Source organism: Ziziphus jujuba, chromosome 8 (genome assembly GCF_031755915.1).
Source record: "Ziziphus jujuba cultivar Dongzao chromosome 8, ASM3175591v1".
In the NCBI taxonomy this organism is placed as follows: Eukaryota; Viridiplantae; Streptophyta; class Magnoliopsida; order Rosales; family Rhamnaceae; genus Ziziphus; species Ziziphus jujuba.
The window spans coordinates 20,342,988-20,409,294 of NC_083386.1; the positions used below are offsets into that span (position 1 = coordinate 20,342,988).

Sequence of the window (66,307 nt, forward strand, 5' to 3'; positions counted from 1 at the left end):
CATCGGTTACATCGCAGTGAACGAAGGTGCACCTGTGGACGCCGATGGACTCGGCTACTTTGTTGCCTAAATCGTCTTGAATGTCGACGATGACGACCATCCGAGCTCCATGATCGGCGAAGAGACGAGCGACGGACTCGCCGATTCCACTGGCGCCGCCGGTGACTATGGCGACCTTGCCTTGTAGTCTCTGGTTGCTGCCGCGGCCTGATTCCGATGACATTGTGTTCTGTAGAATTTGGAAATATTGATGAGTTTGGGTGTTTGACTCAGACTCCATATATATACATATATATATATATATATTATATGTATAACAAAGTGTGGGGTCCACGTTGCGTGAAGGAGGGCTCCACCTTTTCATTGATAATTTTGTTTGTATCGGGTGGGAGAAAAAGACGACAAAATTCTTTGGCAAGTGACATGCATGAATACATTACCCAAAAAAACTAAAAAACCAGACTAAAGTGACATGCATGGAATCCTTACGTATAAACCAGAAAAATACATTATAAAAAAAAAAAAAAAAAAAAGACAGATATGATATAAAAATACAGTAATTTTATATTTACCTAATTTGTTTATTAAAATATTGGTAAAATAATTATAATTGATTTTTCCTTCCATAATTGTAGAATACGAATAATTTATTTACTACTCATATACCGTCACACAATTCTTTATCAAAATTTTAATAAACAAATTTAGTAAGTATAACATTACTCATAAAAATAAATACTATAAAAACTTAGTGCTTTCTCTTTAGGTTAATAAAATCTTTCATTCAGCAAGAAAGAAAATATATAAATAAAAATTTATGCCCAAAATATGAAACAATTATTTGGGTCCATCGTTGTTCATAAAAAGATGTTGGGTTATGGATCCAAAAAAAAAAACGCTCTAGGGGCACCATTATATAATGTTAGAGATAAAAAAAATATATATATATAATGCAACATTATAGTTAATTAAAGTAGACATCAAATTGTTCCAAAACAAAAAAAAAAAAAAGTTAGAGTAGTTACAAAACCAAGCAAGTATGGTGAAAATATTTTTTTAATTTTTCTATAAAAATGGAAAAATATGATTTTATATTCACAATACCTTAAAGTACAAATTATTTTTTTAAAAAAAAAAACTCTTTGATGCAAAAGAAAAAAATATATATATATTTTGGTTTATTTAGGAATTAATTAACTTACAATAAATTAAAAATTAGAAAAAAATATTTTCACCATACTTGCTTGCTTTTGTAACTACTCTTAACTTTTTTTTTAAATAGTTTTACATATAAAAATGTGGTTATATGGGTATTATAAATATACCTCCTTATTTGAACATAAAAAAATTACATAAACAATATAATTTTATTTTATTAGCAAACAAATTTGAAATTTTCTTTTTAAAATATAATTGTTAAAAATAGTAAAGTATGATTTATATTCAAAATAATTTTTTTTATTTTATCTACTAAATAAGTCAAATACATTTATTTTTTTATTAATACAGAAAAATTAATTATTTTCAAAAAAAAAAAAGATATTCAGAATAAAAAAATATATTTAAAAAATATTTATAATCTATATGTTAATATTTTTGTTAGTTTGTTATTTTTATTTTATTGTAAAATAAAAAAGATGTCATATACTGTAATTAATAATTAAATTCTATATACTAATACACATACATATATAGATATGTAATAAATTGAAATTCTATATCAAAATATATAGATTTCAATAATAAAATTGATCTCTTTATTTTTTTTTAAATATGTGTAAATATAAATAAATCATCTTATAAAATAAAAAAGTGTTCATTGGTCAAATAATAATAATAATAATAAATATAATTATATTATATTATGAGTATTTAATATAGAAAAATTATATTTTGAGTATTTAATCCTTTTAAAATATATATAACCATAAATAAATTATCTTATAAAGTAAAAAAGTGTTCATTGGTAAAATAATAATAATAATAATAATAATAAATATAATTAAATTATAATTTGAGTACTCAATATAGAAAATTAATTATTACAATGAATCAACAAATACATTTGAACTTGAATTTGAATTTGAATTTGAATTCTATAGATAAAAAATATTATATAAATATATTTGAATTTGAACTCCATAGGTGGAAAGAATTTAGATAGATAAATACTTTTAAATTTAAATTCCATAGTTAAATAGTATTATATATAGAAGTCAAACTTTTCGTTCTTAACAAATTTTTACAATATCGATTGAAAAAAAATTAATATCTAAATATATTTAGTAACAATAAAATTTTTAAATAAGTTTTCAAATATGGCCAAACAGGTTAATTTTATTAAGCAAATCAACATTAAAAAGACACAGTAGATGTTTAAAGTTCAAGGTCTAAGACTTTGAAAAGTTCAAGCTTTGATGATAAATAAAAAATTAGTGGTGTTAAAATAGTTTTAATAGATGAACATTTAATTTTTTTAAAAAAATTACTATTATTATTATTATTACTATTTGTTTCAATATATCTAATTTCTATTTATTTTTAATTTATTGTTTCAAATTATTTTAAATTATGTTTTAACAAATAAAACATATAATATAATCTAAAATTTTGTATGTATACATGCATGTGATATATAATAACATCAAAGCTTAAATATTATTATTTAATTATTATTTATGATATTATATATATATATATGTATATCATCTATATTATATATATAAAAATTAGATAGATAGTAAAAAGTTTTTTTCATATGTCATTATTAGATTTAGCTATAATTAATTAATATAGATAATTTTTAAAATTATCTATTATGATTATATATGCAATGCATTGTATGGGAATCAATACTAATTATAACATATATATATATATATACATCGCTTTACTCCTTGAGCTAAGAGAAAAGAAAAAAAAAAAATTCATCAATACCTTCAATGTGTACTACACATTAAATTTTTCATCAAAGAACTAATGAAAATTTTATGGTTTAAATTGTATTTGAGCTTAACCTTTAGCCCCAAAGATAAAAAGATAAATGTAAACAAACTTATTAATTGCTCCATTTGTAATCCATTAACTTTTGAACTTTTGTTTTATATTTTTATTTATTTTTTAGTTATGGGAGGATATGGTATTGGACATAAAATTATTATCTAAAAGAGGGCAAGTTTCATTTTCACCCTGTTATTTTTGTCATAAATATATTTAGATTCATACTTTTAAAAATTCATTATTAACAATTAAAAGTCAAAAAAGATTAAAAATTAATATGTTATAATTGAATAATAATGTAAAAATATAATTATAGCATTTAAATGTTAAAATTACTGCTAAAAACCAACAAATAAGAAATTAATGATAAGTTTTTAAAAATATAAATCAAATTGTCAGGGGACGATATCAGCTAACTATCCCATTGGTTGCAAAATATTATAGAATTTGGGCCGATGCCCACCTATTTTGGTCTGTAATGAAATCTACCCTTCTCTTACATAATTTTTTTTTTTATCTACCCTCCCATTCCTAGTTTACCCTTAATGAAAATAAAAAATTACTCACATGTTCTTTCAGAATCTAGGTTCCTCCTCCCCCCTCCCCCTCCTTCTCTTCCCCTCCTTTTTTCCAAATTAAGCTCTTCTAGAAAGTCCTGTTGAGAATCTAATAGCTGACGGTCCGGAGTTCTAGCTACATTTCTATGTCTTTTGATGACGAAATTGTCTCTAGAGATATCAATGTCAATGCTTTTTTTGGTGGTTAAATCAATTAATTAATTTCTCTTTTAATTAATTCTCATGTTTTTTCTAATATATCTTTTTAATTTACATTATATTAAATAGATAATTTAATTTAATTTTTATTTTTCTCTTCTTCTTTTTTCGGTTGGATAATATGTATTCAAGAATAAGTATTGAGAGGAATTTGAGTGGAGGTAGCTTAGTTGAAGCCACATCAACAGCTGAAAAATCGGATTTGAGTTTGAGTGAGCACAATAAGGCAAGGAAGCTTGTACACAATCATGCATTGTCCATACCAGCCACAAAGTGAATATAAGGAAGAAAAAAACAAAAACATAGTCCAATGATCTTTAACACATTAACACATTAAGATGTTATTATAAGGAAGAAAAAACAAATTAACACATTAACAAAAAAAAAAATAATCCAATGATCTTTAATTTTTACCCAAAAAAAAGAAGGAAAAAGGCGACAGCTTTTAAAAAACCATCGCATTTTCCCTCTATACAATAACCGATGTTTTTTTAGAAAAACATTGGTTTTTCTCTTTTTTGGTAACAGTTTTAAGAAAACGGTCGCCTTTTCCTTCTATACAATAACCGATGTTTTTTTGAAAAGCGCAATTTTTCTCTCTTTTACTGTCCAATTCCCCCCCTTCCTTTTTTTTTTTGGGTCCAATTTTAAACAAAAACACCCCCCCCCTTCTCCTTTTTTCTTTTTTTGGTTTCTTTTTTTGGTTCATTATCATATTTCCTCCCAAATGCCATTTTTCCCTTTCCTTACTTTCCTACGGGAGCCACCATTCTTCCCTTCCCTTCCTTTTCTACCATTAAATATATAGTAGAAAAAGAACAACCTTAGCTTTTCCCATACTTTCTCATCATCCAAACAAAAAATTGAACAATAAATAAATAATAAAAATCCAAAATGGAAATGTCAAAATGTCAAAATGGCACCTGCTTTAAATTGCAAAAACCTTCATAGAGAGCACAGAGCACAGATATGAATGTCTTTACAAGAGAGAGCAAGGAAGACGTAATCTTTGACCCCCAAAAAAAAAAAAAAACAAACAAACAAACAAACAAAATATCCAAAACCAATCCCATAAATAAATAGGAAACTCAATTACAATAATATACCAGAGAAAAAGAGTGAGAGAAAGCTAAAGTGTCAAGTACATGGAGGGCAATGACTTGGTCCCAAGCACATCACCTTCTGCTAGAACTCTAGCAATTTCACATGATCTAGTTGAGCATTGACATGCGTTCTCCTCAAAGTTTGCTCAAGCTTCATCAGCACTTCTTGCTCATCATCCAAACAGAAGAGGTTATTATGTGGGGAAAAAAAAAAAAAAAAAGGAAAGAAAAGATACAGATATAGTCATAATACTTATGAATGTTAGTAAGTGATTTTAAGCTTGCTGTTTCTTTGTTTTAAACTAGATAACGCTCTAAATAAATATATATAAATATATATATATATATATACTTATCTTATTTAAAAATGTTTTTATTTTTAACTATCGTAATACACGCAAACCATTTCAAAAATAAAATAAAACGAAATAAAAAATTATAATTATAAGTAGGAAGTACAAAATTAGTAGTTTAACAAGTTTGCTCGAAAAATTTCCGACAGCACCCATTGATAATATCAATGGTCCATTGATAATTTTTCATATTAATTTTTTATATATATAAATCATCAAAATTCATTATAACTACTTTCATATTATGTATTGCACCATAGAACATGTTAAGTGCAACCTTCTTTTATGATAAAAAATATATATATAAGAAAGAAAAGAAAACACAATAAAACATTATCAAATAAGAAAAAAAATTCAAATCATCATAATTACCGAAGGACCTATCAATATTATTGATGGAAGCCGTCGGTAATTTCTTATACAAATCATCAAATTTCATTACAACTACTTTTATATTACATATTGCACCATGGAAAATATTGAATGCAACACTCTTTCATGATAAAAAAACTTAAGAAAGAAAAGAAAACACAATAATACTTTAACAAACTACAAAAAAGTTAATAGTATGATAATTACCGAAGGGCCCATCAGTATTATCGATGGGTACCGACGGTAATTTTTCTAATATCATAGAAATTGTTTAGTGCAACTTGGTATGGATAAAAAACATAAGAAAAAAATAAAATTCATTAATCCATTTACAAACGAAAAGTAAAATTTTTAGTTTCTAAGTTGCTGATGGGTCTATCGGTAATACCGATTTTGTCTGTTGGTAATTTTTTTGTTAAATTTTTTTAAAATAAAACACTTCATTTGTTGTTGCAATTATTTTCATATTATCTATTAAACCATAGTATTTATATTAATAAATATCTTGAACCTGAAATCAAAATCCAATTTCAAAAATTAGAAAACCAAATTAGGATTTTTCGTTTTTAATCTATGCTTTACAAATCATAAAGCTTCTAATCTGTTGGGATTACTTGGAGTACATGACTTGGAGCCTCCAGGACACATTGGAGTCTAGAACTCGGTGAATATGCTGCTGAGAAGCTTTTAGAACTGAAAACCCATAAAGCTTCAAATTATGTGCTCTTGTCAAGCATGCATGCTGAGGTAGGCAAGTGGAATGAAGTTGAGAGAGTCAGAGTGTTAATGAACAAGAGAAGAACAGAGAAGCAACCAAGCTACAGTTGGATTGAACTCAAGAATCAGATACATGATTTTGTCTCCGATGACCCAGCACAGCCTAGAATAGCTAAGCTTTACAGTATATTAAAGATCTTGACTGTAGAAATGAGAAACAAAGATTGCATGTCTGATTGCAAATCTTCAATGGACATCTTATGAGTGACAAATTTTGACCATTTACTAATACTTTTAACATAGAAAATGATATTGCTTCCTAATGGAAATACAAAGCTTTTGTGATTTAGTTGCAAGAGTATATACAGTACATAAACTGTTTGTTTAGTTTTCAGCAACTATCAGAGGCAGTTCATGATTTCAAACACTTGCAAGTTTTTCTTGTTAAAACATTCTCAAATACATAAGGAGCATGAAAATTTATTGTCATTTACATTAATTATCATATTTTGTTTTTGGTACTCCATTGGTTGTAAATTTAATTTCCATGTATAGAAGAAAACAACCAAAGATTGTTTTATGCTTTAACTACAATAATAGAGAACTTGTATTTAACTTTAAATTATTGTTCAAGAGACTAAATCCTCTCAAGGCCCTGATATTTTAGGTTTGTTAAGTTTGCATAATATTTGAAGCTGGGCATCTTATCGCATGCTGACATCTAGCAACATATTAGGACCAATTGATGGTAATGTTTTCATACTTTTCTTTGTTGTATGAACTATAGGATGAACATGCCAAACATTTGTGGCAAATAAACAAAACCTCAAGCCCTAGTTTTTATCATGTATAAATTTTAAAAACAAACTAGCAAGCATTTTGTCCAGAAAGCTGCATAAAAACTCAATATAAATCATTATCAACATTGTAACTTTATTTATTATTAATTTAAGGTATATAATCACAATATGATCCATATTAACATTTAGCAGTGTTCCATGATCCAGTCAAGAAACTTTTAGAGCCATAGAAATTATGGGTCAAGGAAAAAGAAATGTCCTTTTAACCTTCCATCTTCCAATTTAGAAACCTTCAGATGGTTGAAGCCGGTCTATTCAAATAATCCATAAGAAATAAATAAAAGATATACTGCTTAGAGATAAATATCCAAACTCTAAGCACTTTAGTTTACAACACAAGAATGACAAATAATTCATTCCATCAGAATTTTCTTTTTAGTATGCCAATAAGAAATCTTAAGGAAAATGTTTTACCTGTATGAAAAACAAACTGAAATGTTTATTACATTATCTCGATGAGGAATCATTTTCCAAAAATTGATTTTGAAAATTCTCTGGTACTTGGCGCATGGAAAACTTGAGAGTTCTTTTTCAAGGACAAGTTTGAATTAACAAAAAAAAATTTTCCAACATGTCCCAAATAGCTTCAGTATAAAAAAAAAAAAAAAAAAAAAAAAAAAAAAAAAAGAGGAAGAAGAAGAAGAAGACGTTACAGTTTACACAGTCATATTTCTTTATAAAGTATTTTCCTTGGAAATTATCAGCCTCCCAAATAAGAAAGTGAACAATACAAGCAAAAACTAGATATTACCATTATCTTTTATCTAATTGTGATAAACTATGAATGAAAGAGTAATTCAGAAGTTCCAAAACGTTGACTCTTTTTGTGAAGTAATTATTTTCAGAAAAATAAAATAAATTTAAAAATACAAGTTGTAGAAACATATTTCACAGCAACTTACCTCTGTCATCTGATGATTTGGTTCTGTTGATCCTTTAGCATCCATGTGATAGATAATCTATAACGATCTAAACATGCTCAACAATTCTATATAACAATTAGACCAACGCGAAATTAAAAATTGGACCAAAAACCTATCTCCCGCCATTGTCATTGTCTTGTATACACTCAAGGATATTGGAAAGGTATTCTAAACCTTATCTCTCTCTAAACTGATGGTGTGTTTTTCTGAATTGAGAAAGGAGGCTTAGGGATCCGAAAACTAGTTTGCACCACCTTTATACATGCTCTACCCATCACAGAGTCGTTCCAACGTGTGCAGTTAATGGGCGAAAACATTCTAAATGTCTTTGAGCGTTATGGATGGAATAAATTTGGACCATTATTTTAATTATTATTATTAGGGAGAAAAACCAACATTCTCCCACTTGGTCTATATATTCCATCATTCACCATAGCAAGAAACACAATACATGAATCATGGCAATAGGTCCTCTAAAAACAAGTATTATCTTTTATGTATCACAATGCATCATGACGCAGAGTGCATAAACGAACAAGGCAGAGGTAAATAGGCTCTAATACCAACTGATAGATAATTTAAAACGATCTAAACATGCTCAACAATTCTATATAGCAATTAGATTAATGCAGAATTAAAAGTTGTACCAAAAACCTGCCTCCCGCCATTGTCGTTGTCTTGTATACACTCAAGGATATTGGAAAGGTTGTTTAAACCTTATCTCTCTCTAAACTAATGGTGTGTTTTTCTGAATTGAAAAAGTAGACTTAGGGACCCGAAAACTAGTTTGCACTGCCTTTATACATGCTCTGCCCATCACAGAGCCGTTCCAACGTGTGCAGTTAATGGACAAAAACATTCTGAACGTCTTTGAACGTTATAGATGGAATAAATGTGGACCATTATTTTAATTATTATTATTATTATTAGGGAGAAAAACCAACACCATGTACTCAGCCTAATATTTTGAAGCAGCCATATTCTACTTGTCCTACAACAAAGCAGACATCATCTGCAAACTTCTAGTTAGGCTTTCAATTCCACGATATAATTCCTATACTTCCACCTCAAATTCAACAAGGAAGAAACCATCTAAACCATGATTATTGATTTCGTCCCTCCTCTTGAAGAACTCTCCGGTCGTCCCAAACCGCTTCACCATTCTTTTCCTCTTCTTTATCGTACTCCATTTAGGATTTGATTTTTTAATTTAATATTTGAAAATGGTAATTTAAAAATATTAAAAATTAAGAAGGTAAAATGAAAAAAATTCCAAAATGGGTAGATTTCGCTCAAGCCTTTCAAACAAAGATACAGGACCAAATTCTCCCAAAAAATTCATCTGAATTTATTACTGCAAGACGACGTGCTAGTGTGGTGAGGTGGGTATGTGGTGGGCTGTGGGCTTGATGGGTTCACACTGTTATAGAAGTCCAATCAAGCAACTTCCGAGATCCAAGCAAACCCTCAAACCCATCCACAATGGACGGATCATGGCTAGCACAATAAACAATTGAATTAGCATACTTGGTTCTTTGTCCAATGAAATCGGTCTATATTTTAACTCTAGTCAAATTTGGTTCAACTGAATTTAAAATAGTTTTATCAAATCTTGCATTTTTGGACCGATCCTATTTACCTAGCCCAACGACAATACAGTCACTTTTGGTTTAAGCCCAAGCATGGAAGTCCAAGAGGTCAACGTGGCTATAGATTGGTGCATTAGACATCCAGCTTCATTCGAAATTGTAATCCAATTATTTATACGATATACATTCAAGGACAAAAATTTAGCTTCAGTTTTTCCCCCAAGATTGAAGTAGTTTTTACCTTCCTTTTTTTTTTTTTTTTTTTTGATTGTATGAAACTTTTTAGGAATTGTGTTTACCTGCGCAGATGTTTTGGGCTGAAGTTTCAAAAATAGTCTTTACTACTGATCCTACACAACTAATTAAAAGTTAGATGAAACTAAAACATCAATGACAATGAACCTTCCCATTCAATTCCCATGTGAAGTGGTAAAGAAAATATATTGTCTCCCTGTTTCTCAAAAGGCAGGCATGGTTATAGTGACTTGGTGCAAGTTTTTCTTCCATTCCAATTGCCTTCTCGTTGGACCCAACTAAATCATTTCTGCCATAGAAAAAATATTGCAACCCACATTTAGTAAGTTGTTTGTAGTTTCTAAAATTATATTTGGTTTTTAAGGCTTGATTCTGTTTGAATAATTTTCTTAAAACGTTTTTTACATCTAAAAAATGTTTTTAACTAAAACTAGTGCAATGTAGTTTTTTATACAATTTATGAAAAAGCTGAAGCTTTTAAAGTAGAAAGAAAAATTATCCCAAGCAAGACCTAACTAGTTAAGCAATATATACATATATATATATATATATATTTCTTCTTCTTCTTCTTTTTTAACTACTTTCTCTTTTTCTTGGCTTCACTCTTGTTAGCTTTTCCTAGAGGGAAAAAGGTAAAGAAAATATAATATAATATATATATATATATATATATTATAAACTACTTAAAAATAAGTAGGTATAAGGCCAGGAAGACAAATTTTTTTGTACTACAAAATTTTCTATGCTACTAATTTCTGAAGACTAGAGAAACTCATTAATTGCAAGAACTTAAGAAAGGAAAACTAATGGCAGACATAAGTCCAAAATTCAAATTCTTAAATTCCACTATAGATTTGAGTAGGTGATGGAAGGTGGCCAATTGAAAAGACATATGCATACAAACAGTACTTTGTAAATTCCCACTAGACCTACAATATAGATCATTGAAAGGGCAATAGCTCTGTGCCTTGGCCCTATACCCTCCTTGTTAGCAGACATATTAGAGAGAAAGCTTTTGAAAATGGTTTTGTGATGTAGGAAAGATGAAGAGCAGGATTAAGAGGAGGCGTTTATAGTGGAGGGTGACGGATTTTGCTGATACTTTGTTCTCATTTTGAAGGTCTTTGGTTCTTTGTTTTCTCTCTGCATATCAACTTTGATGTAACATTTTCTTGATTTGTTTGCAAATTTCAGCAAATGCGTCTTGTCATCTTTGTGGGAATATTATTCCTCTCTTTTCCATTTCTATTTTTATAATTTTTATTTTTGTTTTTTTAGCCATGTATAGGGATTAGAGAAGGTTAGTATTTTTTTGTCTTTTGTTTTCAATATGCATTTCAAAACTGATATCTTTCAAACTTTTAGGTGAAATAATGCATTAAATGTTTAGTAAACTATTATTTTATAATTACTATATGATTCAAAATTAACATTTGAATGTTTGAAAAATAATAATATTTAATTGTTGTTATGGTAAATAATGACTTAATGACTTAAATACATTATTTATTATTATCTCTTTACTTCTAGTATGATATCTTTATTATTATATTAACATATATTTCTAAATATTTATAATATTTTTTTATTACAACAATGGTAAATGTTGATTAAAAAAATATAATAAACGAAAAAAATAAAGAATAAAAAATGTTAATAAACAAATAGTCTAGTAGATTGCAAATAGATATAAAACAAAAATGATATTAACATTTTAATGAAGATTTAAATTAATATGTTAATCATGGATAATTAAAGAATTTAAATTTATTCAAAGAATATAAATTTTTATAAAATCAAAATTTTTAAATTAATTTTATCAAACATTTAAAGTAGCATTCCTATACCAACAAAAGGGACAAAAAAAAGAAAATAAAAATAAGGAAGATAGGCTATGAGTTTAATTGGTAATCAAAGTATAAAAGGAACCTAACAGCAGCGCTTACTTAGCACTAAAGATTAATTGACAGTGAGCAAAACTAACAAAAGTACAAAATTATAACTCCCCCCCCAAAAAAAAAAAAAAAAAAAAATTGTTTAAAGCTTACTTCAAATTAGGTCGATCCGTGAGTTGTACGTGAAATTCAGTAACATCCAACTACTAAAACGTATAGATCAGAATAAAATCCTTCAAAATCTGACCCAGAAAGTCATTCTTGCCACCCTCAAGACAAGAGAATAGAATGGAATAGAAAAGGAAATAAAATAAAGTTATGGCATGCATGATAGAGATAGTATTGGTCATACAATTAGTAAATATTGAATTTCAAGATTTATCCATTTGAGGTAGTTCAATGTTTACACATTCTCAAAGTTCTTGTAGCATGGGACCCATTGAAACTACTAATGAGTCTTATGATTTTTTGAGAGCCTTCCCATTGGGTAAACTCTTTATGGTCCAAAATGAAAATGTTGCCCATATATGTCACTAATTATATGCACATGACCGTATGTAATAATTCAAACAACAGTTTTTGGTGGACCAAAAATCAAAACCCAAATTTTGGCTCACCCAATTCAGTCTAGGACCCTATAAGAAAAAAAACTTAAAAAAAAATAAAAAAAAATCATAGAAATGTAGAATAGTGATTACTAAATTGCCATGCCTCTTTACTCTAATGATATCCTTTACATGGAGCAAAAAACCTTCCCAAAAAAAATTAGTACAATGATGTAATTCCATTAAAAGTATTAAGTAATTTAGAGGCATATTTCTCATAATGGGACAGCAGCTTCAAGATAATTCAACTGACCCAACATAATCCCAATGATTGATTATATATTAATTAATATTTGTTCTTTGTACCCTTAAAAATTGATGATAAACTTTGGTCAGTGTGGGCCGTATTAGTCACTTTTGGATTTTGGTATGGAAATGATATGACTACCTACTCAGCATTCATAGCTTTTGGCCCTACGTTCATAATTTTCATTGAAATGTTTATATATAAAAAATTAATAAAAATGTTATTATTTTTTTTAGAAAATAAAATTTTATAAGGTTTGCAAAATGTTATATAATATAATATAATTAATATTATTATTTTCTGTCCGATTAGATGTATTACTTAACTATATATTTATTTTGTTGAGAAATCTTTATTCAATTTTTGGGGACTTCGGAGCAAAAGCATGTCCTAGGATGCTTGTACATTAAAAGAGATTCTGAGAGAGAAAAAAGTGACCCCAAAAAAAAAAATGGAAAAGAAAAGAAACGCCCCCATAGGAGAAGCTATAAAGAGTAAAGATTGCAGCTGAAGATAAATATATTGTATTATATTTATATATATAAATATATATATATATATATTCTCATATAAAACCTAAGAGAAGCTTTTGAAGATTTGAAAAAGCCAAAAAAATCCAATCTTTTCGTTTGGATTGGTATTTGAAGCAATATATTCTTCTCTTTTGTGGGTACCCAAGAAATTCCTTCCAATCATCATGGTATGGGTGGACTCTCTAATTACGTATGAGTATGAAAACAAACCACCCCACCATACAAAATTGTCTTCTCTGCTATGATTAGGGATATGCAGTGGTGGGTGCAATTTGGCAGAACTTAGATGTGGAGTACTCCATGAAGTAACATAATCATCAGCAATTCGGGATCTATCATTTCAATAATACATATATATACAGAAAATTAAAACAAAATTAAAGAAATTGTTAGCTACATTTTTTTATGTCTATTTATTTGTTTATTTTTAGATGGGTAATTACATCAATTATAATACCTCATATATGTACTTTGCCTCTACACGGTAAAACCCTTTACATTGTGTTAAAAAAATATATAAATAAAATGAAAATTCATTTTTCATGAGTTTAAATTTTTGGAATCCATGGTATTTCATTATGGTATCAAAGTAATAAATCCAAAAGATCTTGAGTTCAGAACTCAACAATTTTGTCAAAAAAATTAAGAACACATGTAAAGATGCAGAAAAAAAGCCAAAAATATAAATGAAATGAAAAATCCACCTTCCATCAGCTTAAATTTTTAGAATCAGTGGTATTTCAACATGGTACCAAAGCCAAAAATCCAAGAGATCCTGATGTAAAGATCCAGAAAAAAAACCCAAAAGAAATAGGCCTACATGTGAGAGAGAATGTTAGAGAAAAATATAAATGAAATGAAAACTCATTTTCCATCAACCTTACTTTTAAAACCAATGGTATTTCAACGCATTGCCTTATGAAATATTATTTTCATTTCAGTTTTGTCCAATCTATGATTAATTTAACACAATTAGTTTTGCATACTTCCTAAAATAAAATAAATTGAATAGGACATTCTCTAAACTAATTTACAAGAATTGTGTATGTTTATTTTATCAAATTTATATTAGATTTAATTAATAGAAAAGTAATAGTTCCGAAGGTAAATGTGAAAAAAAATTATAGTATAGGAGACAGAGTATAAAAATTAGTATATTTGAAAAGTGTAAAATGTAGGCTATGTAGCTAGCCTTAAAAGGAATTTCTTGGAACTTTTTAGATTCCTTTAATAATAATTTATGCGTACGACTTCGTGGTAGAACTATGATTTAAGCTTTCTACCACATTGATGATGGAGGAAGTTAATTGGCAAACAAATTTCTAGCTTATGTATTAATTATTTGCTTAAAGCATTTAAGTTTTGGATATAATTTTGTAAACATAGTAAAATTTTAAATATGATATATTCTAATTAATTATGTTATATATAAGATATCATTTTATTTTCTATATTAAAGATGAAAATTTTTTTTGATTGAAAAGATGAGATAATTTTTTTATTTTAATTATTTATAATAATATTTTGTTCGGTATCTCGAATAATGATCTTCTAAATATGAATATAAACGACTAAGTAAGTCAATCTTACTTAATTAAATGGAAAAAATTAAATTAAAATTTTACCTGAAAAAATAGTAGTTTTACTTAATTCTTTGATTTTTCTTACCTGACCTTGTCCAGTCATGAGTTTGATAATAAGATTCATCATTCATGAATTAATTATCTTCAATTTTTTTTCTTTTTTTGGGGTAAAATTATCTTTTGCATCATGCGCATAACTAAACAAAATTTCATACATTCATGGTGGCCTATAAATCCCTACATATTAATTGCTTACAAAATTTCCTGTAGGGTTGTAGTAACTCTTCCCTTTAATCATTGCTTCTTCCACTCATCTCAACTCAAAGTTATACAAGTTTTTTTTATTATTGTTGGCATGCTGAAACTCGATGGCTAAAAGTCATTATATATATATATATATATATATATACTTATATGTATACTTTTTAAAAAAGATCAATATTATTTCCTAAATATTGAATTTTTAAGGTATATATCATAGTTATTTTTTTTTATTTTGTTGTATAATTTAATATAATATGTTTTCATGATGGCGTCTCAACATACGGAGTATTAAAATAAAGTTAATTATTATTATATTTGAAAAAAGAATTCAATTTTTTTAACAATAAGTTGAAAATAATCTATATATGTTGTGTAACCTGATAATTATATTATACTAAATATCCATCAAATCAATTTTTTAAATTTAATTTTAAGAATAGGCTGACTTTTTTATTTATTTTATTTTGTAAATGAAGGCATCAAATCTACTTTTTAAATTTAATTTAAGGGATAGATTGATTTATTTTATTTTATTTTGTGAATGAAGGTTGCTATTAAGCACAGAAGAACCTCCTAAAATGGGAGGATTACAAATCAACAACTAAAGCATGAGCTAAAGCAGCTGACAGTATTATCTCAAATTAATGATTTAAAATTAAATATTAACATTCAAATATTTGAACAATTGATAATTCTTAGTATTTGCCAGTTTAATAGATTTGTAAGAGCATCTTCAGTACCTTTATAAATTACTAAAATTTTTTTACCATATCAAAAATATAAATATTTATTTAAAAAAAACTCTTTAATAGCTTTATCTAATAAATTTGTCCACCTATTATGGCCCAAAAGAAAAAAAATTGTTAATTGCACTTAGTACCTTGAACTTTGAGAGTTATGCGATTCTGTGTGCAATTTGAGCCATCAAGTTACAAAAATTCTACGAGTCCAATTACAAGTGAAACCAACCGTCCAAATGCTTTTCTAATTTCATTTTGGTACCCTCAACTTTTAGATATATGCAATTTAAGCCATTAATTTTATTAACGTGTACTTTGATATTTTTAATTTTTTTATTTTTTTTTTGCTAAAATATTTTTGAAAAGAATTTAAACCTATTTATATAATTTTTACTACAGATTAAAATTTATTTTTTTAGTAAGAATTGTTTTATTTATAAATTATATTATCAAAAAATAAAGGAGATGATAATTTGTAGGGGCAATTAGTTTTTTTCTTTCGGGTTATGTTTTTTTATTTTTTTTATTTTTTTATATGTACATCATATTATTATTATTATTATTATTAATTTGTTTTGGAAAAAAATATTTTTTATTGCTAAAATATTTTTAAATAGGATTTAAATCTATTTATGTACTTTATACTATTGATTATAATTATTATATTATCTAAAAATTGAATATTGAAATTGTACAATTTGAAAAATTAAAAACCTAAATTGCATGTTAATAAGGTTGAGAATTTAAATCACATTTAGAAAGTTGAGGATATCAAAATCCATATTGATAAACTTAAAAAATTAAATGGCACAAATTTGAAAGTTGAGGATATTAAAATGCGTTAAAGTTATAGGACATGTTTTAATATAATATGAAAACTATGTTCAAAGAACATCAAATTCATAATATTCTAAGTGATTTTTTTTTTTCCCCCTTATATTTGAGATAGAACGACTCAAATTACATCGGGAACAATATAGACCTTGCCATACTGCTTTTGGGGACATAATATAGGAAGCGTTGGAAGACTATAATTTGTTAATGATTCTCGTACAATCATTTCCCACTAGTATTCTTCTTATTGGGACCTTTTTTTTTTTTTTTGGGTAAAACTTCTTATTGGGACCTTAATATTACATATGGTCAACATATATTTGAATGGGATTTGAGAGAGGGCCGTAAGATTAGGACAAAAATGGTGTATAATCAGGAAAGTAGGAGAGCCATGCAAGTGCAAGTTACCATCAATTATTAGTCAAGAGAGAGAGAGAGAGAGAGGGAGACAAGGAGCATATTATGGAAAAGTTAATAAAGATGATGAGGAACCCAAGCCAGTGAAAGAAAGAGAGAGAGAGAGAGAGAGAGAGAAGAGGAGGACCCTCCATCCACTAAACATGCTTATTAAGCTCATGATAAGCAAAAAATAGACGTTAATGGTGTTGGTTTTGATGGAGATCCAAGTCTCCCATAAAGAGAGTTTAGATGCGCCCTCGTTGCTTTTTTGACTGCAAAGCGTAGTTGTTCACCAATTTTTTACCACTATACATCACCAGCTCTCTCTATGTTTCTTCCCAATAAGTCGTTTTTCACGCCAATTGGACCACATTTCTCTGTGGACTTAAAAACAAAAAATTTAAAAAATAAAACAAATTTCAGAGGATGACAAAATTTGCATATATATTTTTTGAACTTTGATGTGTCGGCTGTGCACGTAGTAATTTTATTTGATAACTTAGTCTTCTAAATTAAGGTAAAATACATTACGTCTCCTTAAACTATTCTATATTTTTCATTTTGCTCCCTAAATTTTAAAAGTTTCCATATTACCTCGTAAATAATGTTTTTGCATCACTTTGGTCCAATCGTCAATGAATGTAAAAATAAATAATGGAAATTTTAAAAAAAATATATAGATATATATATATATAGATATATAGATATATATGTAAACATATAAGCATTTTATTTTTAGTTTGGGAGGCAAGGTTTATTGTAAAAGGAACATCTTATCTTGATATCTTTTCAAAACGCCCATAATTGATTGGACCAAAGTAACCCCAAAATAATGTTTTAGAAGACAAAGGGCAAACCATGCAATAATTTGAAAGGATTCACCAAAAAAAAGAAAAATGCAATTAATAGTTTGAAAGGGCAAAATGTATTTTACCTAAACTATTATGCATTTTTAGATTTTTCTTTGATATTTTGGAAGATTTGCGTCTCAAAGTAAAGATATCTTTTATTTCTAAGTTGTAACTTGCAAGTCAAGGACATTTAGAGGAAATAAGTAATTAAAAAATTAAAGCTATCTTCTTCTCTCTTATTATTTGCCCTTCCAAATTTTTTACCTAACAGATAATAAGAATGCCTCTTTTTTATACCTGGTTTTTTATCCTACAGCCATAACTTGTCCAAAATTTAAAATTTTCCTTTAAAGGTCCAATTATTATTATCTTACACCCATGGTTAAACAAATGATGCATGACTTATAATTACTTGTTGCTTATTCACAACTATGGAACAAATAATACTTTCCTATTAAAGAGTATGATTTTATTTAGTTTCCGCTTACTTTCTTTTCTGAATTCAAAAAGTTGGTTGCAACATTTTGAGAAATAAATTAATTTAATATCATGTTTGTCTTTCTACATTCTATCATCCATATTTATTCGTTTTCCTTGATGATTTTAATTAATTACGAAATTTTAAGTTCAAATTTTTCCTCAATCTTGCATGAATTTTGATTTATTGGAAATATAGCTTTTAAATGATGGTGGAAACTTATTCATCTGACAAGTATTAAGAGTTTTATTTTCCAAATTAAATTTATAATTTTAAATGATTAATTGATGTGACATTTATATGTTTGACAAACTCAATACATTTTCATTTTATGTTGAAAGCATGTTTCAAACATCACATAACTTTATATTGCATATGCATTTATAATCATTTTTGTTTTACCAAAATTTTAAGATGGTTAAACTCATACATTCTCTGTTTGGCCACAAATATACTTACATTTAATATATATGCGGAATAATTATTTCTGGTGGAAAAAAGATAGATATTCTTGAAAATAATAGAATAGTTATTCCATTGGATGTGTTTGATTTGATTTATGAAATGCCTAAAATCAACTTTCATGAATTAAAAAAGAGAGGGAAAAAAAAGTGTATTTGATTCACACTTACTATTGTTTATTTTTGAACAATAATTATAATCTTTAATTTCTAAAATAAATAAAGAGAGATGAAGACTGTGGAAATAGCTATTTACAATGAAGATGAAGAAAAGATAGTGAAAGAAAATGAAAGAAACATATTCTTATTATTATTATTATTATTTAAAAAAAATCCTGTGGAGCAAAGCAAATAGAGATGAAGATTCAATCTTTATAATTAAAACAATGGAGTCGATACTAAAAAGAGTGAGAATATAAAGGGCTAAGACTCTTACATTTTCACTCAACATAATTTTATATAGCATTCACTTTTTTATGATGCAGTAGTAGGAATAGGCATTCCAACCTATTTAAAAGGGAATAGTTATTTTTAAAAATTGATAATTACTTATTCCTTTAAAATAGATAAGCCACAATAAGTTTCTTAACCAAACAAAATATAATGAGAAAAATGAAAATTAAGAAAATATAGTGGAAAAAAAATGAAAGAAATACTTAATTTAAAAAAAAAAAAAAAAAAAAAAGCATGTGGAGCAAGATTGAGAGAGATGAAGATTCAACCTTCATAATTGAAACAATGAAGTCGACATTAGAAAAACGGAGACTGTAAAAGGCCAGACTCGAGCATTTTCACTCTGTAATTTTTTTATAGCATTTACTTTTTTATTTAGTACTAGTAGGAATGGGTATTCCAACCTATTTAAAAGAGAATAGTTATTCCTTAAACTCAAGTATTACTTATTCCCCAGCGATAGATAAGTCACAATGAGTTTCTTAATCAAACAAAAGATTATAAACTCATATGAAACAAGTGTTCTATTATATTACAAATAGATATCCTTTCGTCCTCATGGGAACAGCCCAGCGATAAAATTACTATTATTTCTATACAATGACAGAAATTCAAATCCCATTTTCAATACCAAGAAAAAAAAAAAAAATTGCTTCTCAATCTATTTAATACTCCTTTGTCTCCAATTTAGTTATTATGTTTACAAAGCCCCTTCCCCCAGTTGTGAAATTTTAGGTAATTGTCGTGTGTATGTGTGTGTTTATATATATTCACAATAGTATCTAAGTGAGAATATTCTTAATTTTTTAAATTGAGGATAAATTCGTTTAACTATTTAGATTTGCTCCATTATACTCATTTGATATGATAGGTTTAATGTGAAATATAATCCAATAATTTTAGATGACCATGCTTATTTATCTTTGACTTTTTAAGTTATATCCTCATTTAAGCAGAACTATATATAATAATAATTATTTTCATATTGGGAATGTTCTAATGAAAAATCAATAAGACCGATGTTATTAGAGTATCTTTAACAATTTTGTACATTGCACTTTATATGACATAAAGGTTAAATGGATTTCCACTTTATGTGGTATAAATGTCTACCTCATAAACATTCAATTCTAAAATTGATTTCCAATAATTTTATTTAATTCTCAATTAATTAATAACATGTTTTTATTTTTTCTTAAATAAAGTAATAATAGTTGATATATTAATCTATATATTTTTCTTTTTAAAATAAATTATATTATTGATAAATATTATTTTACTAAATCATACTATCTAATAGATCATCTAAAATAAACAGTCTCCATACTACCTAATAGATCATCTAAAATAAACTATCTCCTTGACAGTGTCAATTTATTTGTTTGTTATATTGGCTTGACAAGTTATTCAGACATAGTCATTGTAGAGTTTTTTTTTTTTTTTTTTTTGAATGAATGTCTATATTTCTCATGTGGCAAACAAAATTAAGCAATCCATATAACTATTGAAGATGCTCTTAACTTTTAAATTTTTTCAAAAGTTGAGATTTAAAAATTTATTTGGATGTTTATATAAGTTTACTAAAATACTAAAATCTTAAAAAAGTAAAGTAAACCCTGTTAAAACCCATGTATAACTCAAATGTATCTTTAAATCACAGCCATTATAAAGATCCAAAGGTTGAAATGTGATGCATTGATGAAAAATTCATTAGGATGACATGATTAGAGACTAAATATATATATATATATATATGTATAATATTTTTATGATATAGATGTCGGCAATAGTTTTTATTTTCAACTATATCTACAAGTTTTTATGGTTATTCGTTATAGAATTTTTATATATTTATATATACATAGTTATATTCAAATCAGATTTTTAATATTATGATTTTCTTTTTCAGTATTTGAATCATATCAATGGTTAGTATTTAAAATTATATTTTTAATCACCGGTTTGTGATAGGGTCACTTTTCTATAATAGAGTTTTAGTATGTTACTAAACTAAACTTCTATTACCACTTTCTAAATTTTATACTCTAATTTTTTTTTTTTTTATGTAAACTAAGAACTAAAAAATAAAAAATAAAAAAACTGATGTTAAAACTATCAAATCATCCTGATATGAATCTAACTATATATATATATATAACTCCATTTTTAGCCTTATAATTTCTCAAACTAATATTATCCTTTTTTTTCTTTTTCTTGTTTGCCTATTTATTTTTGTTTGTATGCATATATATATATATATATATAGATATAATATCTTTTTTTTCTTGAATAAAATGGCTAATTGAAATGTTTTTTTTTATTAGGTTGTTTATTTGGGTGAAAATAGATACATATTATAATAATGTAATTGCAAATATAATCTTTCAATTAAATATGTTCCAACTAACAACACCAACAACAACACCAGCAATAACAACAACATCAATAATTATTTTAATTATTGTTATTATTATTATTATCTATGTCTAGTTAGTAATTCAACAGTAAAAAAATTTTATTTGTTATTAAAAAAAAAATTAAAGAACTCATAAAGAGTCCGACTAATCTGCTTATAACTTTCATAAAAGTGTGTCTTTTCGGTGAATAACTTTTATTAGAGTGTTTTTAGCCAAAAAAAGAAAAAAAAACTTTTATTAGAGTGTTAATAAACAAAGGGGCTTAGTTTTATATTTTCAAAACAGGCATTTTCTTATAATAACTTTTTTGGAACATAAAATAAAGGAAATTTAAGTAACATTAAACTGATCAATCGAGAAGATCTAGGTGCAAGTATCCCCATAATATTATTAGTTAAAAAAAAAAAAAAAAAAAAAACCTTACCATATATACATGTATATTTATTTTGATAAATTTAGTTAAGTGTGCCTGAAGGCTTCAACCACCAGATACCAAATAATGCGTATTAATTTGTTTTTGGTAAATAAATAATGTGCAAATGGTGAAAAAGAAAAGTTACCATATATTTATTCTGACTAGATTTTTCTTTCTCTTTTCTTTCTTTTTTTTTTTTTTTTTTTTTCCTCCATAAAGCTGTCCTTATTTTATTTTATTTTACTTTTTGATTAGTTAGATAAGATTTAAAATTCAAATTACCTTTTTTCTTTTATTTAAAAAAATAAATTGAGGAGGGAGATTTCATGGCCTTGGGCCTCATTCTTGGGATTCTCATCCATGATCATTGTTAATTAGGCTTTTCCATACAATATCGTATATTTTAAATTTGAGAGTGACTTTTATAATTCGTATAAGATTTCAAATACAAACCATGTTTTTCTCCTAATAATTTTTTTGATAAATTTTTTTAATAAACTGTGGAGGGAAATTCCGAAGTTTTTCAAGCCTAGTATATATAATTTTTCATTAATAATCATAATCAACTGAGATTTTTGGAACAAAGCAAATCATTATATTCAAAGTTACTTTTTATGACAGCTCCAATTTAATTTATCATATCTACTCGGTACTTGGTACCCATATATAGACTTGCAATTTGGGTTATAATAAGGCGACATGACTCAAAAATGATACTAAATAAATGGGTTTGGATTTATTATAAATGGGTTCGAGTCATAATCGGTCAACTCGTTTAACACGAATATTAATCGTGTCATTTTCGGGTTGACCTGTTTAACTCGAAGTTGATCCGTTACGACTTATTTATTAAACGTGTCAGTTTCAACCAGATACGATTATACACCTATTACAACCCATTTAAATTTAATTTTAAATTAATATTTTATCACTAATATAATATTTAATAACTAAAAAATATTATAAATTAAAAATTTTATAAAAATAATTTTCTATTACTAATTTTTTAAAAACAAAAAATACATCTTTAATAAAACAAAAACATAAAAATAAAAAAAAATTCGGGTTAATAGGTTAATTTTCGGGTTAACGGGTTAATAGGTTAGTTTTCGGGTTAATAGGTCAATTTCAGGCTAACGGATTAAAAGGTCAACACGACCCGTTAAAATAATCCTGTTAAACGGGTCGTGTCGTGTTGACCTGCTTATAAATAGGTCGGGTTAGTGTTTTAGGTACCTGATACGATTAATAAATGGATTGTGTTCGGATTAGGTATTTTTGACACGATTATTAAATGGGTTGACACGAATACGATCCACGAACACGAATTGCCAGGTCTACCCATATAAAATTTCATTCTCAACAAAAGCAAATACCTTTCAAAATCTTTATGAAAATAATAATATTAAAGGTAACATATAAAATTGTTAATATGTATATTAAATATAATATATCAATATTTAAATGGTTTATACTTAGTTACATTTATCTTTTAAAATATTCACTTATTTATAACTATATTATATTAATAAATAACTAATAAAATTTTGACACATGATACCAAGATATGTTTTTGATAGATCTATTTAATATCTCTAACATTATTAAAAAGCAATAAAAGAAAAATATTTTAAAAAGTATAAATGAATTTTTTTAATAAAAAGTACCAAATATTGTGGCATTACTACAAGCACCAAAATGTTTCCTAAAGTTATTTATATATTATTAGATGATCACATGTTTTATCAACATAATTGTGAATAAGTAAACTCTTAAACTAATAAATGAATAAAAAAAATAATTAAATATTATCACATTATTTAGTAAACAAATTTAATAAATATTTTTGCAAGTTTTGCATTGTTAATGTGACGTTCTCTAGTTCGGTTTACTTTTCATTTCATATTTTAAGGTTGACATTGCTACATGTATCAAATTTTTTAGCAAAAACATTTATTAAATGATATATGTTATCGTATCATTAGTAACATATGAATATACCTTGAATATAAATAAAAGAAACCCTTTAATAAATATATGAATAAAAAAAATCAATTAAATATTATCACATAATTTAAAAAATAAATTTGATAAACATTTTTTATAACTCTACCATATATATATATATATATTGCCAATCATTTTTTTTTTCACATTATTTGGTAATACAATTTGATTTACAAATTTGATAACCTTGATAGCACTCAAATATAATATAAATATAAAAGTGCTATGGGTACCAATTATTTTCACTAAATTTTGTTTATCAAATGATTTAGTAAGATAATTTAAGTTGTAGATTTTTTTGTTAACCATTTACCACATCATTTGAACAAGCATTTGGTGGCCGTAAAAGTATGATACAAATATACTTTTTGTCGTTTGTTTCTAGTTTCTATATTATACACATATTTTTATTTTCCACATAGTTTTTTATTTTAAATAAATAATAAGATGTTCTATAACAGGAACAGACGATAGACATTAGAACCATATGATCCAAAAAGAAATTAGAATCATTTACATTTATATATAATTTTTCATGTTTAGTTATAAAATCATACCCTAGTACAACCTCCTTTTTCTTTTTTTTTTTTTATTACCCCAAATACAATCTTAAGGAACAGAAATGAAAAAAATAAAATAAACTAAAGGGTATACATCTTAAAGTTTCAATTAATTATAATTTTATCTTTTGAAAATTACAATAATGGCCTAATAGAAGGTGTAGATAATTTTAATATAAAAAATGTCAATGAAACAATAAACAAGAGAGATGATAATGTTTTTGTGCATGAGGAAGGATTGATAGTTCTTGGAGCAAATTTGCCATAAATACACTTAAAATCCACGGTTTTAAAAAATTATCATAATTTTTTTTAAAACTTTCTATATATAACAAAATAGATTAATTATAATTAGAATAAAAATGAAAATGAAATATTTAAATGAAAATTTATTTATTTATTTATTTAATTCGTCGGACTTCCCCAATCAAATTAACCCAAAACAAATGAGCTGGTAAAAACAACTGTTGAGAATTTGCCCTTTATTGGAATGGTATCCCCATGTTGAAAACAGTTGGTACGCATTAAAATTTATGTTCAACCTTAAAAAAGGAAAATGGTTAATTTTTAATAATGCAAAGGACGAAAAAAATAATAATAAAAAAATAGATTTTTTTTTTTTTTTATAAAAAGAACTGGTGCAACATGAGTAGACTAAAACTACACCGTTTTCCACACGTTTGAAAATTTTGAGTCTCCATTTTTGCAACTTGAGAATAATTTGACAGGTATAACAAAGTCTCAGATTGGAAATTAAACTGTTAAAAGCCAAAAAAAAAAAAAAAAAAAAAAGGAGAATTAGTTGGGACATTGAATTCTTGGGGCTTTTATTATTTTTTTACTTATTTGACTGAGATTTGGATCTGTACAACATACTCACCCACCCAGCCATTTTAAAAGGGCTTTCATGGCACAGAGAAAGTAAGAAGCCCCATTGAGTATTTCTGTATCAGTTAGCAGAAAACAAAGAAAAGGAATACATTTTGTGCTTCTTTTTCTTGTATTGTCTTGTTTTCTCTGCTCTGCTAATATACTATTATTATAATCAGTTTTTCTCTTTCTCCAAAACTCTCTCTCTCTCTCTCTCTCTCTCATACTGTTTTTCCTTCAAAATATCATCTTCCTACTATACTTTTTGTTAGATTTTTCTTCTCTGCTTCTGCCCAGGAATCGAGCTCCAAGATATGCTCTAAAAAGAGGCAGATACACCTTTTTGTTTGTTGGGTTTTCAATTAGTATCATTTTTGAGACTGCCGAGCCGATTCAGATAATTAAAAAAAAAAAAAAGTATGACTCGCAGTGAAGAATAAGAATGGGTATTTTTGGTGCTCCATTAAAAGCACTGTCATTCTTGGAATTGGAGTGGTTTTGCATGAGAAATTAATGCCCAGAGAAAAGATTTGTAACCTCCCTCAGGATAAAAAAAGCTGTAACAGCCTTAGCCAATCCTAGTGTCACTGCCTCTGTTTCTTTCTTTCAAAGCAAAAAAACGAGTTATGTCACTCTTTCTGTCTTTTGAGAGGAGTTAAAGCAAGCAAAGAATACCCATTTACGGAGCCTCATACATTTGTCATTCAACGTCTTTCTGGCTTTTTTCCCTCTTTCTTCTTCCTCATCATATATATATATATATATATATCCCCCACCATACCTTTCGGAAACAGGGTAACAGATAAAACTTTCATCTGGTATCTTTTTCTCTCTGTATTCAATGAAACCCCTTTTATCTTTTCTGTTCAAGTTTTTTCCTATTTTGTTGTCTCACTTTTTGTTGATTTGTATGTGTTTTTTCCCTTTTTTTTTCAGATCTATTTTGATTTTTCTAAGCAATGGTACCTCAGAAACAAGCAGAGGAGGCTATGGTCTCGACCTTCAATGAGACTGAGAACGAAGAAAGAGATGAAGAAAGAGAAGATCAATCTGGTTTTAGCTTCAAAAGCTTGCTTTGGCATGGTGGGTCTGTATACGATGCCTGGTTTAGCTGTGCATCGAATCAGGTACTACAACTACAACAGAAAGAATAAAATAAATAAATAAATTCCCCAAGAAACCCATATAAAAATATGTCAAAGTTTTTGTTTTCTTCAAGTACTAATTTAACGTTGTGTTTGCTTCTACAGGTTGCTCAGGTTCTGTTGACACTGCCCTACTCATTCTCTCAACTGGGTATGCTTTCAGGAATCATTTTGCAGATTTTCTACGGTATTCTTGGAAGCTGGACTGCTTATTTAATCAGTATTCTCTACGTGGAGTACCGAAGCCGAAAAGAAAAAGAAAATGTCAGCTTCAAGAACCATGTGATCCAGGTTAGCTTTGCTTCCAATACCAACCCAAAACGAACACAAAAGTGGTTACTAGTTATCCGTGCAATCCCAAATCCTTTTTTTTTTTTTTTTTCCCGCTAACATTTTGTATTAGAAATTGACATTGTTTTTCTTTTATTTAACCTTTTGGTGAAATTTTTTTTTCTGGGTCAGTGGTTTGAAGTGCTAGATGGTTTACTTGGTCCTTATTGGAAAGCTGCTGGATTAGCCTTCAATTGCACTTTCCTACTCTTTGGATCTGTCATCCAGCTTATAGCCTGTGCAAGGTTTTTTCTTTTTAATAATTTTTTTTCCAATTTCTGTGAGTAAAATTCGAAATGGGTTTTTGTTTGATTTCCTTAATTTTGCTGTTTATGGTGTTTGAATTTATACAGTAACATATACTATATAAACGACAACTTGGACAAGAGGACATGGACGTACATATTCGGAGCTTGCTGTGCAACGACTGTGTTCATTCCGTCGTTTCACAACTACAGGATATGGTCGTTTCTTGGACTTGGAATGACTACGTATACTGCTTGGTATATGACAATTGCAGCTCTTGTTCAAGGACAGGTCATATAAACCAACGCCTTTGATGTTTCCCAATGCTTTTCTTTATTGCTTGTCACTCGTTGATTTGACATCTTAAACATTTTTACTGCAGGTTGAAGGTGTCGTACATTCAGGACCAAAAAAATTGGTTTTGTATTTCACTGGCGCCACCAATATACTCTACACTTTCGGCGGCCACGCCGTCACTGTGTAAGTTTCTATTTTATTGCTTATTTATTTATTTATTTTTACTGTTTAGTGTAAAAGTATCATAAAGTCCTTATTTCTTTCTTTTCCAAATTTCACCAACAAAAGGATATTTTATTTTAAGTATTTTATTTATTTAAACTCCATTGGAAATATGGGACTTTCGACTTGTTATTGTGAGGGCAGCCAAAGCCAGACAAACCATGACATCTAGCTCTTTACAAAAGCTTCATGACATGTTCTTGTTTAATAATTTGGATCCAATTTGTTTAATTTACTTATTTATTTATTTATTATTATTTAACGCTCTTTTCAAAAGCTTCATGACATGTTCTTGTTTAATTTATTTGGGTACAATTTGTTTAATTGACTTATTTATTTATTTATTATTATTATTATTATTTAACAAGAAAGTCATATGTAGTAGATAATTTTGTATATAAAGCTATCTTTATTTAAATTAAGCGCCAGATTTTGGTGTAAACCTTTTCTAAGAGTCAAAAGTAGTTGAGATCAGCCTAACTTAGAAAATGGTGCTCAGTAAATCAAGGCATCGCTTCTCAAACCGAAAAGGAAATTATTAGGTAAATGTTTACATCTTACTTGCTGCCTTGGACTTTGCAGCTTGTGGTAAAAAAGTAAAGGGGCATTTGGTATAAATTGCTACCTTTTTTTTTTTTAAGGAAAATAATGATTGCCTAAACTGTAGAATTTGTAAATCCTTATCTTCTTCAATTGAAAGACATTTGGATTTGGAATTTACTCAATTATTATTACCTTTTTTATTTTTCTTAAAAGAAAATACACAAAATGCACAAAAGGCTAACAATAGGATAACCTTCATCTTTGAAATTAATATGTTTTATGCTTTTATTTTCTAATTTTCAAAGAAATAATTGTCTTGTAATACACACCAAAAAAAAAAAAAAAAAAATTGCCAGCATGATAAGAAAAAGAAATCATGCATAGTTTTATGAAAAATAATGTATTTTCAGTAATAAAAGTAAAGACAGCCCCCCCATCCCCCAAAAAAAAGAAGAGGAAAAGGAGAAAACAAACGAAAAAGTGGGGGATTTTGTGCCCCTTTCATCAATTTTGTCTAATAAAATTAAAGGAATCTGCATGGTGATGGGTCTCCATCTTATAATTTCTTCCAATGACCTTTCATTATCTTAATTTTCCTAAAACTTTAACTTATGTAACTTTTCTTTTAATTATTGTTGCTTATTATTTTGTCACTATAAATCTTCTATAAGTTCTTTAGTTAGCATCAAAATTACTATCCTAAATTTCCATGAGATTTTGCAGGGGAGAAAGAAAAACATTTCTTTCTAATTTTGTTCATGAAAATTTGATCATCAGCAAGACTGAAATTGAACTAAATTAACCTTGTACAACAACGGTATTTTCAGGGAAATCATGCATGCAATGTGGAAGCCTCAGAAATTCAAGTACATTTATCTCATTGCCACAGTCTATGTATTCACCTTAACACTTCCATCAGCTTCAGCTGTATACTGGGCCTTCGGCGATGAACTCCTAACCCACTCAAACGCCTTTGCGCTCCTACCCCGGACGGCCTGGCGTGATGTAGCGGTCATTTTAATGTTGATTCACCAGGTTCATACCACTTTCTAAAATTTTGCTACATTAATAACATGCATAATTAAATAGTTTATGATCTTTGTTCAATCAAATTGATGATGATGGTGATGGTATTATTTTTTCTTTTTTGGGCAGTTCATAACATTCGGATTTGCTTGTACGCCATTGTATTTTGTTTGGGAAAAAGTAATAGGAATGCATGACACAAAAAGCATATGTTTAAGAGCACTTGCAAGGTTGCCCGTGGTGATACCAATATGGTTCTTATCCATTATATTTCCTTTCTTTGGTCCCATTAACTCTGCTGTTGGGGCTCTTTTGGTCAGCTTCACCGTCTACATCATTCCCTCTATGGCACATATGCTTACCTACAGATCTGCTTCTGCTCGAAAGGTAAAATGGTCCATTCTTTCCCTCCTCTTATCCATCTTCATTATATAATATACATATGTGTGTGCATATATATTGTACTTACAATCCAACTGGCTTTGTCTTTGTCCACCTATGTTTTCTCTTTGGTACTCAGCATCTGCCTCACTTTCTAACCACATTGATAAAAGCAATTAGATGTATATAGATATATATAGATATATATATATATATATATATAATGCATATGCTCATTGCTTTTTGTGATGGTATAGTAGTACTATTGTTATCAACAATGAGTCATTCCTCACCAGTGGTAAAGTTCTGCTCTTTAGAAATGGGTCTAATCTTTGTTACCTCAACAGTGAATAAATCCATCAAAGCTGACTCTTGAGCAGTTCCTAACAAGTCACTGTCAAAATATTTCTTGCCGTGTCATCGTCTTGCTCATGTTTCGTTTGCCAAATTTTTTTGTTGGTCATTCTTAGCTCCTTCAAAAAGTCTTCAATAATTTGAAAGATTTTTACAAAATTCCATTTGAAAAGTCTTGAAACAATGGGATTTTGGGAGATTGGATATAGAAGTATAGATGAGATAGCTCATATAGGGCAAACCCCATTAAGTGTTTTCACAGAAGAATGAACAATGAAGGTGTAAGATAGAGTGAAATTGCAAAGGGCACATTGATGTAGCTGAGGATAAATCAATTTGAGGTTTTGGTAAGGAACTTTTATTTTAAAGACTACAGTAAATTATGAGAAAAATAGAAGGCCTCCTTAAAAAGCTTAGTTGTTTTTGGATATGGGTTTTTACCTTTTTTTTTTTTTTACACAATCAAAAGCAATTGGAAGTGACTTCCACTGTCACAAGCAGTTTTATGCCCCCACCAATCCTGCCAATAGTCTGGGTTTTCAATTAATTTGTCCACAATGAGGTTGGTGGACTTCCTTATCGTTCAGTTATATGTTACTCTCACAATATTTCCACACTTTATATTACCCATATCTTGGATGGATCTGGGGGCCCAACATACTGCGCTGAGTTGACCCTACTCAGCTTATACTCCTTATATCCTTTGTCCAAAGACCACCTTACAGTCAGTCGGTGATTTCAGACAGCATCATAACACTCTTTGATTAATGTTACAGCGGTACTTTTTCCTGCTTTTTACGAACTCCAAAAAAATTTCCATATTATATATATTTTTTGCATTCCTAATGTTTTGTGTTTTTTGCTTTGTACACAGAATGCAGCAGAGAAACTACCCTTTTTCCTTCCAAGCTGGACAGGCATGTACTTGCTGAACGCGTTTGTGGTAATTTGGGTGTTTGTGGTTGGTTTCGGATTCGGCGGGTGGGCGAGCATGACTAACTTCATCAAACAAGTTGATACGTTTGGATTGTTTGCCAAATGCTACCAGTGCCCACCCAAAGCCTCCACAGCAGCACATCACTAAGTTCTCCTTCTTTATTTTTTATTTTTACTTTTTTTCCTTGTATATCATACACAGTTAAGGCATCAGCATCTTTCCCCGTTTGTGGAGTATGCTGTGTTTCCCCCCATCTTTTTGTGTAGTCCCTTCATAAATAGTACTTGTTGTTAATGGTTGTTGTTTCCTATACAATAGAAGCAATATATATAATATATATATATATATATATAAGTGTATTCTCAAGCTTCAATCAATCCTCATCAAAGCTATCAAATTTTCTATTATTAATATAAGGCATCTTTCATAAATCTAAGGGAATCTCTTATTATAGTTGTTTACATGAGACTTGTAAAGTGTTCCTAATTTTGATTTCAAGATTGTGGAATGAGAATTTTCGATGACCAAATATCTTAGTTTGGAAAGCGTCAGCTTCACATGGAAAGCACATTTGGTTTAACTTGTGTTGACCATCAAAAACCTTCTCATGTGAGTCCTCCACATTAATCCAAAAGTGTATTACTATGATTGACTATGTAAAATACATGACCCATTCGACTGTCCTTTTATTTTTTCTCACACACATGAGCCAATGACATTTATGTCCTTTTTGCTGCTTGCAAAATTCGCTTAAAGTTGGTTTCCATACATTTGTTGGTTGTAGCTTTCTTCTTTATATTTGTATAGCCATAGCCCATAGCCGAAATATTTTAGATAAGCTGACTGATGAAGTGGGATTCACTTTTGGCTTTTGCGTCTTGCAATATTAATACTTGGCGTGCGGAACCGAAAGAAAAAGAGAATAAATAAAAGAATAAAATGGAAAAAAGTAATAGACATATATATATATATATATATATAGTCCAATTGCATGCCAATGAAATTTTATAGTTTTTAAATTTCCTACACGGCAAGCAAAAAATATTTCACTGATTATAAGTGAGAATCTGAAATTCAATTATTGGCTTTGAATGGTCAAGGAAGAGAGACATAACAACTACTTTAGTCTCTCTTTTTAAGTAATGGAAGAACCTATACATTTAAAGTCATGAGAGTGAACCCCCATCATGAGTTGATATATGTTTATCAGCTTATCCTTCTAAACCTAACAAATCTTAATTCGATTATAACATATGTTGATTATCATAGCCTAGCTAGCTTAGTCATAAAAATCATTGTTCCCTTAAAAAATAATCATAATTCAAATCTTTATAGGGACAATTCAATGAAAAAATCACTATATTCTTTTATTAAAAAGTTTAAAACTTAAATTTTTCATCTTTAAAATCAAAAAATTAATTCATGAATTTCATGTAATTTTAAAAATGATATTATTATTACTTTTATTTTTATTATTTGATAATATGGATAGAGAGGGTTTTAGCAATATATCTTCAATCCAAAAGCTAGAGTTATCGTCAATATTCATTATTATATGAATATTTCGATGAAACAGCTACAAATAATCTATTAGTTTCTCATATTTTAAACTATTAGTGACAATTTTTAATTTATCTATTCAAAAAAGTAAACAAATAAGTGAAATTTTCTCTTCCGTTTTGCAACATCTTTAAATTTAATTATATCTTTTTTATTTATTAAAAAATAGAATTTTTTTTTTTTGGGGGGGGTTGCAATCTTTGTCTAGCTTTTCCTATTCAAGATGATGATGGATAACCAGCAACTTTACAAAAAGTATTTAATCAAAACATGCATGCATGAATCAACTCTATTTGTTTGCGTATATGTGCTTGTTTCTTTTCCACGCGTAGAAGAAATTAAAGCGTTAGTGATAAGTGATAACTGTTTAACGTGTTTAAAGTGAGGAAAACGAAAAGAGCCGTCCCAGTGTGCAGGACATATAACTGTTGGCTTTCATATTCACCTTTTCGTAGTTGCCTTTAGTTTCTGCTCCCATGTAATTTAATTCTTTGACATCTTGTCCTGGGCTTTACTTTACTCTCTTTTACGCTTTGGTTTTTTTTTTTTTTTTTTCCCCTATTATTGGACACTTTGCAAAAACAAATAATGTTGCAATATTTGTATTCAAATTTATCGCAAAGGTTTTTTTTCTTTTTCTTTTTTAATTTTTTTTTGGGGTAAAAATTTATTGCAAAGCTATTTAGGAACAACTTAATGCAGGAGCAATCCGCCAAATAAAAAAATATGTTATTCATCATTGTCAATTAAGATTTATCTTCCAAATTAGATTTTTAGTTTTGAAAATAAAAAATGTTAAATGCAGCTAATTAAGAATAAAAAAATCAGCACAGTTCGCATGTGTGTCAATTGAATATTATGATATTAAATTAAACTGAAATATGAATTGCGTGCTTGAAGGCATAGACGGAACTAAGTGTAGGCCTGAGGGGACCATGCCCCCCACTCCTTCCAAAATTCTATATTTTTCCCTTTTAAAATATTTCAAAAATATTCTTAAAAAATAAAATAAAATAAAATAAAATAAAATAAAATAAAAAGAAGGATGTATTGGCCACCAAACTACCATATAGATTTTCATAAAATCAATTGTTTTTTTTTATAATGAGTCAGAAATCAATTGCTACTATATATATAAAGATTTGCAAAATTGATCCACCATATAAAAACATGTGTAATATTTTGTATATTTTTTAGCCATTTTCTTCATATAACATTTTTGCTTCCTAATTACATAAATTTTAAATTTTTTTTTTATCCTTTTCCTTATAATAATTATTATCAGAAAAAACAAAGTTCCATAATTTGAAGTATTATATATAATTATGTATTTCATATTTTATAAGAAATGAAAACTACATATGTCATAATTTTATTTTTTTTGGAACTTTGGCCCCCCCCTAAACTAAACCTTCAAGTTGAAGGCTTTAATTTGTAGTAGTTACTCTTCTTCAGTAACTACAGCAAAACCTCAAAAAAGAACGTTTGGATTATTGATAAATCAATAATATTGATTAACTAATAAAATTACCTGATTGATCCAAATACTAAATTAATAACCATTCTAAATGTATAAAATAATAAATTTTTATAAAATCATCTAAAGCCTAATATATATAAATTAATAATTAAAAATACAAATATATGTACATATATTATAAATAAATATTCCATAATACATGAAGATTGCTTGGAGATTGTTGAATGTTAATGGCAATCTCTAGGCAATGTGCTCAAAAATAAATATAAACTCAACCTTGAGAATATCAGGAGCTTTGATGCTAATAGAAATTTGTGTTCATTTCAATGGAAATGGTTCCTAAAAGGTTTTAAGCTGCTATATAAAGGCCTATCTTAGAGATTTGGTAATGGAGAGTAGCTTTTTTTTTGGTATGATAAATGGTTTCATGGCAACTATCTTAAAAATTAAGATTTTGAAATTTTCAATACTGATTGGAACTTAAAAGTTTTTGATGTTATCCACAGAGGTATTTGGTAGATTGATAAGTTGGAAACTCTTGTTCCTCATGAACTAAGGAAGGCCAATTTTAGTATACTTGCTTTTGTTAGTCCTAATTCCCAAGATGTTCTCACTAGGTTCCCCTCCTTTAATGGTGGTTTTAGTCTTAAATCTGCCTATTATTTTATTGAAGATATCAAGGATTCTGATTAGAGTTGGAATTGGAATTGCATTTGGAAGCTTTATGTCATTCCTAGGATTCAAGTTTTCTGTTGGTTTATGGTTCATGGTAAGTTGCTCAGTAAGGAGAGTAGGTTTAATAAAGTGTAGGAAATTAGGAAATCTCGTCCCATAGAATCTGAATTAATAGGATATTTCCATTTTTAGTTTTTTCCTTTTTTTTTCTTTTTCTGTTACTATTTTTGCTCCTTAATTCTAGGAACCTTGCCTTGTGCTCTATCCTATTCAAATATTGATGCAATTCATATTATAAACTATAATAAAATAAAGAGAGTTTTTCTTCATGGTATCAGAGCCTGGTTACTTCCTGTATGAATAGTGCAACCGTGTGAACAGTGTGTCTGATCTAAGGATTATCTATGATGAACCAAAATCCCTGGAAGACAGCTTTAACTGGTGCAACCAATAAAGACTTAGCGGCTTTAGGGGAAAGCACTATGAGTTCAAATCTGAACTCCTCCATCTCGTTCAATGGTTTAGAGGGGACCTCTAATTCGCTCCAAGTGAATATCCACCGTCTAAATGGAAAAAATTATATGGAATGGTCGTAAACCGTTTGTTTGATCTTGGAAGTCAAAAGGAAGCATGGATATCTGATAGGAGAAGTGATAAAACCTGCAGATGAAGATCCGGCTCTCAAGACCTGGAGATCAGAGAATTCTTTGATTATTGCATGGTTGGTGAATTTAATGGAACCTGCAATTGGCAAACCCTTCATGTTCTTGCCGACAGATAAAGATGTTTAGGATACAGTTAGGGATACATATTTTGACCTAGAGAATTCTTTGCAGATTTTTGGTTTAAAATCCAAATTTTGGCATGCGAAACAAGGTGACTGAGAAGTAACCTCCTCCTACAATGAGTTGATGATCTTGTGATAGGAGTTAAATCTTTGTTATGATGATTCTGGGAGTGCACAAATGGTAGTCTTTGGTTTATGAAATGACAAGAGAATGATCATGTCTTCATTTCCTGGCAGGATTTAACAAGGAGTTAGATGAGGTGCGAGGCTGAATTTTAGGGAAAAGTCCTCTGCCAACAATTTGTGGGGCCTTCTCAGAAGTTCAGAGAGAAGAAGCACGGAAGAGTGTGATGCTTAACAAATTGGTTCCTATTACTACTAACTCAGAAGTAGAAAGTTTTGCCCTTGTAACTCGGGATTTTCAGAAGGAAGTGAATAAGGATGGTAAACCATGGTGCGACCACTGTAAACACCCATGGCACACATGGGAAACATGTTGGAAAGTTCATAGCAAGCCTCAAAACTGGAAGAAGAAGTATGATGGAGAAGGGCGTGCCCTTTAGGCTAGTGTCTCAAATCAAGAGTAGCAGTCTTTTTCAAGTTCATTTCCTTTCAATAAGGAGCAGATAGACCAATTGTACAAACGTCTCGAGTCTCAGAAAATTCCTTCTTGTTCATTAGCTTAAAAAGGTAATTACTTGAAAGTAGCTCCCATTAATACTCCAATCGCACCTGGATCATTGATTCGGGTAAAACTGATCATATGACCGGGTTGTCAAACCTTTTTTCTTCATATAGTTCTTGTGCAGATAACCAGAAAATTAAGATTATAGATGGCTCTCTTTCAGCCATTGCAGGAAAAGGTTCTATTGTAGTGTCTCCATCACTCACTCTCCATGATGTTCTTCACGTTCCCAGACTTTCTTGTAATTTTTTGTTTGTTAGCAAGCTAGCCCATGATCAAAATTGTCAAACTAATTTTTTCCCAACTCATTGTGTGTTCCAAGTTTTGACTTCGGAGAGGATGATAGGCAGTGCTAAACAGAGTGGAGGACTCTACTTTGATGATGGATCTAAATCAAGGTAACAATCTCAACCAATAAGTTCTTGCTTTGAATCTATTTATATTTCTAACAATAATATTATGTTATGGCATTTAAGATTAGGTCACCCAAGTTTCCAAATATTTAAAACATTTGTTTCATAAGTTGTTTGGCAATAAAAATCTATCTTTGTTTCATTTTGAAATTTGTGAATTTGCAAAACATCATTGTGCATCTTTTCCTTCACAACCATATAAACCATCAAAACCTTTCACTATTATTCACAGTAATGTTTGGGATCCTAATAAGATAAGTACACCTTCTAACAAGAGATGGTTCATCACATTTACGGATGATCATACTCAACTTTGCTGGGTGCATTTATTGAAAGACAAATCAGAAGTCGAACGGGTTTTTAAAAATTTTTACAATATGGTGCAGACTCAACTCAGACTAACATACAAGTTTTCAGATGTGATAATGGGAAAGAGTATTTCAACATGATCTTGGAAAATTTTTTTCTTGAAAAAGGAATAATTCATCACAGTTCTTGCATCGATATGCCCCAACAAAATGGTATTGCTGAAAGAAAAAATAAGCATCTGTTGGAGGTGGCTTATGCATTACTTTTTTCAACTAAAGTTCCTAAATATTTGTGTGGAGGAGCTGTTTTAACTGCTACATGCTTAATAAACAGAATAATTTCCAAAGTTTTACAATTTCAAACTCCTTTCCAAGTTTTCACAAATTGTTTTCCAACTGCTAGATTTTTGCTGATCTACCTTTAAAAATATCTGGTTGTACAGCTTTTGTTCATGAACATAGAACTTGAGCCTAGAGCTATAAAATGTGTCTTCATTGGTTACTTCCCAACTCATAAGGGTTATAAATGTTTTGATCTGATATTGAAAATTTTTTTTGTCACAATGGACATCACATTTTTTGAAAAACAACCATTTTTTAAGGATATTCATCTTCAGGGAAAGACTTTTAAGGAAGATTCATTTGTTAACTCCGACGATGTTTTTCTCTCAGATGATGTGTTTCTCTCAAAAGATTCTGAGCCTAGTACCTTTGCACCTATAGCAAATGGCCAACATTCGTTCCTTGAAACTCCTTTCACTATGAGTGATGTTTCCCCAGAGTCTAGGCCTACATTTGAAAATCAATCTGAAAATCAACATTTTAAAAAACAACCTTTGGAAACCCAAAAAAAGGGACAATCTACTATAATACCACAACATGATAATTCTGCTAAACAACAGGCAATAGATTTAAGGAAGGTGATCGAACTTGTAAAGAGATTGTTTACTTGAAGAAGAATCATAGAAAAGGAAAAGATGAATTCACTCTACAGCATGGCCATGATTCCGAACCGAGGATAAATTAACAATCTGAGTTTTTTACAGGTAATTCCCTTTCTCTTCATTGAGTCTTCCGATCTTGACATTCCTATAGCTCTTCGTAAAGGGGTTAGATCCTGTACTAGTCATTTGCTATATAAATTTATGTCATACTTGAAATTGTCTTCATCTCTTGTTGCTTTTACCTCTCAATTGTCTTGTGTAGAAATTCCTAACAGTGTATAGGAGGTTTTAAAAGTTCCAAAGTGGAAAGAAGCAGTGCTTGAAGAGATGAAAGCTCTTAAGAAGAATAATACTTGGAATATTAAGGCATTACCAATTGAGAAGACTGCTATAGGCTGTAAATGAGTCTTCACTGTGAAGTAAAACTCTAGTGGTTTAGTGGAGAGATACAAGGTTAGGTTAGTGGCTAAGGGATTCATCCAGACATACGGTATCGATTACTCTGAAACTTTTGCTCTTATTGTAAAATTGAATACGGTGAGAGTACTTCTATCTATTGCTGTTAATCTAGACTAGTCCTTGCAGCAATTAGATGTGAATAATGCATTTCTCAATGGTGACTTGGAGGAAGAGGTGTACATGGATAGTCCACAAGGATTTGAGGAGAAATTTGGCTCAAAAGTGTGCAAACTAAAGAATTCCTTATATGGTCTCAAACAGTCTCCAAGGGCTTGGTTTAAGAAGTTCACACAATCTGTCAGAAAACAAGGATATTCCAAAGGATAAGCTTTCCATACCTTGTTTTTCAAATTTTCTTCTTAAAAAAAGGTTACTGTGCTAATAGTTTATGTTGATGATATTATTCTCACAGGTGATGATGTGATTGAGATGGAGAGACTAAAGAAGAGCCTTGCATTAGAATTCGAGATCAAGGACTTAGGAGCACTAAGATATTTCCTTGGCATGGAAGTTGCTCGTTCAAGGAAAGGAATTATTGTTTCTCAATAAAAATATATCCTTGATCTTTTGAAGAAAACTGGGATGTGTGGTTGTAGACCGGCTGAGAGTCCCATGGATCCTAATGTGAAGCTTTGGAAAAAGGGAAGTGTTCCTGTTGATACTCGTAGATGCCAGAGATTGGTTGGGAAACTAATCTATTTATCCCATATTCAATCGGATATTGCCTTCTCAGTCGGTGTTGTTATTCAATTCATGCATTCACCTTATGAAGAACACCTTGAGGCTGCGAATTTAAGATATTTGAAGTCTACTCCTGGAAAATGTTTATTTTATAAAAAGACTAATTAAAGGAGTGTTGAGGTATTTACTGACGCAGATTGGACAGGTTTGGTGACTGGCAAAAGATCTACTTCAGGGTGTTACTTTTGGCAACAACACTTTGCTTCTTGCTTCACCAGGTAACCAAGTTTCCCCACACAAAGTTTCAATACTCTTAAGTAGATCTCTTATCAGTCACTGAGTTTAGAGCAATGGCTCAAGGGATTTGTGAGGTGTTGTGGATATATAGAATCCTTGTAGAACTTAAGAAGATTGTGAAACTTCTTCTGAAGCTGTATTGTGACAGTAAGGCTGCAATAAGTATTGCTCACAATCCTATCCAGCATGATAGGAAAAAGCACATTGAGATTGATCAATACTTCATCAAGGAGAAACTTGAAGCTTGGACTATTTTCTTGCCGTTTGTGCCCTCTAATAAGCAAACAACTGACATCTTGACTAAGGGACTTGCAAGACCTAACTTTGAACATTTGATAAGCAAGTTGGGCATGATTGACATCTATGCACCAACTTGAGGGGGAGTGTAGGAAAGTTAGGAAATCTGATCCCATAGAATCAGGAAATTAGAATTTGAATTAATAGGATATTTCCATTTTTAGTTTTTTCCTTTTTTTCCCTTTCTGATACTATTTCCGCTCCTTGATTCTAGGAACCTTGTCTTGTGCTCTATCCTATTTAAATACTGATATAATTCATATTATAAAATATAATAAAATAAAAAGAGTTTTTCTTCTCTCTATTTTTTTCTTCATAAAGGTTTATGTTCTTTTGCTTCTTGCCCTCTATACCATGACTTTGCTAAAATTTTGGATCATGCCTTACGAATTGTTGAATGGCAAGAGTATTTGACTCCCTCTTGCTATTTGGAACTAGATCGTAACTTTTTCAATTATAAATGGTGGGATTGGCTTGAATTGAATTTAAAAAGCAAATGCAAATTAATAGTTGGAACTCAAAAAATTTATTGGAGTGATATCTTTGCTGGAGGCGTAAGTCCATTTTTCATAATCATTTTACTTGATCTACAAATCCTTATGCTGTAATCATGAACTACACTGTGGACATGAATTTTGCTGCTGTTTAGAGCATGATTTGGTAGTACTTATAAAATTATTTTGCTAAGATGGAAGCCATTTGTTGAAGGCTATGTAAAGCTTAACATTAATGGAAGCTACAAGGCTCGTATGCAGCAAGCAGGAGTCAGTGGTGTTCTCCGTGACAGTCATGGAAAATGGATTGTTGGTTTTACAATTACTTTGGGACTTACTATTTGTATTCTTGTTGAAATCTGGGGCCTTTTTCGTGGTCTCAAGCTTGCTCAAGTTACGAATTTTCAAAAGTGGATGTTGAATTGGACTTTGCTGTTGTGGTTTCCTGGGTTACTAAAAGTATGGCTGATAATCATCCTTACTTTAGCATTTTGCAGAATTGTCAAGATATTCTCAAGCAGGAAGCTAATTTTTCCATTTCCCATGTCTTTTCTGAGTATAATTGCTAGTGTAACTCTGTGGCAGATGGTCTTGTTAATTTGAGCTACAATTTTGATCTTGGCTTTCATCTACTGGAAGCTATCCCTAAAGATATTAAAGGGATTTGAATTGTTAACAAATAACTTATCAATTTAGAGTTTAGCAATTTAGAGTTTAATTATATTGAATTTCAAAAATAATATAAATGATATAGCATATTTGATGAATTTATGCAATATAATAGGATAGGTATAGGTTGACTTGGTAGACCCATTTTACCGAATAATTTCTCTTCGTCTTGAGCATAGTTTAAAACATTGAAACTTTCTGAGATTTCTGTGAAATTTTCATTTTTCCAACATATAGAAAAGAAATTTAGCTCACAAATGGAAATGAATATAATTTCCATAATATCCACTGAAATTTTTAATATTTATCTATAATTTTTTAGAAAATTTTTGTCATAACAACATAGAACTTCTGTTTATATTAATAAATATTTATTTATTAGTATTAATAATTTATTCATTTATTGTTAAATATATAACTTCTCTATAATAATATATATTTCTTTTTATTCCCATGAGTATTATTTTGTAAAAGATTTACTCCATCAGGTCATTTAAAGATTGTTTTTTTTTTTTTTTTGAAGGTTAAATATTATTGACCTCCCTTGAGATTTGTTATAGTTATAAATAAACCTTAGCAAAATTGTTTTGTATCACTTATCTCCACTGCACAAAATTTTCAAAGATATTTAAGGGTATAATAAATAAATATATATATATATATATATATCAAATGCGGTGTAATCAATGTAAAAAGTTAAGGATGGGTTTAAATTCAATTTAAGTATAAAGAAAGGGTAAATGACTTTATATGCATACTTAAAAAGAGTTAGAATTAAGAAAACACAAGTTGTAAGTAAAAAGTTCTTTAAAATGTATTATGGAATATTTTATTTGATTAGAAAGGAAAAGCTCAATCCAAAAGAAATTAATTCGTTTGTTAATATGTTTAATATCCTTAAAAATAATTATCTTATTCATTTTATTTTTGAAACAATCTGAAAAAAAAATACAAATATTATTTCTTATTATTATTAATTTATTTCAAAGGAAAAAAAACATTATATATATTATTGGTCTATTAGGCATTTTGGGAAAATTGGTATAGGCATATATATATATATATATATTATTTATCTTACAAAATAGTAGCAACAAAAAGAGAAGTATAAAAAAATATTTCTTTCATTTTTAAAAAATAAAAAGATATCTCTCTCAATTTATTATACTAAGCTAAATAATATGTGTTTATATATATATATATATATATATATAGGATGGAATACAATATAGATAACGATATTTCTTAAGGTTTATATTTTATTTTGTAAAATTTTTAATGTTTATATATATACAGTTCTATTTATAGCAAACCTCAAGGAGGTCAATGATGTTTTCCCCTTACAAAAACCAAATTATTTTAAAGGCTTGTGAAAACATTTGATTTGGTTATAACTAAGAGCTAAACTATGTTATTGAATGACCATAATACCCTTCATCTGGCCACATTCCCTCCTATGTGTTTATTCACAGCCTTTCACGAAAGCCCAAAAGGGACAAAACCATTCCCTCCCATACTCCAATCCATTTTAAACCTCTGGGCTTTTCCATGGCACGCTATAACAAATTTATATGGGCCCTATGTTTGGTTCCAATTCCTTGCCATCTCCAAAATTTTAAGCATGAAATGGAAAAGCACTATAAATAAATAAATAATAATAATAATCAAATAGGTTGTGAGAACCCGCACATTTTATCAAAAAATAAGACAAACGTTGATACAAGAGAGAGGGCACTAATAACAAGAAAACGTTCATAATAATATAATAATAACAACAATTAATATTGAGACAAAAGCGCAAATGTTCAGTGAAATAAGCACATAGTTGAGAAATTGCCAGAGGATGTGAGGGAAATCTGTTTCATATAGGATAAGCTAATTTGGCACTCAGTTTATGCTATATTTTTTGCTATGGGCACTCATCTGCTCTTCCCACTAATAGTAAAAGTATAGTCACTTGATCTGGGATTAACTTATTGGAAGAATATCATTTTACAATTTTGAAATTTTGCTACAACATTATTCAACTTCCAAACTTTCAAACTTCATACCTTACCATCACAACATTTAATTTATATTATAAAATTTTATTTTCATAACAAATACTTCTATTTTATTTTTATATGGTAAATAGTAACGTAATATTTTATCAGTTTTTCCTTGTGTGGTACAAAATAAATAAAGGAATACATGAAATACAAACCAATATTAACTTCAAATATTCTATTAATTAATATTTTGAAATTTTTTAATATATTATTAAATTAAATAAAAAAAAAACACATTATAAAATACAAAGTAATATAAACTTTAAATATTTCATTTATTATTAAAAGAAAAACAGAATTTTATAAGTGAATTAGTCAAAAACTAAAATTTTGGAAAAAAAAAATTGTTAATGTTGGTATGGCAAGTGATGAATTTTGAAATCTCAAAGGTATGGATGATGTTTTAGCGAATCTCAAATAGGTTAATGAAATTTTTTCCAGGTGCTCTTCTAGCTATGAGTTTTTTTATGAAATTAAATAAAAAATCTTTTTTGGCTTTTTACAATTAGCAATTAGCAGCATCGCATGGTTGTTCCTATGAGGATCTGCGCATGGAAGTCGATAATAAATTATTAATATTCTCATAATCTTTCGCTAATAAGAGACTGCCACGTGTATATCACACACACACTTGCATTGCGAAAATATAAGCAGACAACAGGGCCTTTTGGAGCTTTACTGGCTCTGTCCGAACTCCACAGAGATAGAGACTGCTTCTGATAATGGCTCCGAGAGGAAGAACCAGAAAGGTTCTTTTTCCCTCAGTATCTTATTTATTTATTTATTTATTTTTATGTGTCTTCTTCTTCTTCATCATCTTTTTCCTTTGCAAGTTTCTACATTTTCTCACATTTTCTTTGGCTTTCCCACTGATTTTCTCACGTTGTCTTTCCCTTCTTCGGATGAACCGAAGGCAACCCTCTTTTTTCTTTACCATTTTCTTTCATTTCTTATATTTTCCCATGTTCTGCTGCAAAGCACTGATACAGTTGTTTTTCTCACATTTTCCCATTTCTTTGCCGCATTTTTTTTTTTTCCCCTTTCTTGGTCTGTTTGGCAGAAAGGAAATAGACGGTTGGACGCTGCTTTAGACGCCATGGCTGCCATGGGGTTTTCTGAGAAATTGGTTACTCAAACAGTCAATGAGCTGTTGAAAGTGGGTTTTTTCTCATCTCATTGGATTTATTATTGTTATTATTATTTTGAAGCACCGACTTTTCTTGCTTCTGGAGTTTTTGGTTGAAGTAAACAAATGGTTTTGATTCAGGTTTATGGAGATGGCGGATGGGTCTTCATTGAAGAGGCTTCATATCTGCTCCTTATAAACATCCTTCTTAAGAAACAAAATGACGATTATGAAGAAAAGGTTAATTTATACTTCATGTTGTTATTTGCCAAAATTATGTTCCTCTTGCAGGATATTATGCTCCGTTTGTTTGCCGAGAAAGGGTAGAAAAAGGAAGAATTTGAAAATCTGAATGTAATATATTCGACCATCCAATGCTTGTGAAATCAATAAGGTTTACTTAATGAAAAATACTAATCGTTTTCAAATTATTTAACAGTTGGCACTTGTTTTTTCAGAAAGATAGAACATGGAAATCAGCTGTTTTTAGTCCTAGGCAAGCTGGAAAGTAGTTGTGTAATTGTGCAATTGTTTTATCCCCTAGAGTCAATACCGTATCCTTCTCCAACTTAATTAAAATTTGTGCATCTATTTTTTACAATTTATCATCACTCACTGGAAACTTTAATAAGAAATTATTGTGTTTATGGTTGGTAGCTTCTTGGGTTGGAATTTTTGGAAGATGTCAAAATACTTTTTGCTTTTTAAGAAGTAATCGAACCCTTTACTTGATTGTGTTCTGCTGTAATCTATTTCCATGAATCATAGGTTCATCGTATTTGTAGCAAGTTACCCTGCCATGTTTCTACCTCCAAATTACCATATGCGAGAAAATATAAGATCCAATCCCTAATGGTCATTATCTCTTGTGATTTGATTTTCTGGTTCTTTAGTGAAGAATTCCTTGAGATAGCTTACTCTGGTTTGAACCATTGTCTTTTATTATAAAAGGATTCTTTAAATTCATTTTGTACGTTTCGAACAGATACATAATTTTATTAATGTCTCTTTAATACACTTCCAAAGGATACTTCATTAGGAGATGGAGATAGAGGCAGAGAAGATACTGAAACATCAGCAGTTGGGCCTCCAACAACCATTGAATCTTTGGATTCTGTGTCGCTTACTAATGATTCAGGTAATTGATTTTCTGAATTCATCTTTAACCTTTAAATACATTACCATTTAGGAAGGTTGGTTACAACAGATTTTCAAGATTCTTCTCTCAACGACCTTGTATAGTTTTTCCTCCCCCTGTAAAGTTGATGGGTATAGCGGATCCATTTTCAATAATTTTGGGACTATTAACATTACTGAATTAATTGTCTTGGATTTTTCTTGCAAGCAAACAAATAGAGATTTGACTTGGCTACTGAGACTGGTAAACGTTGACATGTTAACATCCCTGTAGTGTGCAATGAATGAGAAACTGCAGAAGGATGCTAAAGTTTTATAATTCATATATATTTCTGTTTTGGTTTGTAGCTGAAAAGGATTGCCTCCCAACAGCAGAAGCAGAAAAGAGAGGCCTAGAAAATATGGACCTGAACTCTAGGAAAAGGAGTGTGAATTTTATCGCAGGACGCATTGTTAAGGACATTGGAGCTTGTAAATATAATATGAAAATCCTCGGCGGTTCCCAGCAATTGGTGGGCGGTGTTTCAAGCGGGACACGAAAACCTTGCCATGGCTGGCTTTCTGATGATGATGAGGATGATGATCTTGAGGATCTACCTCCAGATCCATTACCAGATTGTTTGGAAAAGCCGCTTGTTGGATGGAATGGGAATAGAAAGCGCAATAGAAGGTGGGATATGAGGCCTGAAGATATGTAAGGCTTAATCAGTATCTCCATTTTCTCATTGTTTATAACCTTCTTTTACAGAAATGTGGTAGTTGTACATAAATCACAGAATTGGTAACACAAAGTCATAGAAGGATAGGTTTTTTTCTTTGTTAGATTTCAGCATAGCTCTATATATTACCAGTTAAATATTAATACTTTTGTTTATGTAAATTAGCACGATATGGAGAAGCAACCGAACTTAATCACTTGCTTTTCTTTTACAGATTTACTTATATAACGGTGAACAAATGCGTAGAAAAATTCAGTTTATTTGTAATATTTCAACATTTGGTGCAATGTGTTTTGGTATTTGCAAAGTTTTAACCTTATTTTCTTGCATTTTTTTCTTTTTCTTTTTTTTTTTTGGTGAGTAACTTGTTTCCTTGCATTAACATTGGTAAAGTCCTGACCTGATGAATTTGAAAACTTGGTGGTCATTATATGCTTCATGATTATTCCAACATTGCTGAAATGGGTTTTTCACTTTGGGGAAGGTAATTTAGTTTCTTGCATGAACAATTGAGAAAAGCCTGAATAAAGCAAGATTCAAATTTGATTCAAATAATAAAAGGAAAACCTTCATTTGGAAATAATTGTTTGATTTGGAGAATTGGAGGTGATGTGCCTTTATTATGGATTTTCATTCAAAATACATACTCTTCCTTGTAAACCTTGGACTATTTTCGCCTATAATTAGGTAGTAGAATAAGAAGGGACCTCTCCACACGCTTTCAAAATATCCAAAAATCTGCAGGATTTTCTTCTTATTTTCTCTATATTATTATAGTTCACTTCTCTTTTAAGTTCTTCAACATCAACGAGTATTCATTTCTTTATTTCATTTTGTTTTTATTGAGTTTTTTCTATTTGGTGTTTCTTGTTTCATTGAATCATTGAAAAATTTCTTATTATGAACATCATATTTCCACATCAATAGATATCTTAATATTTAGTAGCACTTTTAAATTCTCTTTAAAACCATTTTTTTAAGGAAAAAAAAATCATCTTTTTTCAAGAAATAATAATTAAACTATTAAAAACATGTTTGTATTTTAATAAAATACAAATGTTTGCATTAAAAACGGATGATATATATATATATATATATATATGTCACAATCCCTCACAATTACAAAAAAAATAAAAATAAAAAAAAATATCACAATATTTTTCCATAAATCTATTATGATATCACATATATATATATATATATATATATACGGGTGTGTGTGTGTGTTATTTAAAAAAAAAAAAAATTTTGATTTAGGCTTTAAATACATATATACTATACGCACCCTCAGAAGTACCCTGTTGAAGGTAATATTCCATCTTGTATACCCAAAAATGTATATTTTAATCCCACGAGAAAACGTTCTTTACCTTTTCTCTCACCAATAAAATTATAAAGTTTCTTTTTCTTTTCTTTTATTTTTAATTTTTAATTAAAGATAGCTGGTCCAAATAAAGGTGTGGAGAGAAAAGTAACATTGTATTATTATTTAGCTTAAAAAACCAACCTTTATTCAAATTAACCAACACATCTATTCATTTCCCCCCCCCCCCCCCCCCCCCCCCCCCCCCCCCCCCCCCCCCCTTTTTTTTTGGGTGAATAACCCAACACATCTATTCAAATGAAGTCTATATCATCGGAAATTATAAAAAATCTTCTAATATTGATCTATTAACTGCCAAATAAGGAAATTAAATTTCATTTTCAACTTTTTCTTTTCTTTCATCCGCCATTATTACTAAGATCTTGTTATTATTGAAAAGGTAACAAACTTATTAAGGAAGATTGGAAGAAGGTTTAGTGCCTTATATAAAGGAACTTTTATCTTCCATTTAGATACCTTAGGAGAAAAATCTAAGATACCATGGTACAAGCTCTACAACTTTAGAATTACTCTGCTTAGCTATAGAATCCAAACCTTCGAACTATTTCCATATTTTTAGGACACACCCCTTTTCTTTTATATCCAAGCTTATAATCCATTATCTACTTACTTTAGCTAAATATAAAAATCATTTATAACAAATATATTACAAAGTTTGCTTCCCTTCTCACCCTAAACTATTTTTTTCCATATTACTTTGCTTTATGTACAAAATTATTTGGATCACTATGTATTAGTGCTTCACTTGATATTCTTTGTTATTTTTGGGTGATATTTTTTCAAGCTTGTGACTTGGCGTAAACCTGAGCTTGGGGAATAACTGCACGTGAAGCCAAAAGGTTACGAATCTACCTATGACTTTATTAGTTTGCCATCAACAGGTAAGTTTGGCTAAAATGTCAGCTCCGTATGTTGGTTCATCTAGGATTTATGCAGGGGAGTCACCATCAATGATTAATATTCTAATAATGTTTTGCTAATAAGAGACTGCCACGTACATAACATACGGAAACTGTGATGTAGAAAAAGACAGACATATTCTTTGAATTACAAGTAGCAGCGGACAAGCAAGGCCCCTTTCAGATTCTCTGCTTATTGACTCTGTCCAAACTCCACACAGAGGAAGACACTGCTTGCTTGTGATAATGGCTCCGCTTGAAAGACCCAGAAAGGTTTTTTTTTTTCCTCTTTCTTATGCTTTTTATTTTTTATTATTTTTCCCTATTTTCTTCTTCATCATCTCTTTCCCTTGTAACTCTTACATTTTCTCATATTTTCCCTTGCTTTCTTACTCTTTTTTCCCACTTTGTTTTTCTCTTCTTCAAATGAGCCATAGACATCCCTCACATTTCTTTACCATTTTCTTCATTTCTTATATTTTCACATGTTGTGTGGAGCACTCATACGAATTTTTTTTTCCCAACATTTTTCTATATCTTTGCCTTTATTATTATTATTATTATTATTATTATTTAACCCTTTTTGGTCTGTTTGGATATATTGTTCTTGCAGAAAGGAAATAGACGGTTGGACGCTGCTCTGGACGCCATGGCTGCCATGGGGTTTTCTGAGAAATTGGTTTCTGAAACAGTCGATGAACTCTTGAAAGTGGGTTTTTTTTATTATTTATTATTTTTTTAATTATTAAATAAATCTTTTTATTCTTTCGAAGCACCAACATTTCTCATGTTTGGGGTTTTGGTTGATATATTGCTTTAGGTTTATGGAGATGAGGGATGGATCTTCATTGAAGAGACTTCTTATCTGCTCCTCATAAACGTCCTTCTTCAGAAACAAAATGACAATTCTGGTCAAAAGGTTAGTTTGTACTTAATGTTGTTATTTGCTATAATTTTTTTCTTCTTGTATATTGCTAATGCTCTGTTAATTTGCTGAGGATAGAAAAAGAAGAATTTGAAAATTTGAATGTAAGATCTTCCACCATTTAATGCCTTGGGAAATCAATGAGCTTCACTTTAATGGAAAATACTATTAGTGAAGAATTTTAACAGTTGGCACCTATATTTTTAGAAGGATAGAACATGAAAATTAGCTGGAAAGCAGTTGTGAAAGCAGTTGTGTAATAGTGTTGTTTTGTCCCCAAGAATTAATAACGTTTCCTTCTCCAATTAACTTAAAGTTTATGCATCTAATTTTTCTAATTTTATTATTATTGACTGGTAACTTTAATAAGAAACTATTGTGTTTATTGGTAGCTTATTGAATTGGGAACTATGAAAGATGTCAAAAATACTTTCTACTTTAAAAGTCATTGAATCCTTAGACTTGATATCATTGTGTTTTAATATCTAGACTTCGTATAGATAGCAAGTTACCTTGCCAATGCCATATTCGTGCTCCCAAGTTTCCATAGGGAAAGTTCTATAGTATGCAAGAAAATATAAGATCCAATCCCTTATGATCACCATCTCTTGTGCATTTGATTTTCTGTTTCTTTTGGGGAGAATGAATGCCTTAAGAATTCTCTGGTTTAACCAGTGTCTTTTATTATTCAAGGATCCATGGTGCTGTTTTGACCCTGTATATTTATGTGAAGACTTTATTTTGTACATTTCGAACACATATAATTTTATTAATGTCTCTTTAACACTCTTCCAAAGGATACTTCATTACGAGATGGAGAGAGAGACAGAGAAGATACTGAAACATCAGTAGCTGGGACTTCAGCAACCAATGAATCTTTGGACTCTGTCTCACTAAGTAATAACTATGGTAATTGATTTTCTGAATTTTATCTTCATAGTTAAATATACCGTACCATTTATACAAACAAGAATGGCTGGTTCCTAGAGATTTTCAAGATTCTTCCCTCAAGTTTTTCTTTTTTCTGATAATCGGGTACGGCTTTTTTTTTTTCCTTCTCATAATGTTGATGGGTATAGTGGATCCATTTTCAATAAATTTGGGACTTACATTTTTTTTTTCTTAAACAAAGAAATAGAGATTCTACATGGTTGCTCAGAATGGTTATTGTTGACATGTTTATGTAGATCCTGTAGTGTGCAATTGCAAAAAGACGCTATAGTTTTATATTTCATTTATAAATTTATGTTTTGTTTTGTAGCTGTTAAGGAGTGTCTCCCAATAGGAGAAGCAGAAAGAGGCATGAGAAATATGGACCTGAACTCTGGGAAAAGGAATGTGGATTTTATTGCAGGACGCATTGTTAAGGATTCTGGATCTGCTAAATATCATAGGAATATCCTCGGTGGCTCCCAGCAATTGGTGGATGGTGTTTCAACCGGGACACGTAGACCTTGCTATGGCTGGCTTTCTGAAGATGAGGAGGATGATCATGTGGAACCATTGCCACAATGTTCGGAAAAGTTGCTTGTTGGACGGAATAGGAAGAGAAAGCGCAAGACAAGGTGGGATGAGAGGCCTGAAGTTATGTAAGGCTTTATCACTCTTCATTTCTCATGTGTATAAATTATAACCTTCTTTTTCTGGAAATAATGGTGGATGTACATAAATCACAGAACTGTTACACACAAAGTCAGAGAAGGATAGCTGTTTCCTTTGTTAGATTTCAGCACAAATCTATGCGTTACCACTTAGATATTAACACTTATGTTAAAGTTAAATAACTTGGTATGGAGAAACAACTGAACTAGTTCACTTACATTTCTTTTACAGATTCACTTCTTATAACAGTGAACGGAATGCACAGAAAAATTCAGTTTATTAGTAGTATTTCAGCATTTGATGCAATATGTTTTGGTATTTTGGAAGTTTTAACTTATTTCCTTGCATGAGAATTTGTTGGCTTCATGATTATTTCAACATGCATGGACAGTCGGGAAAATAATATTCAGGAGATAGATTTTGGTGCCTCTTAATTCTTACCATCAAATATTAATTGCTGACTGAAAGTGTTAGGAAATTTAAAACATGGTGCATAAGCAGGTCAGAACATCTGAATACTGGAGTTATTTAAAGTAATAAAAAGGAAACATGTTATAACAATGATTAATATTTTGATTTGTGATTATCTTATAATTTTTTAGTTTGTTTCTTTTTAATAAAAGATTAGCTTATAATTGAAATTATCTAATTTTGTAACACAGTTATCTATAAAATGGAGAAGACAACAGATTTTGCTGAATGGGCAAAAGAAATTCTAGTAGCCCCGAGGCCGAGGAAGCCTATAATACCTCCAAAATGAAAGGGTCTTTAAGCATTTAGAACTTTGGAATGAACTTTTTTTTTTTTTTCCCTATTTAAAAAAAAATGTTTTCATAATACCAATTAAATATTTATTTTTTTGATAAATTACCAATCAAATTTAATACCAAGCAAAATATCAGGAGGCTCTCAATAAAAACTTAATGGTTTCTAATATTCTTTTTTTTTTTTTTTTTTGAAAAGAGAATAAATACTAATTTAATTTTCTTGTAATATAATTTTCATTTTTTTTTTAATGAATAACTTGATCGCCATAACGGATACACGTGGCTCATCAATGTTCATAATCCGAGGTTCAGTTTGGATAAACAAACTTTATCAAAATAAAATTAAAAAAAAAAAAGGAAAAAGAAAATGAAAAATCGTTACGCGCGTATTTTACACAAGGAACAAAAAAATAGAGAGGATATATTTTTTAACGTTTTGTAATTCTATCTCGGTTTCTTGTCCAAGGATAAGAATCGGATAAAATCAGGATCTTCAAGTTTCGGACTAAAAGCCTCTCTCTTCAACCTCTCACACTCTCTTCAAAAACTCTTTTAACTCAGAGCTTCAATGGCGATAGGGTTTCGGCAAAACTAAAACTTTCCGTCGACTCTCACTGGAAAAAAAATGAACTGTCCGGCAACTTTTCGCGGGAATTACTCTGCCTTATCGCCGTGCAGCACTTGCTGTAATCTTCGTTTACAGCATTGTTTGGTTCCCTCAGTTAGTTTTCAGCTAAAACAGTGTACAAGGAGCGGATTGAAGTTCCATCAGGTTTCGAGGTGACAGTTTTTTTTTTTTTTTTTTAATGTTTTTTTTTCATTGATTAGTTTGCAAGGCAATCAAAAATTTTCTTCGTTAGTTTGTTTTTTAATTATGGTGGTACATTGAGCTTTTTGCAGGAAGCGATGGACTTTTTGTAGAGCATCTGAGACGCAGACCGAACCAGATAGCAATAATGATAAGGTATTGTTGTTATGTATTCGAAAAAGTTTGTTTAATTTATCGAAATTATAAGCTTATGGTACAATTAAATGCGTCTTTGTCAACATTTTAGCCGAACTTGTTAAACATATTGAGCCTTTTTTTATTTTTTATTTTTTGATTTCTTTTTATATGTTAAAAGGAAAAAGAATTACAAGAAGATGAGGCAGAGCGGCCTCCCACCGATTCCATTGGGCAAGAGAGTTCTCATCTTGATTCTAAGCCTGTAGCAGCAGAGCAAATAAACAACAGTGATGCAGAAACTAATGCACAAGGCGGTGTATGTGTATAATTTCTCTTTTTTATTTAAAGATTCTCATTCCTTTAAAATTGTGGATTTGCTAGTTTTGATTTTTAATTAGAAATGATTGCTCTCTCTGACTCCGACTAGTTGGATAAAAGCGAAATTAATTCCTATTCAAGTGTCTTGCATTTTTGTTGGTGATAGTTATTGCACTTTTTCGTTTAAGTCAATGTGAACTGATAAAGGGTGTAGTTCGTTCATAACTACTGCCTATACATTGAAATATTGACTCCTACGTGGAGGAACTTATCCACATCTTGGGTTATGAAAACCGGTTTTTAGATGTCCATGTAGTGCCTAGAAGTTGGAGGTGGTTTGCCATGTCAATTTCAAGTTTAAATTTCATGTATAGGCTGATTGTCTGATAACACCATTTTCCCTATGGAAGAGACCCACCTGTTTGTTGGTTTACCTTCGGCTATAGAAAAAACTTTCCTTTAAGCAAGTGAGGAAAAATATCTTTGTTTCTTTTATTAATATGCATGGCTTTTACTATTGTTTTCTTCTTCTATTAAATTATTTGCTCGTGTGTATGAAACAGGATGTTGACAATGCTGAAGTTGCCAGTGGATCACCTCTGCCAGGTGTGAAGGTGATTATGAATAGTTCCCTATTTTATTTTCCCTCCGTACTACTAAAGGAATTTTCTTGTCATGTTTTCTTGTGACATATTTTCCCTAATAATTTGCTGAGCAGCCGCAGCAGTTGGATGAACAAATCAAGATTCCAAAGGAAACAATTGAAATACTTAAGAGCCAAGTATTTGGCTTTGACACTTTTTTCGTGACAAGCCAGGATCCTTATGAGGTAAATTAATTAGTTTATATAACTTATTTGGGCTTGTCACAACTTAATTCTGTGAGTAAAGATGGAAATGTAACTTTAATATTGATTAAGTTGATATTAATATTCTATGTAGATTAGGTTAGTGTCTGTGTCTTCCTTGTAAAGGAATTGAAGGATGTAGTATACTAGCAAGCCAGTTGAAGTTGCACTTGTATTATGCTCATCCTAGCCAGCATTTCATTGTTCATCTTAGCAATTGATTTTTGTTTTCTTTTGTTAGGGTGGAGTCTTGTTCAAAGGTAACCTGAGAGGGCAGGCTTCCAAAAGTTATGAAAAGATAAGTAAGAGAATGCAGGTATGAGGTATCTGCGTTTATGCTTCTTTTAATTCACTGGTTAGGAGAAATTCAAGATTAAATCTTTATCCACATTAATTTGTGCACTATTCATGTAAAGGATAAATTTGGGGATGAATATAGGCTTTTCCTTTTAGTCAATCCTGAGGATGATCGGCCAGTGGCAGTTGTAGTTCCAGCAAAGACCTTGCAACCTGAGACAACTGGTGACTGTTAATCTCTTTCACTACACTTATTATTCTACTCTGTTATAGGACATCAGCAATTGCGGGGTAGAAACAGCTGACACAGAGCATGTGATTTGTGGAATGATCTATTTGGCATAATCTTTGCAGCGGTTCCAGAGTGGTTTGCAGCAGGAGCTTTTGGCCTGGTCACGGTGTTTACCTTGCTTCTCCGGAATGTTCCTGCATTGCAGTCCAACTTACTGTATGCAATTCCTTATCATATAGAGCAAGCACAAAATGTGCTTGCTTCTTTGATCCTCTAGTTATAGTGTATCTAAAAAATAACAATGTTTTCTTTCTTTGTGCCCTTAGAATGCACACACGTGGAGATTTTAAGATGTATTTTATGTTCAATAAGTTATTTAGGACGAGCATTGTGAGATGTTATGGGTTTCTTATGTGTGACCACTTCACTTTTAGCTAACTTTAATGTGGAATATTTTAGGATTTTTTACTGTTCAATTATTTATTCTGGAATGATGTTATTGGTTTCTTCTTATTAAGACAAGTTAGCATATACTCTTCTTCTTTGTTTATTTTTGCCTATATGTTATCCTGTTCTGCAAAGAGGACCCTTATTTAACTAATTATTATTCATGTTTATGAGGTTCATTTATTTTACAAGGAGAATGCCAGTATTTTATTTTCTTTCCAAGTAAATTGTGGTTTTTGATGTCTGTATATTTAGACAGGTAATTTGAAAAGTAAGATGTCTCCTAAAAGAAAATTAGTGTACTTTCATTATTTGGCTATGGTGACAAGACTACTAATGTTCCCAGATCGACTTTTGACAATCTTGAACTGTTGAAGAATGGCGCACCCGGAGCCATAGTAATTGCACTTATTTTAGGGGTACATGAACTCAGCCACAGTTTAGTCGCAAAAAGTACTGGAATTAAGCTTGGGGTGCCATACTTTGTTCCAAGTTGGCAGGTTGTATCTTCTTGTTTTGTAACATGTTAATTTCTTCCTAAATATGTCGAGAAGTTGTATTTGCTTCAAACTTTGTGTCTAGTTGGTGTACCTTGTTTTCGAAATTATGATGACATTTTTGGTGGCAGATAGGCTCTTTTGGTGCTATTACAAGGATTTTAAATATTGTACCCAATCGTGAAGATCTTCTAAAAGTTGCTGTAGCTGGACCTTTGGCTGGATTTGGCTTGGGTTTTGTTCTTTTGCTTTTAGGATTTATCTTACCACCCAGTGATGGTATTGGTGTTATTGTTGATGCTTCTGTGTTTCATGAATCCTTTCTTGCTGGGGGTATTGGTGAGCATCTCATTCCTTGCGTTTATTGTGGTGTGACTGAGTATTAATGCTTGTTGCATTCACTGTATACCTTCTTCTGAATTTTATTCTATGTTTCAATGGTCAAGTTGATTTTATACCAGACATTGTTTCATGAAATGGGACAACATTATCTGATGTTTCGTTTTTTTATTTTCAGCAAAGCTTCTACTTGGAGATGTTCTCAAAGAAAGTACTCCCATATCTGTCAACCCTCTTGTAATATGGGCATGGGCTGGACTTCTCATTAATGCCATCAACAGCATTCCTGCAGGAGAGCTTGATGGGGGAAGAATTTCTTTTGCCATTTGGGGAAGAAAGGTATGTCATTTGAGTTCATTAAGTTTTGTAACAGGAAATGAACTGGAAGCCAAAGCTTTGCATGCATGCTGATAAGTATCCAATAGTTGTCCTTAACCCATTGAAGCGTCTGATTTTGATCCTGGTTTCCTACAAAGCAACACAACAGGTGGGGGGCCAATCCTGATATATATAAACTTTGCTATGGCAGGCTTCGGCTCGCTTCACAGCTGCTTCAATCGGGCTGCTAGGACTATCTGCACTATTAAATGATGTTGCATTTTATTGGGTAGTTCTTATATTCTTTTTACAGAGAGGGCCAATTGCTCCACTCTCCGAGGAGATTACGGATCCCGATGAGAAATATGTTGCTCTTGGAGTATTAGTTTTGATATTAGGATTGCTGGTGTGCTTACCATACCCTTTTCCTTTTACGCAAGAAGTCATGACAAGTTTCTAGAGGCAAAAACCCAAGTAGGCTCCAAAATGTTTGTTGTCAAATTGGACTCTATGGTAGTAGGATTGTTAAGAAACGACTCGAAAGCATATGACAATGAGTGGTATAGCTAGTGCTTCACATACACATTACTGAGCATAGATCATTTAGATAAATAAAAAACTTGTCGTTTTTGTTTATTAATAAATTCGTATTTGTTATTTACTCTTTTTCTTTGTACTTGAGATATCAAGCTTTTGAGATAGATGGAGGCTGGTTGAGATATTCCCTACCCGCCCAATAGAATAGGCCAATCTTTCGGAAGGGAAAAGGGGAATGGGATGTTTTGAGTTCGAGATTTACCACAATGCTGATGGAATTACATGTATAACTTTATAATTGATAATTGTAATTTTTTATAATTATAATAGATATATAATTATTATAATATAATATTTTATTACATATTATATTATTAATTTATAATAACTAATATAATAACTAAATAAGATTATAATAACTGTATAAGGTAGAAAATGTTAATAATTGAAAAGAAAAAAAAAAAAGAATCAATTCATACCATCCGGGTATTAGGTGAATGAGACAAATCAAATTCCTGTGCTTCTCTTCTCAATTCTCCTTTTTCGCTTCTTTGGGATAATTATTTATTTTGCTTCTCTATAATTTATATTTTTTAATAAGAGTTGGACGAGAAACTACACTTGCTTTCCTTTAAAGTTCTTTTACAAGCCTCAGGCTCTACCATAAAATTGTTCAAATATTTTTAGAAGTTGGATATTGTTATTAAGCCTCAAAAGCCACCAAACAACATTTCAAAAGACATGTCAAACAACATTTTGTATAGCAAAATTGAAAAAGCCTAAACAATTTACCAATATAATTTTGACTATACGGATAATTTTCTTGTGGCAAATGTATTAATCAATCTGATTTATCCCTGTATTAATTTTAATTTCTTTATTTTTTTAATCTTTTCCCCCCCAATTTATCATACTATTTGCTCTTCACAATAGAATTTCGAAACATTGATTATAATGGAAAGCCTCATTACCCGCTTGCCCAGCTGAATCTTGTATCTCAGCTTTATCAAAGTTTTATTTGGTTCGTGGAAAGACAAAATAAATAAATAAAAATAAAAATAAAAATCTATGGTAACATAGTTTCCAAATATACCAAGGCCCATTTAACATAATTTTTGAAAAGTTAAAATCAGTTTTAAGGTTCAAAAACTACTCTGGAAGTGTTGGATATCGAAGTTAGAAGAAAATGGTTTCCTTGCGAAACACATCTGAAAAAGAAGAATAAAAAAAAGGAAGTTATATCCAACAGAATTTAAACCATAAATCTTTTGGATTTAGCTTTTTAATAAGGAACATTTTGCTTAAAAACTTTTCTAGATAAAAACTAAAAATAAAATAAAATTATACAAATACTATTGAAAGCTGTTTTTGAGCATAAAACCTCAAAAGCATTATTTTATTCATAAACCATATTAAAAATGGCCTTAATGCTTGTGATCATTAATTACTTAAACTTGTTCCTTCCCAATAAAATCATAGTAGAAATTAATGAGCTGCGGTTGTAGCAGTTCCATGTGGGTGGTCGCCGATTCACGACAAGAAGGTAACAACTGCTGCAATGTTAGATTTGTGGTGGCACATCATTTGGGTACCTGCACCATCATGTATGACTACAAATATATTTATGGAAAGTGGTCATAAGTCATCCACTTACTATATAAATAAATGTGATGGTGCCAACATATTGTAGCCCCCGTGGCCATGTCGTTCTAATAATATGGTACATCAATTTCTTTTCTCCTTCATAATCGTTTGGTCTTCATACAAAGTTACAAACCTTTTTCTTGAAATTTCTATCAAAGATATGGTGTCGCTTTTTGATTGTTCTCTCTCTCTCTCTCTCTCTCTCTCTCTCTCTCTCTATATATATATATATATGTATATCTGCAGTATATAAACTATACTTATATTTCTAACGTAAGCGCAAGGATGACCGTGACGTAAAACAATGAAAAATTAAATTTAAATTCTTGCTTTGTACCAAGTCATATGGGATAATTTCCCTTAATTATACCATCTAAATGAGGATATTTACTATGTGATAATGTGGAAATTGTCTAACTGTCAACCATAAATTTTTGTTGGTTTATGAAGTCCGAATCAGATTTTTCGCATTGCGTAAACAAAAAAGTTGCATAAGAGACAAAATTTGGTTTGTTAGTCTTAAATATCAGTTTTATTTCTGGCTTGATAAAAAATAGAGCAGGCGAAATTGAGAAATGTGAACGTGGAGTATGAATCATATTGATTGATGAACCATGTTACTTATTTATTTATTTATTTTTAATTTATATATGATCTACATATGTTTGTACTTTTTCATGTTTGCGATTGTAACTTTAATTCCATTGAAAATTAGGATGATTGGAGAGAAAACTGGACATTGTGATTGGAGAAACCTGGAGCTTGAAGGTCTAATGCCATATAAATCTTTCATTTGTCATGTGCTGAAAGCAACCCTTTGAGAAAGCAAAACCCTTTTTTGTAGTACCAGGAAAAAGCTCATCTTGGGGTTTCCGTTCAAAGACCAAAATAGTCCTTTAGTCTTCATGGTGGAGCCCACAATGACCGCCCAAAGGTGCCATGGTTAGTCTCCTTAGTTGTACTTTCACCCATAAACATCTACAAGCAAATAATCCCAAAATCCAACTAATAACTTCGAAACAGAAAAAGCAGCCTTTTGCATTGAAATAGAAGCAAAAGGGATTTACCACGAATAAAATAGAGAAGCAAAAGGAAAAAAGAATTAAATAAAATAAAGGAAACAGATAACAAAACACACAAAACTATGTCTCCTACTTTCAAAATAACATTGAGCTATAAATTAGGCTGAAGAACATGTGCCAATGTGTATCATATTTATTTATTTATTTATTTATTTTTTTTTGGTTTGGGTCATAATATTGTTCTTGTTGCTTATATCTTGTTATAGAGCAATTTTCAGAGAAACTTTTTAAAATTAAGAACATATTATCCATGATAAATAGCATATTTTAATATAAAAATAATATTTTAAGAAGTAATACAAGCAGTCGTTGCTTTAGTTATAATTCTTTTTCTTTTTATATGGATTATTTTTAAATATTATATTAGTGGTATGTGAATATATATTACATCAAATTAAATAAATATAATATTAAAATAAAAATAAATTTAATTTTTTATTTTTAAAAACTAAATTTAATTTTTTTTTATGTTAAAAAGTTAAAATAAAGAATCCTTTAAAAAAAATTATTTCTATTACTTTATCTTATTTTTCATAAAATTTACCATCCTTCGAACCAAATAGTACGATACACTTATGTCGCCATTTAACACACACACCCCCCCCACCAGGAAAACCCAAAAAAAAAAAAAAAAAAGAAGGTAATTATTTCGCCAACTACCATGACGAATCACATTGACTTGTGAAATGGTCTGTGCATATATTCAGTTTTCAGGGTTACATACTGAAAGAAATTTATTAAACAAAAATCCTTTGAGACATCTCTTAGGAGTTTGTATCTTGTAAATGAAGATAATTTAGCCTATTTATTATACAATATATAATATATATGTTTATATATAATTTTTCTATATTTCAGATATTTAACTTGCAGATATATATTAAACATATTGTTTTATTTATTTTTTCAGATAATATATTATCCAACATATATATATATATATATATGTGTAAAATTGTGCATATGATATATATATATATATATCTGTAAGTCTATTCATTATTAAAAAACATTTCTGGCTACAAACATTTTAAATAAGATGAATTCTTGCAGCTAAAACTAATTTCGACTATAATCATTAATTAGTATTTTGGCCATAGCTTTAATTAGCTTTAGCTATAAGAATAACGGTTACTAAAAATTGCTAAAAACTTTTACTCATAAGGTTATTGATCACAATATATAGTAATACACTTGTGGGGAAATTTGGTCTTTGTTGGCATGATATAATAATCAGTTTGAGTACCTATCAAACATAATATATTCGAGTACCTATCAAAGCATTACATAATATATTCGAGTACCTATCAAACATTATATGCTATTTTTTCCATACATGAAGATATATAAGAATAAATGCCCACTTCATTAATTATCAATTGTATATCTTTTCTGTTTAAGAAATTAAATGATATCGGTAGTCAATCTCTTATGCATCGATCTGAAACTTCTGTTGACTTTATTAGAAATCTTAGGAACCATATCCGCATAAACAACGACAAAGGTTTAAAGTTCAAATCGTCACATTATATATATATATATATATATATATATAATTAATTCGTTAAGAAAGTGAGGTATTTAATTTTTTTTATTAGAAAAAAATTAACCTACTTCTTATTGTTTATTCACAAATTGACATAATGACGTATGTCTTAAAATTCTCATCACTTATTTATTTATTTATTTTGAAGGGAAATTATTCATTTTTGAAAACAAATTCTTGTTGATTATCCAAGCCATTTAATAGTGGGTGTAACAAATTATAATGTAGCCGTGTGGAACAACACATGCGGTCCACATTTAAACTAAGTAAAATTCTAATTGTGGAGAAAGAGACGTGTTTCACACTTAATTTACAATAATATTAGACGTACGAAAATTGTTTATTGGAACAAATTAATATGTGGAAAAAATATATGGAACAAGGTGTTCCACAATTAAATTACAATAATATTATAATTAAAAAAATTACAATAATACTAGAGAAATCAAATCGTTTATCAAATTTATTTTATGTAAAGATATCGTAAATGATCAATGTAAAAATAATTTGTTGACTTTTAGTTGAAACTCACCTATCCATGAATGAGTTATATTAATTTTTTTAACAGATAATATATGGACATATTTTTTTTGTCATATAACTTAATAGGTATACCCAAAACCCTATTTAAAAATATATGCCTGTAAGATCCCATATGATCATAAATAAATTTTCAAATTTCAAACCATGAGCTTGGTTATATGCATGTATATATATGTCTTACATAGTAAAGATGTGATAAAGATCTTATAGTATAAATAAAATTTGTCTAGTAATTAAGAAACATCATTTACATAATATATAAAAGAAGAATCGTATGCGCCACGTGCCAGCATATCATTTTTCCAAATTCCCTTCAAAAACATATTTTTTTATTTTATTTATTATTATTATTTATTATTTATTAATTATTATTCATTATCTTACCTTTTATGGATACAATTAAATATATATATATATATAAAATTAAATTTTAATATAATTTAATTACATATGGTAATAATTTTGAAATATTTTTATTTTATTTATTATTACTTATCATTTATTATTCATTATCTTACTTTTTATGGATATAACCAAACATATATATAATTAATTTTTAATAAAATATTTGATTTGATATTATTTACCAAATATATATTATTTTGTGTAACCATAATTAAAGATATAGGCCCATGCATATACAATATATATATAATTAAAGATTTAGAGAATATTCCTTTGCATGTCCTATTTAATATTTTATTTTATTTTATTTACCAAATAAGTTAAACATATTTAGCTATAAATTAGTAAATGACACCTCCTGGTTTTTTAAAATTTTGGTATTTAATATTTTGTTAGTTGTTATTTCTCTCATATTTTTGTTTTAGGGTTTAAGTTTTTTTATTCTTTAATCTCAAAAAAAATTTTTTTTTGATGGATCCTAAAATAATCATGTTAATCATAAACATGTATGTGAGCCATGGATTTTTAGAAGAAATTGATGATTCTGAATCAAGATATGATGTAGAAACTCTTAAAAAAGAAGAAGATGCTTCTGATAAAGAATCCTTACTTATTGATTCACCTTTGTCTATAAATTTTTTCAAGATGATGGATAAGAAAAAGATAAAAATAAGAAGACGCAGGAGACTATTCCAATTGAGGGCATGCAAGAAAAAGCAATACGATCATCAAATCAAACATATTTATCTTCAATAAAACTTTTATTTTATTTTAGAGAATATATCCAAGCAGATCGATTTTATCAACCACATCAATGCTAACAAAATGCAATGGATATTCAAAGTTCGTATCCTAAAACTTTGGAAGGTCCCATGTTTTGATGACAAATCAAAAATTAGTAGCATTTGAAATGGTGTTAATGAATGAGTAGTTTTTTTTTTTTTTTCATCACATGTTATTGATATTATTATTATTAGTATTATTATTATGTTTTTATATTATACAATATAATATTATATATAATATCGTGCATGTGTATATAATATACTATATAAAATATATTATTATTATTATTATTATTATTAGATAGATTATGCAATATAATCTTATATATATAATAATATAATAATATTATATATCCATTCTTTTGTTTAAGTTTTAAAAATTTTAACAAATATTTATAGGGTGGAAGGATTCATGCTACAATAAAATATTCATTAGTTCATTGTTTCAGTTCACTAATTCATGAAGGTTAATTGTATTTAATGTAAAAGTTTATAGTTGGATTCAACAATGTCAAATTTAAGATCACAAGACAAAAATACAAATTCAACTTTATGTCGAAGACTAATATTGTTGATGCTTTGGATGAAAGTTTTCCAATGTAATCATATTCATAAAATAAATAAAATAAAATAAAATAAAATAATTATTTGTGTTAAAAATATTCTATATATGGTAGAAATAATTATAAATAGAAACAATGAGTTATAAAATATAATGAAAATAATTATTTTATCAAAAATATTTTAAAATATATATAAAAAGAAAGATCCCTTATATATATATATATATATATATTAGATGATGGAAGAGATATAGAGAATGTTATTATTTCATTTAAATTGAATTCTTTATCTAATCAAATTAAACATAAGAAAATTAATTATTTACAAAGAATCAAAAAATATATTTGAATTTGAATTTTAATATCATAGATGAAAAATATTATATAAATACATTTGAATTTGAATTAAATCATATAAATACATTTGGATTTGAATTTGAATTTTATAGGTGAAAAAAATAAAATAGGTAAACATTTTTTAATTGAATTCCATAAATAATTGATCTTATAAGTAAAAATATATTTACAGGATAAATAATAATAATAATAATGATAAATGATTAAATTATATTATGAGTACTTAATATATGGAAATTAATTATTTACAATGAACTAAAAAATACATTTGAGTTGGAATTTAAATTCTATAGATGGAAAATATTATTTAAATACATTTAAATTTAAATTTAAATTTCATAGATGAAAAAATTAAATAAGAAAATTCCATAGATAGAAAAAATTATATATGTAATTTTTGAATTTGAATTTCATAATTGAATATTATTATATATAGAAGTTAATTTTATAATTCCTAACAAACTTTTGTAGTATAGATTGAAAATATATATATATATATATATATATATATATATATATCCAAATATACTTATTAGTAATAAAATTTTTAAATATAACTAATTATTATAAATTATATTCAACATCATTTATTATGATTACATTATACATGGAAAATTCTATAGATGGAAAAAAATTATATAGTTAATTTATATAAGTAATTTTTGAATTTGAATTTCATAATTAAATAGTACTATATATAGAAGTAAATTTATAATTCTTAATAAACTTTTATAGTATAGATTAAAAAAAAAAAGACCCAAATATATTTATTAACAATAAAAATTTTAAATGAATTTTCAAATATAATTAATTATTATATATTATATTTAATATCATCTATTATGATTACATCATCTATTATAGTTATACATTCCGTGCATTGCACGGGATGAATGCTAGTTTAAATAATGTTACTTCATTTAAATATATTTTGGTTGTTTTTAAATAAACCTTAATTAGAAAAGCAACAACACATCAAAGTTGCATGAAATCCATTAGTAGTTGTTATAAAAAACAAGTTGATTTAATTTTTTAAATTTGATTGATAATTTACTATGTAACCGTTAATAAGGATGATATAGTTTGCCACATAAAATGTCCTTACTATAAGATTATGATGACATTTTTATCCTCTGTATTATAAAAATCTTCTCTAGGATTTCGATATTAGAAAGAAGTTCTTAAATTCTAGCTAGTCTTAGCAATTTGGTACATGATAGAAACAAAAATTATTTGATATTTCCGAGGAGGATGGTGGATCAAAAGTGGTATTGCTCCACTAGGGTTAAGAATTTAAGGCATGATCATTTGCAATTTGAAACATACTTCTAAAACTCAACATATGTTATATTATTACAACCATATTTTCTTTTAGTGATTCTAGCTTATCTAGTAAATATGTCCCCCCCAAAAAAAAAAGAAAAAAAAAAAAGGCTTATCTATTCAAGAAAAAATCGTTATCGAATGGTTAACAATATAGAATCCTTTTGAAGACCGCTAATGATTATAAGCAACTAGTAATAATCATGAATTTGAATTTCACTCTATTTTATTTGAAAAAAATAAGTTAACAATCTTGTTGCAATTATAATAACACATATGGTAGTGTCAAAATAGCAAAATATCATGCAAAATAGAAAAAGAAAATTGTATAGCCATCATAATTTTTATGCTTCAGCATTTTCTCTCTTTTCGATTGCATCAGTTACCCTGTAGCAAATTCTACACCATACGGTTAAAGCAAAAATCAATTCTAGGCTAAACAATATGGGACATCGTTATCATTTAATTTTAACTTGAAATTAAAAAGAAAAAGCAAAGCTTCTTTATATTTTTTGCAAGACCTAAAATTAAAAATAAAGCTACTTAATTAATATTAGGACAGCTGCTATTTGTCTTCTAAATAAATTTGTACAAATTTTTATTTTTATTTTATTTTATTTTTTTAAAAGTTTTTGCATTGCTTTCTTACTCTATAATATAGTATATCTATACATTTCAAGAATGTAATACAATTTTTTTTTTCTTTTTGGATATATTTTTCAACTTAATGTTAATGAAATATAACTTTTACCTAAAAAATAACTACTACATTCATAGAAATGATATTCTTATTTCCCATATTCTAATGCTATTTTTATATGATTGGTCATAAATTATACTTTGAATTAGTTACGTAACCACTTTAGCAAGCATTTATGTAATATAAAAGGAATTTAGAAACTCTTATATCCGATGTTTAGAGCTAATGATAATTTTAAAATTGAAATATTCTTTTGTTTTTATGCTATGATAGGTCATAACATACACTTTGAAACCGTTAAATAACTACTTTAGCATGCATGTATGTATTATAAAAGAAATTTAGATATATTTATATCTAGTATTCTATTGATATTTCTACGATTTAATATTACTGTATTATTTTCACGACAAGTTATAATATATACTTCAAAGTTGTTATATAATTACTAGTATGCATGCGTGTATTATAAAAGAAATTTAGGTACTTTTATACTTAATTTGAAGTCATTATGTAACCACTTTAGCATGCATGCATGTATGTAATATAAAATGAATTTAGATATTCTTGTATAGCATGTTCTAGCTATTGATCCTTTTAAGATCGAATATTCTTTTGCCGTTTTTACATCTGTTATGACAGGTCATCATAACGTATACTTTGAAATCATTTTATAACTACTTTAGTATGCGTACATGTATTATGAAAGGAATTTAGATACTTATATGTTTGATATTCTATTAATATTTCTCCGATTTCATTATTTTTATGACAAATCATAATGTACACTTCGAAGTTGTTATATAACTACTTTAGTATGAATTATGTATTATAAAAGGAATTTAGATACTTTGTGTTCGAAATACTATTGATAGTTCTACGATTCAATATATATTTTTTTTTAATTTTTAAGACAAATCAAAATGTAAATAAAAGATAAAAGAAAAAAAAATGAAAATTGTGATTTTATCAGTAAACTTCATCTAATAAAATATGAAATGTCACTTTGTGTTTCTACCTATATATGTTTGTATGACATGCATTATATATATTATATATATATATTGCAAAACAAAAACAAAATAATGTTGTGAAATGGTAGTGGACTCATTTGAACTATTTTTCTAATTTTGAAGACAAATACAGGTTAAATATAACGATATTAATGACAGAGAGTTTCTAAT

The 66,307-nt window shown here is 29.0% G+C and overlaps 6 protein-coding genes across 12 annotated transcripts in view; 5 read left to right on the forward strand and 1 right to left on the reverse strand.

The window, feature by feature from the left end:
- The window catches only part of LOC107413786 (short-chain dehydrogenase reductase 3b-like), a 988-nt gene extending 731 nt beyond the window's left edge, over positions 1-257 (reverse strand). Inside the window, exon 1 of the mRNA XM_016021832.4 lies at positions 1-257. This exon is cut by the window's left edge and continues 731 nt beyond it. Within this exon, the coding sequence (XP_015877318.2) occupies positions 1-223 (223 nt within the window). The 5' untranslated portion in view covers positions 224-257.
- Positions 258-25,515: 25,258 nt separating this feature from the next.
- On the forward strand, positions 25,516-31,395 carry LOC125421498 (auxin transporter-like protein 2). Of its 2 annotated transcripts, none has more exons than XM_060820037.1 (9): positions 25,516-26,378; positions 26,497-26,687; positions 26,811-26,996; positions 27,168-27,280; positions 27,389-27,572; positions 27,664-27,761; positions 29,171-29,378; positions 29,499-29,756; positions 30,979-31,395. In XM_060820037.1, exons 2-9 carry the CDS (start codon positions 26,520-26,522, stop codon positions 31,186-31,188), a joined length of 1,425 nt encoding a protein of 474 aa, XP_060676020.1. In that variant the 5' UTR covers positions 25,516-26,378; positions 26,497-26,519; the 3' UTR covers positions 31,189-31,395. The 2 variants fall into 2 exon arrangements, with proteins under 2 accessions (XP_060676020.1, XP_048326639.1); XM_048470682.2 differs by having other exon boundaries at positions 25,516-26,355.
- A 6,117-nt stretch (positions 31,396-37,512) lies between these two features.
- LOC132805081 (uncharacterized) lies at positions 37,513-38,901 on the forward strand. The gene is made up of 4 exons (XM_060819845.1): positions 37,513-37,869; positions 37,996-38,058; positions 38,176-38,290; positions 38,765-38,901. Exons 1-4 carry the CDS (start codon positions 37,513-37,515, stop codon positions 38,899-38,901), a joined length of 672 nt encoding a protein of 223 aa, XP_060675828.1.
- A 4,585-nt stretch (positions 38,902-43,486) lies between these two features.
- LOC107413783 (uncharacterized) lies at positions 43,487-45,963 on the forward strand. 2 transcript variants are annotated; one of them, XM_016021828.4, is made up of 5 exons: positions 43,487-43,587; positions 43,899-43,994; positions 44,106-44,204; positions 44,991-45,102; positions 45,450-45,963. In XM_016021828.4, exons 1-5 carry the CDS (start codon positions 43,561-43,563, stop codon positions 45,797-45,799), a joined length of 684 nt encoding a protein of 227 aa, XP_015877314.3. In that variant the 5' UTR covers positions 43,487-43,560; the 3' UTR covers positions 45,800-45,963. The 2 variants fall into 2 exon arrangements, with proteins under 2 accessions (XP_015877314.3, XP_048325542.2); XM_048469585.2 differs by lacking the exon at positions 43,487-43,587 and having other exon boundaries at positions 43,594-43,994.
- A 2,263-nt stretch (positions 45,964-48,226) lies between these two features.
- LOC112490410 (uncharacterized) lies at positions 48,227-51,613 on the forward strand. 4 transcript variants are annotated; one of them, XM_060819663.1, is made up of 6 exons: positions 48,227-48,376; positions 48,717-48,812; positions 48,924-49,022; positions 49,826-49,925; positions 50,290-50,617; positions 50,862-51,163. In XM_060819663.1, the coding sequence occupies exons 1-6, from the start codon at positions 48,350-48,352 to the stop codon at positions 50,911-50,913; spliced, it is 702 nt and encodes a 233-aa protein (XP_060675646.1). In that variant the 5' UTR covers positions 48,227-48,349; the 3' UTR covers positions 50,914-51,163. The 4 variants fall into 4 exon arrangements, with proteins under 4 accessions (XP_060675646.1, XP_060675647.1, XP_048325950.2 ...); XM_060819664.1 differs by lacking the exon at positions 50,862-51,163 and adding an exon at positions 51,293-51,613 and having other exon boundaries at positions 48,228-48,376; positions 49,826-49,937; XM_048469993.2 differs by lacking the exon at positions 50,862-51,163 and adding an exon at positions 51,293-51,613 and having other exon boundaries at positions 48,228-48,376; positions 49,826-49,937; positions 50,290-50,593.
- Positions 51,614-51,872: 259 nt separating this feature from the next.
- On the forward strand, positions 51,873-56,299 carry LOC112491007 (probable zinc metalloprotease EGY2, chloroplastic). 2 transcript variants are annotated; one of them, XM_048469989.2, is made up of 12 exons: positions 51,873-52,177; positions 52,298-52,361; positions 52,522-52,665; positions 53,225-53,275; positions 53,380-53,490; positions 53,750-53,824; positions 53,925-54,030; positions 54,160-54,253; positions 54,831-54,984; positions 55,113-55,320; positions 55,499-55,659; positions 55,850-56,299. In XM_048469989.2, the coding sequence occupies exons 1-12, from the start codon at positions 52,023-52,025 to the stop codon at positions 56,096-56,098; spliced, it is 1,572 nt and encodes a 523-aa protein (XP_048325946.2). In that variant the 5' UTR covers positions 51,873-52,022; the 3' UTR covers positions 56,099-56,299. The 2 variants fall into 2 exon arrangements, with proteins under 2 accessions (XP_048325946.2, XP_048325947.2); XM_048469990.2 differs by having other exon boundaries at positions 51,875-52,177; positions 52,522-52,659.
- Positions 56,300-66,307: the final 10,008 nt, after the last annotated feature.

Bases quoted from the DNA above. Each gene is read 5' to 3' on its own strand.
- LOC125421498 (XM_060820037.1), top strand. From the start codon at position 26,520: ATGGTACCTCAGAAACAAGCAGAGGAGGCTATGGTCTCGACCTTCAAT. The intron at 27,281-27,388 runs GTTTTTTCTTTT...GAATTTATACAG, and splicing joins CAGCTTATAGCCTGTGCAAG to TAACATATACTATATAAACG. The intron at 27,762-29,170 runs GTAAGTTTCTAT...CGGTATTTTCAG, and splicing joins GGCGGCCACGCCGTCACTGT to GGAAATCATGCATGCAATGT.
- LOC132805081 (XM_060819845.1), top strand. From the start codon at position 37,513: ATGGACATCACATTTTTTGAAAAACAACCATTTTTTAAGGATATTCAT. The intron at 37,870-37,995 runs GTGATCGAACTT...AGTTTTTTACAG, and splicing joins AGGCAATAGATTTAAGGAAG to GTAATTCCCTTTCTCTTCAT. The intron at 38,291-38,764 runs GTAAATGAGTCT...TTATTCTCACAG, and splicing joins TGAGAAGACTGCTATAGGCT to GTGATGATGTGATTGAGATG.
- LOC107413783 (XM_048469585.2), top strand. From the start codon at position 43,632: ATGTGTCTTCTTCTTCTTCATCATCTTTTTCCTTTGCAAGTTTCTACA. The intron at 44,205-44,990 runs GTTAATTTATAC...ACACTTCCAAAG, and splicing joins ATGACGATTATGAAGAAAAG to GATACTTCATTAGGAGATGG. The intron at 45,103-45,449 runs GTAATTGATTTT...TTTGGTTTGTAG, and splicing joins GTCGCTTACTAATGATTCAG to CTGAAAAGGATTGCCTCCCA.
- LOC112490410 (XM_060819662.1), top strand. From the start codon at position 48,350: ATGGCTCCGCTTGAAAGACCCAGAAAG. The intron at 48,813-48,923 runs GTGGGTTTTTTT...ATATTGCTTTAG, and splicing joins CAGTCGATGAACTCTTGAAA to GTTTATGGAGATGAGGGATG. The intron at 49,023-49,825 runs GTTAGTTTGTAC...ACTCTTCCAAAG, and splicing joins ATGACAATTCTGGTCAAAAG to GATACTTCATTACGAGATGG.
- LOC112491007 (XM_048469989.2), top strand. From the start codon at position 52,023: ATGAACTGTCCGGCAACTTTTCGCGGGAATTACTCTGCCTTATCGCCG. The intron at 54,031-54,159 runs GTGACTGTTAAT...TAATCTTTGCAG, and splicing joins CTTGCAACCTGAGACAACTG to CGGTTCCAGAGTGGTTTGCA. The intron at 55,660-55,849 runs GTATGTCATTTG...TTGCTATGGCAG, and splicing joins TTGCCATTTGGGGAAGAAAG to GCTTCGGCTCGCTTCACAGC.